This window comes from Bidens hawaiensis, unplaced genomic scaffold, assembly GCF_021521415.1.
Source record: "Bidens hawaiensis isolate Kalapana, Puna unplaced genomic scaffold, B.hawaiensis_p1.1 tig00016848_1, whole genome shotgun sequence".
Classification (NCBI taxonomy): Eukaryota; Viridiplantae; Streptophyta; class Magnoliopsida; order Asterales; family Asteraceae; genus Bidens; species Bidens hawaiensis.
In genome coordinates, this window is record NW_027492555.1 from 296,805 (window position 1) to 368,893 (window position 72,089).

General features: G+C 38.1%; 4 protein-coding genes and 2 non-coding genes across 6 annotated transcripts; 3 read left to right on the plus strand and 3 right to left on the minus strand.

Annotated features, from left to right (window-relative positions):
• The first annotated feature begins 12,793 nt into the window (after positions 1–12,793).
• On the plus strand, positions 12,794–15,850 carry LOC143552342 (reticulon-like protein B1). The gene is made up of 5 exons (XM_077042595.1): positions 12,794–13,073; positions 14,769–14,949; positions 15,035–15,176; positions 15,269–15,338; positions 15,421–15,850. The coding sequence occupies exons 1-5, from the start codon at positions 12,887–12,889 to the stop codon at positions 15,594–15,596; spliced, it is 756 nt and encodes a 251-aa protein (XP_076898710.1). The 5' UTR covers positions 12,794–12,886; the 3' UTR covers positions 15,597–15,850.
• Positions 15,851–20,740: 4,890 nt separating this feature from the next.
• On the plus strand, positions 20,741–20,824 carry TRNAL-CAA (transfer RNA leucine (anticodon CAA)). The gene has a single exon. It is a non-coding gene; the product is annotated as a tRNA-Leu (tRNA).
• Positions 20,825–22,086: 1,262 nt separating this feature from the next.
• Positions 22,087–22,170, plus strand: TRNAL-CAA (transfer RNA leucine (anticodon CAA)). Its single transcript has one exon. It is a non-coding gene; the product is annotated as a tRNA-Leu (tRNA).
• Positions 22,171–23,076: 906 nt separating this feature from the next.
• On the minus strand, positions 23,077–26,662 carry LOC143552343 (uncharacterized). The gene is made up of 2 exons (XM_077042596.1): positions 26,529–26,662; positions 23,077–25,405 (listed from the first exon to the last, which is right to left on the minus strand). Exon 2 carries the CDS (start codon positions 25,100–25,102, stop codon positions 23,294–23,296), a length of 1,809 nt encoding a protein of 602 aa, XP_076898711.1. The 5' UTR covers positions 25,103–25,405; positions 26,529–26,662; the 3' UTR covers positions 23,077–23,293.
• A 26,958-nt stretch (positions 26,663–53,620) lies between these two features.
• On the minus strand, positions 53,621–59,195 carry LOC143552330 (protein PAM71, chloroplastic-like). Its single transcript, XM_077042587.1, has 12 exons — positions 59,034–59,195; positions 58,063–58,129; positions 57,672–57,938; positions 57,482–57,535; positions 57,332–57,393; positions 56,546–56,614; positions 55,913–55,964; positions 55,761–55,835; positions 55,543–55,672; positions 55,341–55,411; positions 54,520–54,567; positions 53,621–53,692 (listed from the first exon to the last, which is right to left on the minus strand). Exons 2-12 carry the CDS (start codon positions 58,066–58,068, stop codon positions 53,621–53,623), a joined length of 906 nt encoding a protein of 301 aa, XP_076898702.1. The 5' UTR covers positions 58,069–58,129; positions 59,034–59,195.
• Positions 59,196–62,639: 3,444 nt separating this feature from the next.
• LOC143552332 (dirigent protein-like) lies at positions 62,640–63,307 on the minus strand. The gene is made up of 2 exons (XM_077042590.1): positions 63,108–63,307; positions 62,640–63,026 (listed from the first exon to the last, which is right to left on the minus strand). Exons 1-2 carry the CDS (start codon positions 63,240–63,242, stop codon positions 62,640–62,642), a joined length of 522 nt encoding a protein of 173 aa, XP_076898705.1. The 5' UTR covers positions 63,243–63,307.
• Positions 63,308–72,089: the final 8,782 nt, after the last annotated feature.

Sequence of the window (72,089 nt, forward strand, 5' to 3'; positions counted from 1 at the left end):
CAATCCACCACCAGGTTAGTTTCGATCATTCCTTCTTCTTCAAAATTATGGTTGCCAAAAAGGATCTTTCGATCAGTTTTTCCCGATTAACCCAGGAAGAGGTTGAATCGTTTTGTATTGAGTGGGGAACAGGGTTAAAGTATAAACCGATTGCTCCGCCGGTCGATTCTTCCATCGATCGTTGTCTGGCGGGTTTTATATCGCTCTATATTGCCGTCATTTCGAATTTTCTAACCTCCAACACCCTTTTTCGGTTTTTGTTCTTAATGTTTTGGAGTATTATCGTATATCATTCGGCTAAATCCATCCGTTAGGGCTTGCTAGGGTTTTGCATTTTAAAGTTTTGTGTAGAGCCCTAGGTTATGACCCTTCGCTGTTGAATTTTCGCCGTTTCTTTCGCTTAGCGAAAAATGGTGATTGGTACACGTTCGAACATACCAAGGTTGATATATGTTTGGTTTCCTCGGCGGTTACAACCCTCGGTTCTTGGAAGGACCGGTTTTTCTTTGTTTCTGATTCTATCCTTCTGTTTAAACCCGATTGGAGACAACCCGAAGTCGTTCTAAATGAATCAGAACTGGCCGAATCTGAGTTAAACGAAGCCTTTTTGAAATCAATTAGAACATGTCCTTCGTGTCTTCGTCCTCTCCCCGAACATCTTCTTGTTTTGTTAGGAATTAGCAAACTTTGGGATAAGCCTAATCGGGATCCCATGCTTATGAGGAATAATAAGGGTATGCATTTGTTTTTTTCCGCTTTTTGCTTTATTTTGTTGATATGTTTGCTAATGGGTTTCTTTTCTGTTTGCAGTCATGTCGGCTTTGGACTTTTTAAAGAGCGATGATACTTCTGACGTTGGTTTTACTGATGTTGCGGCCGTTGTTGGGGAAGATTCGGTTGTTCGAGGGAAAGAGGGTCGATTTGAGGATGCTGAGTATGCTGGGGTTGCAAATGTTAAAGGGTTCACCAAGACCACTATTCCAAAATCTTCCACTCGTCGTTCCACACGGCGTTTGCTAAAGTCTGTTGCTACCTCATCCTCTCATGATCCCGTTGTGGTTAGTGATGACATTCAAGTCTCTGAAGACCAAGGTCCAACTATGGAGGTTGAGAAGGAACAGGGTTTTGTGGTTTCTAAGAAGAAGAAGTCGACTGGCAAGAAGGTTGAGATGCCAGTCATTCAAAGGTTGGATGGGAATGCAGTTTATGTGCCAGAATGGAGTGTTAGGGTTGGGGATAGTTTCAAGGATCCAGAAGTTTGTGCTGATGCTTTAGCCCATTTTGCTCATCCGGGTGTTCGCGATATTATCTCCAAGATGGAAGGTGATTCCTTGTTGTCCAGGTTGATATTGAACTCTTGCAACGTTTCTGCTCTTTTGGCAGAAGGTGTTACTCGGTTTCGAAAAGGGATGGAGGAGTATGAGGAGTTCATGAAGACGAAGGAGAAGATGAAGGCCTCTATGGCGGCCATGAAGAAGGAAGTTGAAGGTTATTCAGAGAAGGAGAAAGTGCATGTGAAAAAGATTGAAGAGTTGTCTCGTGGCCATGAGATTGAGATGGCAGGGTTGAAGAAAGCTATGGAAGCTGACAGGGCTAGGTTGGATGGTGACCGTGAAGCCTTTGAGGTGCAGAAGAGAGCCTTCGATATGGAGAAGGAAGGCTTGAAGGCTTCAGTTACCCAGACTTCTAATGACAACAAGTGGTTGATTGAGCATGGGTTTCAGCAAGTTGTATCTTACTTGCTTCATTCTAAGGAGTTTAACTCGGTGCTGGGCGATGTTTACACAAAGCTGCTAGGCCATGGGAAGCATTTGATCTTTATTGCAGGCTTCCATCATCACGAAACCGGTCAGCTTATGGAGCAGTCTCCCTTGTTTAACCCTGAAGCCTACAAGCTTTTCACTGGTTTAGTTCATGTGATGGAAAGGCTCACTTACCCTTATGTGGGTGCCATTTCGTCATGCTATGGTAAGCCTCTTTCAGTTTTGCAGGGCTTGAAACCAGCCGGCCTTGATGAGAAGGTTGCCAAAGAGGTGATTGAGTCTTTGTCGAAAAAACGTTCCCGCTCCGGTGATAGTGAGGAGACTTTATCTGGGGGAAGCGACGGATCTCATGTGGCAAGCCTTGAAGGCTCGGCTGTTGCTGATATTGTCCCACAAGTCAAGAAGTCCAAGAAAGCTAAGGGTGGTAAGGCTAGCACTTCTAAGCCTGTTTCTGATGTTTAAGTACTTGATTCGTAGCTTTCTTAGAACTTTTAAAACAATGTTATGTAATCTTAAACAATGTAGGTTTAACATGGAACTCTTAAAGTTTCTGCCTTGTGGTTGTGTTTGGCCTTTTCGGCCATTTGAACATTTTCTTGGGAATCCTTGTGATTTCCTTGTTTTAGCCTTAATTGGCTTATTATGTATGTATGCTATTTAGTTATGGCCTTAGAATGGCCTTGTTTATGAACTTATGATGTTCTATGTTTTTGTGTGTTGATTGCTTGTCTTGTTAGTTTGATGTGATTTTAGCTAATTTTCCTTAAGAAGTTTTAGTGCTGTAGTCACTTTAGCTTCAAGGCTTCATTAGGTAAAAAGCACATGTTGGATATCCTTTATATCACTACTTAGTGTATGTTTTTTTGTGTTCGTAAACTTTTGTAAGCTTAAGGAACGAATTGGTGTCGGCTGTTCAGACCTGTCTATGAGACAAGTTTTAGTTGAAAAAAATTTCTAAGTCTCATGGAGTAGGATTGACATAGGAACTCACCCCTTATATAGGTCCATTCAACCCTTGAACCTATTGAGCGATGTGGCCTGGGAGCTCATCCCCTTACATGGCCCTTGCCATGGAGTTTCTTGCTAGGTTCTCAACCTGATTATAGGATAGTAAAAACAAATTATGACAAAAAGTTTATCATTCATTCAGGAGGTTGTTGTTTCCCAAAAAGGAGAATTGTACATCTCTTGAAATACATTTTTACATTTTGACTAGGCATGAAACCTTTTAAGGGTTTTGCCGTTCCAGTGTCTTGGAAGCTTTTTGCCGTCTGCGTCGGCCAACTTGTAGGATCCACTCTTGTGGGCTTCGAGGACTGTGTATGGTCCTTCCCACTTTGGGCCAAGCTTTCCTTGATTTTCTTTCTTGCTGACCTTGTTGTTTCGGAGTACAAAGTCTCCAGGCTTGAAGCGTTCATGCTTCACTCTTGCATTGTAATAAGCTTCCATTTTTTGCTTGTATTTAGCCTCTTGAATTGCGGCTTGATCACGAATTTCTTCAAGGAGTTACAAATTCAACATGGTCTCTTTGTTGTTTGATTCGAGGTCCATGTTGAGTGTTCTTTGAGTCACAACTCCAACTTCGGCTGGGATTACAGCTTCCGATCCGAATACTAGGTTGTAAGGCGTTCGTTTGTGGCTTGTCTTATCGGTTGTTCTTATTGCCCATAGAACGTTTGGGAGTTCTTCAAGCCAATTGTTGTTGTGCCTTCCCAACCTTGTTTTATTCCTTCAACAATGGTTCTGTTTGTTCTTTCAACTTGGCTGTTGGATTGTGGGTATGCGACTGAGCTGAACACTTGAGTGATCCTGAATTCTTTGCACCATGTGCTAAAAGCTTCTCAGCAAATTGTTTCCCATTATCCGTGACCAACACTCCTGGCAGCCCATAACGGCAAATGATGGTTTCCCATACAAAGTCGATGACTTGTTTGCCTGTTATTTTTGCAAGTGGTTTGACTTCAGGCCACTTGGTAAAGTAGTCAACAGCTACTAGCAAGAATTTTACCCCACCCTTGGCTGGTGGGAATGGACCAACAATATCCATCCCCCACTTGTGAAAGGGCCAAGCCGAGGAGATGGGGACTAGATTGTGTTTAGGGCTTTTGGGAACCGGTGCATGAATTTGACAAGCTTCACACTTTTTGAGTTGTTCCGTTGCATCTCGGTGCATGGTAGGCCAGAAGTATCCGAGGTTCATCAATTTTGCAACCATCGTTCTCGGCCCAAAATGGGCTCCACATATCCCCTCGTGAACCTCTTTGATCAGATATTGACTTTGTTCAGGGACTACACATCTCAGTAGTGGTGCAAGGTAGGCCTTTTTATAAAGGATTTCTCCCTGCAACACATACTGTCTGGATTTGATTTGAACCCTTTCAGCCTCTGTCTGGTCCAATGGTAACTCACCATTTTTGAGGAACTTTTCTATGGGAGTCATCCAATTGGGACCTTCTTCAGTGATTACATCTTGAACCTCCAATTCTTGAATTGAAGGAGTTTTCAGCACTTCCACCAGTACTTTCTTGGTGAGGTGTGCAAAAGTGAGGGATGCTAGTTTGCTCAGGGCATCGGCTCTCTTGTTTTGTGATCTTGGGACTTGTTTGATGGTGCATTCTTGAAACGTGGTCATCAACCCTTTTGCCTTTTCACGGTACTTCTTCATGTTGGGCTCTTTGGCTACATAGCTGTCATTGACTTGACTTGAAACAAGCAACGAGTCTGTGAAGACTTTTAGCTTTTGGATCTTCATATCTTTGGCAATCTTCAGACCAACGATTAATGCTTCGTATTCAGCTTCGTTGTTGGTGGTCTGAAATTCAAGTCGAAGAACATATGTGAATTCTAACCCTTCAGGGTTGATTAAAACGAGCCCAGCTCATGACCCTTCGATGCTGGAAGCTCCGTCGGTAAAAAGCTTCCAGGCTTAAGGGTCAGAAGATTCAGTGGCAGTTGTGTGTATTTCAGGAATGACTTGTTTTGGGATTTCTACAATGAAGTCCGCCAAGACTTGGGCTTTGATGGCTTTTCTTGGGAAATAGGTGATGCTATGTTCACCTAGTTCCACAGCCCATTTGGCTAATCGGCCTGAATTTTCTGGTTTTTCAAGCACACTCTTGATGGGTTGGTCAGTGACCACTTGTATAGGGTGTGCTTGAAAGTACCTTCGAAGCCTTCTGGCCGTTTGAATTAAGGCAAAGCGAGTTTTACCAAAGGAGGATATTTGATCTCTGCCAGTTTTAGCGTTTTACTAAAGAAATAAACGGGTACCTGAACTTTGTCTCGTTCGATGGTTAGAACCGCGCTTAATGCTTCTTCAGCCACTGAGAGATAGACAGAGATCAGTTCTCCTGTTTTAGGGGCTGCAATAGCTGGAAGTGAAGCCAAGTGTTGCTTCATTTGGCTGAAGGCTTCTTCTGCTTCTTCCGTCCACCTGAAATCTTTCTTGTTGGTGCAACCCTTTAGTGTTTTGAAAAAGGGTAGGGACTTCTCAGCAAGCTTGGAGGTAAAACGCTTCAAGACTGCAAGCCTTCCATTCAGACTTTCCACTTCTTTTTTGCTTTGTGGGGATTTGGTTTCGAGAACAGCCCTGACTTTGTTGGGATTAGCTTTTATGCTTTGTTTTCCCACGATGTGCCCCAAAAACTTGCCTTCTTCGAACTCGAATGAGCATTTTCCAGGGTTGAGCTTCATGTTGATCTTTCTTAAGTTTTGGAAGGTTTCTTGTATGTCTTCAAGCATTTGATGCTCGGTTTTGCTTTTGATTACTAGATCATCAACATAAGCTTCTAAGTTTCTGCTAATTTGGCTACCAAATGCTTTGTCGATCAAACGTTGGTAGGTTGCACTGGCGTTTCGCAGGCCAAAGGGCATCTTTTGGTAACAGAAAATACCCTTGTCCGTGTAGAATGCGGTTTTTTCTTCATCTTCCACTTTCAAGAGGATTTGATGGTAACCCTTGTAAGCGTCGAGAAAACACTTAAAAGGATGGCCGGTTAAAGAGTCGACCTTGAGGTCCATCTCGGGTAAGGGATAGCAATCCTTTGGACATGCTTTGTTTAAGTCTTTGAAGTCGATGCACATTCTCCAAGACTTGTCAGGCTTTCGAACCATGACTGGATTAGCTACCCAAGATTGGTACTTGACCTCGCGTAGGATCCCAGCTTGTACAAGCTTTTCAACCTCTTGACATGCTGCCAAGATTCTTTCAGGAGCTAGGCTCCGTTTCTTTTGGACAACAGGCTTGACATCGGGAGGTATTTTCAACTCATGTTCTGCAATGCTTCGAGGGATGCCTGTCATGTCTTCCGGGCACCAAGCAAAGACATCGCTGTAGTTTATCAATAGCTTTTCAAGGTGTGAAAGTGTTTCTTTGGAAAGGCTTGTGTTTATCCATATCTTTTGATCAGGGTACTTGGGGTTTATGATTAAGCTTTGCTCTTCGTCTTTGCTTTTTGAGTTTTCCCCTTCAACCGTGTGAACCTCTTGGGTAGGTTGAAGGGTTGCAATTCCCATGTCGGTGGGAAACTTCACAGCACCTTGACTAAAAAAGACAGCCATGTTGAACACACATTGCCCTGGCCTTCCTATGATCACATCATAGTTGGAAGGTGTATTGATAATCACAAAAGTGAGTGGTTTGGTTTTCTTCATACTGCCTTCACTAAAACAAACATCAAGGGTTAGTTGGCCTAAAGGCTTCAAGGGTACATCGGCGATACCTTTTATAGATGACTCAGAGGGTTGAAGCCTTGAACGTTCTTCCTTGCTCAGCCGGTTGAAGAATCATTCATACATGATCTCTGTGGCCGCCCCTGTGTCGATGTAGGCTTTGTTTGTTTGGAGTGTTCCCACATTCGCTTCCACCGTTAGAGGGTTTGAGAGTAAGTTACCTTGAGCCGGTGGGAAGCAGATGCATTAAAGCTCCCAAGCTTCCAAGCGTTGTCGTTTGCGGGGAACACCTTGGTCCATATTCACTTCTTTGTTTTTTCTTTCAGGCATCTTGTCTTTGACCCCTTTCACCAAATGAGCCAATTCTCCAGACTTGACGGGTTCCTCAATTCTTCTCTTGAGTTGAAAGCAATCGTTTCTGTGGTGACCTTTTTCTTCGTGAAACTCACAGAACTGGGTGGAGCTTTCGTTCTTCCTGCTTTTGGGCAAGGTTCGAGGAGGTCGGAAGTTATTTTTCACTTCTTCGGTGGCAAGGATCTCCTGGGGGGTTTTGGTTAAGGCTGTGAAGTTCACAGTCTTCTCCCTGCTTGGAGGGTTCCGGCCTTCAGGCCTTCGTTGATCTGAGCTCCTTGGATATTTATCATAGGGATTGTAATTTCCCCTCTTTCAGTTGGGGCCGTTGCCTCGCCAACTAGGAGCCCTTTTTTGCTGCTCTTTTAAATCCACGGCTTCCTCGCCTCGAATATGAGCCTCAGCTCGTTCAGTAGTTTCTTCAAGGGTTTTAGGCAGACACTTGTTAAAGTCCCTCGTGAGGTGTTTGGAGATGATGGCGTTCATGAAGCCTGCCACCCTTATTTTTAAGTCAGCCCCCACATATTGTAACCCTTTTTTCTTGTGTCTTTCGATGAAGTCTCGAAGGTTCTCATCATCCTTTTGTTTTATCTGAAAAATGACCGTGGCATCCTTGACGTACCTTCTTTGTTGTGAGAAGTGGGCCAAGAAGCCTTTGCTCAGATCGTCGAAGCTTCAAACGCTTTGAGCAGGAAGGTCATTGAACCATATCCTGGCTGACTCAACTAACGTTTGCATGAACATCAAACAACATTCAGCATGTGACCATTTTTCAATTCTGGCCGCCCCAGTGAAGACCTGGAGGTGGTCTTCGGGATCTTCAGTCCCATCATACGTTCTTATATGGGGTGGCATTTTGATTTTTGTTTGAAAGTCATAATAGGTGATTTGTTGAGAGAAACAAGATAGGTTACCGGGCTTGTAAGGTTTTGCCAAATCTTCATCTAGCCTTACAGCAGGATTATGACTTGTTGTTCCTTGGTGAGTACCCAGTGATTGGTTGATGAGCTGGGTCCAAGGGAAGTGTGCCATCATTTGATCAATCATCTGTGGCATGAGGTTAAAGCCTTGAAGGCTTTCAGGGGTTGCTGTTGTTTGATTTGTTCCCGTGGGAGTGCTCATTGCAACACTTCGAGCCAAAAGTAAGACCGACATGGCCTGCTCCCATGTAGTGGCTGTAGGAGGAGCACTTGAAACTGGTGACAGCCATATTTGGTCGAGAGTGGTCTCGTGTCCAAGGGGTTGTGAAGTGAACAAAGGGAAAGCCGTTGGGGTTGGTCTCCCATAGGTGTAGGGAGATGGGTTAAAGGATTGATAGGTTACACTTGGACCAGCTTCAAAAAGAGAAGCAGCCGGTCGTGAGCTGGTTGGAGGGGAAGGTGGACGTCCGAGCGACAATGAGGGCTCCGATTCGTTATAATCTAGCCTTATTCTTATCCCCTTTTCTCTTTCTAGGCTCACGTGTTGGTTAAGAAGATGCCTTAGTTGCAAGAAATTCCGTGATACCCCTTCCAGCGTCAAGTCGACGCGTTTCGGGGTGTTCGTGACTCCTGCATGGGGAGAAGGAACTCCGGATCATGAAGGGGTTGGAGTCCGAAAAGGTGAAAACTCGAGGAACAAGTGTCCCGTCGAAGTTCCTCCCGGAGTGGTAAAAATCGAGGTCGTCGCCGGAGTTTCTTGGCCGGCACTTGATTTTGGTGTTCTTGACACTTGGTTAACTTCTCCGGGAGATCCACCTTCTGACATGGTGATGGAGTTACACTACTGGTCTTTATGATAAAGTAAGCGGTGTAGCCCCACGGTGGGCGCCAACTTGTTGCTACAACAAAGATAAGACCAATGATAGTGAATGGACTGGTTAGGCTAACAAGCTTCAAGGTTCAGGTTAACCTAACGCAGGTTGTGGTGTCCCTCTACGTTTGCAAAACGTAGAAGGAGGTTCACTAGTTAGTTGCTTGTTGTTATAGCTCACCGAAGATCAAGAACCGTGATGTTTGGAATCGGTTTTAGAATGATGTTCTTGGTGAAGCTATGAAGTTATTGAAGTAAGAAAGAAATAAGCTAAGAGCATATTTTTCAAGGAAGAAGAGAAGATTAGGGAGATGGTGTTATCTGCCCAAATATGTTGTGTTCTTGTTTATGACTAAGCATCTCTTATATAGGTGAAGAGATGTAAGCCTTTTAGTCCATTTAACTAAACTAGTTAGCCTCTTGTTTACATAGAGAGTTGACCTTTAATGGCAGGAAGGTTTGGACCGCTGGTCCATAACTAAAATCATAATACTTTATCTGAGCATGTCCTTTGGTCAGAGGAGACAAGGATGTGAACAGTGATTTGACATTGTACTGTAACACGTGGGTACTTGTTTACATAAGTTTGGGCGGGAAACGAAGCTTTTAACATTTTGACCCTTTTAGCGTTAATGTGTTTCAGTCATTTTATTATTTCCTTGGGCTTCATCATAACCTAATTGTTATAGTAGGAAAATAATTATAATCCAGGCTGTTACGGAGAAGTTTATGCCGATGAAAGTGACGTAGAAATAAAATCACTTTTTCAAGACTTCATGACGAAGTTATAAAATAATGTGACTTCTTGACGAAGAATAAAGAAACGCAATTTATTTATCACCAAAATTTCATATTTACCTTGCGCTTACAAGGATTTGAACAAACAACCTTACTTTTGTGAGTGATGACGCCATACCATTAGACCAATATACTTATGGGTAAACCTTTATTGCGGCCCGGGATGGTTCTCCCCCCCCAGTGGTGAAACTTGAACTAAGTGTAAGGCCCCGAACCCGGTAGCCCTACTTTAGCGTCGGATTTACTCATAAACACAGTTCGTACAAATCAGAGTTCATTAAAACTTTCGCGGAATATAAAAACTTTCATGAAACGTTACAGCAATCCAAAACTTGCCTCAATTAAACATTCTTGTCTTTCAAAATAAACGTCAATTACATTAAAACATCTTGAGTCTTCAGATGCCAGTCTCCTATTCGCCCACCATGTGCCCGCTCAAGCTAGCTGTCTCATTCTACTCACCTGCATGCATACTAAAAGTCAGCTACGCTGAGTGAGTTCTAGTTAATCATACACTATACAATGCACATAAACTTATATTCTTTCATTCATACTTTCATACTTTCTTTTGTATTAACTTACTTTCATATCTTACGTTATAAAGAGCATTACGCCCTACATTCCTCGAGTATTATTAGGGCTCGATACCCTCCTTCCTCGAGTATTATTAGGGCTCGGTACCCTCCTTCCTCGAGTATTATTAGGGCTCGGTACCCTCTTTCCTCGAGTATTATTAGGGCTCGGTACCCTCTTTCCTCGAATATTAGTAGGGTTCGGTTCCCTAGTTCTCGAATATTAGTAGGGTTCGATTCCCTCTTCGTTACCATACAACCATACATCATACCTCGAGTATTATTAGGGCTCGGTACCCTCTTTCCTCGAGTATTATTAGGGCTCGGTTGCCTCTTTCCTCGAATATTAGTAGGGTTCGGTTCCCTAGTTCTCGAATATTAGTAGGGTTCGCTTCCCTCTTCGTTACCATATAACCATACATCATACCTCGAGTATTATTAGGGCTCGGTACCCTTTTCGTAACCATACAACCATACAACCATCATTCCTTCTTTTATTAAATTTATCACGTTCATACACATAAGCATACATATCATACTTACCTTATACATAGCGTTATAACCTGACAGTACATGCAATATCCGAAGATCGTTCACGTACCATCAAGCAATCATTTATACATATCACATCATTCACATAAGGCATACACTTATCTCTTAGGATAAGCGTATTAACAAACATATCGAGTATGCACACAGCCCCGAAAACATAACACATAAATGGGGCTAGAACTCACCTGAACTCTGCTTCTTCCTCCGATAGTTGTAAATCCCTTCTTTAACTGAGCTCGGCTGACTGTATAAGTTATACGTATCAATACTCGCCTGATTTAATCTGGTGGCCTAGTATTAGCTTACTTTTACTTATCGTTTTTAATTTATTTTCTAATCGAACTTGACTTTAGGCGAAGTTAAACTTTAGGCGAACTTAGCTTTAGGCGAAGTTAAACCTTAGGCGAACTTAGCTTTACAGGCGAAGTTCATCAGGCGAACTTAGCTTTGCAGGCGAAGTTGTCATCAGGCGAACTTAGCTTTGCAGCGAAGTTGTCATCAGGCGAACTTAGCTTGCAGACGAAGTTGTCCAGCTGCAGGTACTGTTCGTCCTTAAATCCCTTAATCATCTTCGTTTCTTAACCAAATAACTCGATTTAGGTATCCACGGAATCGTCTGACCAGCGCCTACAAACCCCAACCATCAAATCGACCTAACATCGATGTTTAAAGGGTGCGATTTAGGCATATAGGTTACGGGTTCTTTTATCAATCGATTAACCCATCAAATCATATCCATTTTCAGTAAGTTTAGCTTTGTAGGATTCGTTTTTACCATACAAACACAGATCTATCATTTCTATACTAATCCAAACCTAAACGAACAAGTTCTCGATATAAACGTACCGTAAATGAGTCGAACTACGAACACGAGCTGGTCTTGTTGCTTTGGTTCGTCACGACGATCTAGCACCAACGAGCTCGGGTCCTCGCCTTTGGATCTTGGTTCGGGTTGTGTGTGTTTTGGAGTGTGTAGAGATTAGGATGGATAAATGGATGGAATGGAAAGGATTTGGGTTTAAGGGGGTATTTATACTCCCTTAAGCCCATGGACCGAAGGCCCATATTTCCTTTTGGTCCATATCTAATCCCATCTAAATATCCTACTAAGTCTTCATATTTTGCTATTATTATTATCGTTCCACTAACTCGTTTATTTCACCCGACAAAATAATATAATAAATATTACTTTAGAAATTTCGGGATGTTACACTAAGACACCGAGGGGGGGGGGACTCAAATGTATATAGAATTTCAAAAAAGGGAGGGGGCTGGGCTCAAATTTTTGACCGAAAACGGCTAAATTTACATTGTGTATAAAAAATTTCGGACAAAAACAGGTAAATTTACACTATTACGCAAAAAACCAGGGGGAGGGGGGGCTCCCCCGCCCCTCACTAACCGTCATTCAAGATTCGTCACTTAATATATGGTATACTCTAAACTCTAACAAAATACCGACTTTTAGCTTACAAGATTTCTTCTCTCTAACTAAGTTGTTGAAATAAGCTATAACATATGCACCTTAAAGACACTTTTATAACTCATCAATATATTTAACTATACATATAATGTGTATAACCTTTAACTATATATCTAAGCTTGTCTATAATTATATCCTCTTTTAACTCCTAGTCAAAACCGAGTATGTATACTTGTCAATTTACTTTTGATACATTCGGTATTTTGGCAGGGTCGACTCAACCTTTTTAGAGGCCTAAAACGATGTCTAAAAACGAAGCATTGTCATAAAAAGTTTATTTAGTTTTCACTCTAAATAAATCAAGATGTTATTTTTTGTAAATACAAAAGTAATGTAGTTCCTCACATCTTATTAGACTTAATTCAGTTTAAACATCACTCAAATCACGCACACAAATCCAAATTTCAAGTTATAGATTTATAATTAATAATTTTGTTTTAAAAATTGGGGGCCTTAGGAAGTCAAGGCATAAAAGCCCTTCATTAGTTTCATCCCCCCTAGGAACAACCTTGTTTTCAAACTCCAGAAGCTGTGAATTCTCTAACCAGAGTTTAGCTAGTCATGCATGGTACATTTTCCTGTCACTTTACTGTAATCGTTTGAATTGAATGAGAAGAAGTACAAGCGGAAAAAAAGGACAACTAAACAAAATAAAAGGGGTAAAACAAAACCAAACCAAACTCCTTACACACATCAATCACGCCAATTAGCATAAAACCCATCTCCGAACCACCAGGTTCGGTAAAACACCACCACTCCAAACCTGAGGCTCGGGACCAAACCCTTAGTATATAAAAACCACCTAAGCATCAACTCACACATTCTTTGCATCACTCAACACTCCAATTCCAAACCAAACTAATTCAATACAAAAACTAGGGTTTTGATTTCAATTCAAACTCAATATGTCAGATCACGAAGATAACAAGTCCGAATCGTTTATTGAGAAGATAACGGACAAGATTCACGACCTCAAGAACGACTCGTCTTCAGATTCAGACGACGATAGCAAGGTTTCCGAGATCAAATCGAAGGTGTTTCGCCTGTTTGGAAGGCAGAAACCGGTTCATCATGTCTTCGGCAGTGGAAAACGTATAATAATATTATTATTAATAATAATACTTTGCCCTAACTTTGTTTATGCTGTTGCTTAGTTTCCGTACAGTAATAACTAATAATCGTTATTTTATAACTTATTGATTGTAACTGTAGATCTAATTGTAATTTGTGAAATATGTGTATGTTTAATTTGTGTAGCTATAAGCTCATAATATTTTTTTTATAATCTATTGGTGATAACAGTAGATCTAATTGTAATTAGTGAATAGGAATATTTTTTTAATTGCTTAATTTCTGTATAATTAGTGTAGTGATGATAATCAAGATTTTATGACATATTGATGAAAACATTAGATCTAATTGTAATTTGTGAAATATGTATATGTATATGTTTTAATTGCTTTAGTTGTTTAATTTCTGTATAATTTGTGTACTAACAATCGTTATTTCGTAATCTGTTGATTGCAACTGCAAATCTAACTTTTATATGTGAATTAAGTATGTGTTTTAATTTCTTTAGTTGTTTAATTTCTGTGCAATTTATGTAGTGATAAGCTGATAATAGTCACGGGCTTATTAACCTATTGGTGACAACAGTAGATCTAATTGTAGCTTGTGAATAGGAGTATGTTATAATTGCTTACTTATTCAGTTGGTTAATTTCTGTAAATTTGTATAGTGATAATAATAATCATGATTTTACAGCTTACTGATTGCAACAGTAGAAGATCTGATTGTAATTTGTGAAATAGGTGTATTTTATTATTGCTTACGTAGTCTGTTGTTTAATTTCTATATAATTTGTGTAGTGATAATTATGATTTTATAATCTATTGATGACAAAAGTAGATCTACTTGTAATTTGTGAAATAGGAATATGTTTTAGTTGCTCGTGCATTCAGCTGTTTAATTTCTGTAAAATTTGTGTGGTGATAATTGTAGATCTTATTTTAGTTTGTATGATTAAGAGTTCAATTGGCTTTTGCATGTAGATTGGTAGATCAAGCACTTAGCGTATTGTTAAATCGCTGCGATTTGTTGTTCTTTTAGTTTGAAAGTTAAAACTAAAGTAAAATGAGAAGTGAAGAACTTTTTTCTTTAATTATTGATGGGGTCTTTTCCAGTTAAGATGTTACTTTTTTGCTTCCTAAAGTTTAATAATATGATTGATATCCCATTCATGGAAGCTTAATGTTTGCACTTATAATTTATAAAGCAAAAAAGGTGATTTTATAACCATTGATTTCAACCTTAGATCGATATCTTACTGTATGGATTGGGAGTTAATTCATGGATCTAGTTATAACTTGTGAAATAGGTATTTGCTGATTAGGAGTTTGTTTGGCTTCTGCATCTATATCAAGCATTTAGCATATCGATAAATTTGTTCTTTTAGTTTGATTCTCTAAAACTAAAGTAAAAGGATACACGCTTTTTCCTTTAATTATTAATGAGGTCTTTTCCAGTTAAGGTTGTAGCTTTTTTGCTTCATAAAGGTTGATAATATGATTAATATCCCACTTTATTTTTTTAATGGAAGCTTAATGTCTATAGTTTTATAATTTTTAAAGCAAAAGTTGGTTTCCTCTCATTATAATAAGCTACCGAAGCTCACATTAGTGCTTATTTAAGTTGTTTTTTTTGTGTATATAATACAAAGTTACCAATGTTAAGCTTGCTAAATGATTTTGTTCTTTTTTTAATAGTCTTTTTTGATTGTGTGTAAAGCTGCCGATCTGCTTCTGTGGAAGGACAAGAAACTATCGGGTGGGATCCTAGGTGGTGTGACAATTATCTGGTTTCTATTCGAAGTGTTGGAATATCATTTGCTGACTCTTGTTTGTCACACTCTGATACTTACTTTAGCACTACTGTTCTTATGGTCAAATGCCTCAACTTTCATCAAGAAGTGAGTATTTTAAAATTCTAACAATCTGCTACTTATTTACTCTTTGATTATTATATTAATGCATGACCCGATGCTTTGTTTACAGGTCTCCACCGAAAATTCCAGAAGTTTCTATTCCAGAGAAACCTGTTTTGGAAATTGTGTCTTCATTGAGGATTGAAATTAACCGAGGTTTCGCAGCTATACATGATATTGCTTCAGGGAAAGATTTGAAGTTGTTCTTAAGTGTAAGCTGCAATATTTTATAATCAGTTCTTATTGTTCGTCGATTAGATATTCACATGCAGATCAATGTTTTCTCTAATATTATATTGATCAGGTTATCGTTGGCTTGTGGTTCGTGTCATTCATCAGCAACAGCTGCAACTTTTTGACACTGGTTTACATATGTAAGCTTTATAACACTTGCTAGTTTATGTTACATACAATTTTTGTATAATGTTATTTTACCGATTTTTGAATATGATGCAGCGGTTGTGTTGCTGTTCTCGGTGCCTGTGGTATATGACAAATACGAGGACAAGATAGACCCGCTTGCGGAGAAAGCATGGATTGAAATCAAGAAGCAATACAAAGTGCTGGATGAGAAAGTGTTGTGTAAGATCCCGAGGTCGATTAAAGAATTGAAAGAAAAGAAGAAGGTTTAAGGAAAGAAGTTGCATACTAGGTGTGTTTTATATCTCAAAAAAATGGTTTTATTGTTTTCCAGTCAGATACTCAGAATTGTGTTTTTATGATTTAGGGTAAGTGGGGTTGATTATATAGGCCCATATATATGTATATATACCCTTCTGCCCAATATATTTACTTGTTTTTTTAGAGTCATGGTGATGTTTGTTATGTTTCATACATGGTGTTACAGTTTTTGTTTAGGTGGCACTTTGTTGCAAAACTAATATGATTTTGTTTAGGTGGCACTCTCTAATCGATAATCAACACATTCGTTTTATGATAAAAACAACAAAACAATGCCAGAACATATGATAATCGTTAAAATTGCAGGGTCGAGTGTTCCTTCAATAATTGTATGGTATCAACCTAAACTGACCCCAGGTTTGGTTTTGATGCTGATGTTTCTGTATGCTGGCTAACAAATTAGTGGAGTTGTGTCATTTTGAGTGGTCTAGATATGGGCCATTACAAGAACGGGTTGAGTTCGGTCGAAAAAAAGTTTAGATATTTACTAGTTACTCGTTTGCTTGAATGAGCCGAATTTCCTCCAAATTTTTTATTCAACTTAACTTTGTAAAGCTCCTAAGCTCTTTAGGGAAACAATGAAACTTTCTTTGGGTTACATGTCTTGCATTTTGTTATGGTTGCTTCGGATCATTGTCGTGTCAGAGGAAAAGGTTAACTTTACACAATCAAGGGTCCTACGGTCAAAGGGTAGCTATGTCACGTTCAGCTCCCCTGCCACAGAAGTATCTTGGAAGTGAGTTTTGACGTGGTTAGAGATGGAAGTCATGGAACTTCACCGCTCTGCCTCCAATAGAACATGCGCCTCTAGCACTACTGTTCATTTTAAAGAGTCTTGCTAAACGTACCCCTTATACAACAGTCAGCTCTCCTACAAATTAAAGAGAAAGGAGAGCAGTTACGTGTAGAGGTGCACAAATCGGGTTCAACTGGAAAACCCGAACCGGTTCGAAACCGGTTTTTTCACACCGGGTTGTAAAATGGCACCGGTTCCAATCAAGAACCGGTTCGGTTCCCGACCTGAACCGATGCCCAGATATGCTAACTTTTAAGAACCGGGTAGGGTATGAACCGGAACCGGTTTTTACGCAAAAACCGGTTCCACCGGTTTTTTTTGAAATTTAAATATCATAGCCGTTAGGAACCGGTTCCAACGGCTATATAGCCGTTTTTGACCATTGGAACCGGTTTTTTAACTATAAATAGGTTATTTTTTTACTCTAAATAGCAAGGTTTGTTTGTGTACTTGTTAAACCACTTCCAAAACTATAACACACTCCAAACCACAATTAACCTTAAACCGACAACAAATGGCAACTAATGATGACGTTGTTATGGTGATCGAAACAACAAGATGCCCCGATGTTTGGGTTCATTATGATTTGTGTCTCATGGCCGACTCACATGAGTTGGCATGTTGCAAATATTGCTCGAAGTTTCTTAAAGCAGGGTCCAACTCGACATTACGAAAACATACGAATAAGTATTGTCGAGAGAAAAGAAGTTTGGAAGCTAAAAAAACGGAAGTGGGAGAGTCGTCCGGCTCTACAACCCAAAAATAAGTATTCCCGGATTAAAACGACGGACTTTGTTTTTTTATGTTTTAGTTGTTATGTTTAGTATCGTTTATCGTTTATGTTTTAATAATGTTTGTAATAGTTATTTTTTAAATAAATAAAATGTTCGTCGTTATTAAAAAAGTAACAAAAATTATTCATGAGTAACAAAAGTAATAATAAAACAAATCAAAACTAAATATTAGTTGAACAAGTTACAAATAATTTTACCAAAACAAATAATTACAACTCTTCTTCGTCTTCACCCTCGTCTTCGTTATCGGAAGAAACCCCGTCCTCCGCCTCCTCATCATGAATATGACGCTCTATTGGTATTTCGTCTTCAAAGTTCGCCTTGTGTTGTACACGATCCACCGCATCCAAATGGTCCTTTAGGCAAATGCAAACCTCTAGAGACTCGGGAGTTAGTTTTGTTCTTCGCATAGATAACACCCTCCCACTAAGAGAAAAAACCGATCGGAAGCAACCGTTGAGGCTTGTACGGCAAGCAAATCACGAGCCATGGCGGATAGAATGGAAAATTCGTTTTGTTTACCTTTCCACCAAGCCAACAAATCAATATTGCGAATTTCGTCGACCGTTGCGCCCTCAACATAGTTTGCTCCACTATATCGACCAAGTTCGCTACTTGGTGTGTTTCCTCTTTGCCTCTTAGATGCCGATTCACGAATCCCATTCATCAAATTTATAAGTGGGTCATTGCACGGCCTACTAGTTGTTGTTTTTTTTCACAAAAGACGATCTCGTGCTTGGACCATACATTTGAAAATAATGGTCATAAAAGTCTTGAAGGTTTTTGTTGAACTTGTCCTTCGCTTCCGTCGACAACTTCGGGTCAATCTCGTGCATACCTAAGTTGTCGAATATTTCCTCAATCGTTGTTTCAACCCCATTAACATTCCAATAGGGGTTTAATGCGGCGGCACAAGTAAAGACCGGCGGTATGTTATCAAAATATTTTATGAACTTTTCTTTCATCACCGCAACAATATTTTCGAAGAGTTTGTTCTTCTCCGCAAAGCTTTTAAAAACACAAGACATATAGTACAATTCTTGCAAAACCCAACAACTAGTAGGGTAATAGACTCCCGATAATTTTGTTGTTGACTTTTTGAACACGTCAAGATACTCCAACAAATAACCGACTTGGACCCAAACACTTTCCGGAAACATATCGGCCTCGCGTTCTTCAACAAGATTGTTATGAAAAGCTTGTAAAGTTTGGCGTTGGGCAAAAGCACACTTTAACATATGACAAGTTGAGTTCCAACGGGTTGGAACGTCCCAATTCGGCCCCAAATACTTTCTTTCAACCGACTTGCAATAGTTCTTATATTCAAGATGTCTTCTTTTACCACTTTTGAAGACATCTTCTAACATAAGTCTAAAGTATTTTAAATCATCACAAATGTTTTCATTGTCAAGACCTATTTGAACAACCAAGTTGATGATATGTGCAACACATCGGACATGAAAAAAATCCCCGAAACAAGGTGGTGAATATTTAATGATAAATTTTTCAGCCGCCTTAGTATTGTTTGAAGCGTTGTCAAACGAAATCGAAAATATTTTATTTCTCAAGTTGTAAGTCGTTATAACTTCATCAAGTAATTCAAACAATTTTTCGGCGGTATGTGGGAACGGGAAGTTTTCAAAAGCGATGGTGCGTTTCATCAATTGCCATGTCACAGGATCAACCCAATGAGCGGTGACACATATGTATGATTCGGGCAACCCATGTGGTGCCGACCAAACATCAGTAGTTAAACTTACCATGGCTTCTAAAGAATGAAAAGACTCGATTAACTCTTTTTTAGCACACTCCCACAACCTGATACAATGACGTCTTAAGGTAGTACGACTTACATGTGTGTATCTCGGTTGTAGAGTTTCGCGAATCAACGACGTCAACTCCGGGTCATCAAAGTGGTTAAACGGCAAACCTCGTTGAATAACGAACTTTGCCATTCTATCTTGAACTTGAGTCGTGTTGTAACGAAATAGTGTACCATCTTTACCCAAGTCAATTTGATCGGTCGCGCCAATCCCTTTCAACGCCTTGCAATATGGCTTCTCGATGTGCTTTCTCAAAGTAGAGTTGGAATCGTGCTTTAATATTGAACCACATAGTTTGCAACGAGCCTTTTGATAACCTTCGTCATCCACAATCAAATCCCAATTCTTCCATATGTCTTGGTTGCGGTTATGGTTGACTACCGTAACAACCCTTGGGTCCTCCGTAACAGGAACAGGGGCAACAAAAACACTCTTCTTAGCCTTCTTGTTAGTTTTTTTGATGGGTGCCATAATAATATTTAGTTGGATGGTTGGGTAACGGAACGGGTTTGCTAAAGGAGTAGTATTTTAGTTTGTTTTTGAGTTTGGTGGTGAAATTAGTGGTGGAAAACAAGTTATATATAGGTTTGGGCATCAAAAACCGGTTCCAACGGCTATATTACCGTTGGAACCGGTTCCAACGGATCTATTGTCTCTCGAAAACCGGTTCCAACGGCTATATTACCGTTGGAACCGGTTCCAACGGCTAATTGGTGGCTAAAAAACCGGTTCCAACGGCTATATTACCGTTGGAACCGGTTCCAACGGCTACTTTGACTTTTGTTTGACTCTTCAAAAAAAACCCGCCGGAACCGGTTTTTCCGGGTACGAACCGAACCGGTTACAATTAAGAACCGGGTAGGAACCGGGTTGGAACTGATACTAACATACAAATATGAGAACCGGGTACGATTTTCGGGTACAAAAATACCCAAACCGGGTATTGTACCAACCGGGTTGGAACTGGAACCGGTTCCGATTCGGTTCCACCAGTTAGGTTCCGGAACCGGTTTTTTGTGCACGTCTAGTTACGTGCAAAACCAAAAGAGAACTGAAACATTTTTGGCTATGATATAGTCTACTGATTGTTACATGAAGTCATGAAACCACCTCCGCCGCCGGTCTCATAAAACGATTAGGTGCCCATTTGATACTTGTTTCTGAAAAATTGGTTTCAATCCAAGATCATTTTGGAACATGTTTTGACATGAACTAAATTGATACGTCTTAATGACTTGTTATGACCTGCCTTCACTTACCTGACTAGCTTGTAAAAAGTATGCAGATCTAAATATTGAGATATAAAGAACAAATTGTTCTAATACGTTTGATTTAAGTTTTTACAAGTTGTAATAGTTTACAAAATATTTTATGGTAGTCATAGCATTCAAATGAGATTAATGCATGTGTTGATATTATTTAAAAATCAGTTCTATACAACTTATCGACTTTTAGGAGGCATGTTACGTATCCATTTATTCTTAGGTTTAAGAGAGACGTTATCTCTGTGACGATCAAATACTTTAAAACTACTGAATGTATGAAATTTAAATTACTTTCATCTTAAATCTTTTTTGTCAATTTGGAATAAGTTTTAATAATAAGTTATTATTTAAACTTAACCAAATTTTGTTGCTTAAAAGTATCCAATATGAATTGAACAAAATCAAAGTTAACAAATTGTCAGGATGGCCGAGTGGTCTAAGGCGCCAGACTCAAGTTCTGGTCTTCGAGAGAGGGCGTGGGTTCAAATCCCACTTCTGACAAAACAGTTACTTTTTTTAGAAGTGTAATTTTTTTTGGTCAATTTCTTTTTCATAATATTTTCTTTGATCTTGAGGCTATATTTATTAGTCATCATTGCTGCATTATCTATCGTAATTGTTAATGTTAAAATTGCCTCTAAAGACTAGTAAAAAATGCTATAAAAGTATTGTGTTCAACACATCTTTTTGATTAAATATAAAAAAATACATGATGTCCTATCTGTGCTTAAGTACAAGAAACACAAAGTGCATACCAAATGTGGAAATAGTGTACTTCTAATATGGCTTCTCAGGAGAAACGATTTCCGCAAAGTGAAGATTGGACTGAAAATTGTCAATCCAAGCGAAAGACAACCTTTTGGTTTGAAGATCGGCAGTTTCACCCGTACATGATCACAAATAAAATGTAAGTTAGTCTTGAGATGTTTCATACGTTGATTAAAATCCAGATTGACTACCAAAAGTATGGCGCCAATTCGCCAATGTTATCATACACAAAGTAGGTGTACTAAAAAGAGGTGCGTGTAACTCATGAGCAAATACATGAAACTCTGGTGGTATGAGCAAACTAGAATTACATTTTACATTAGTTTTTTCATATTCATTCAAAATTCATATTATGGCATATATATTTATCTTAAAGTGAATAGTTACTTAAAATGGTTTCTTTACAGCAAAAGGTTCATTTCCAACATATGATATAGATAGAAAGCGAGCCCAAAAGACAACATAAGAGAGATTGAACTATTGAAGCCTTGTAAAAAGAGGGATGTGATCATGTGAATACACTATTGATTCTGTATCATTATGTGAGTGACGCATAAAGAGACCGACTCTCTCTTTATATATCATCCAACAACACCTACTTGTATGTTTTTTCGTTGAAGATACAACACATAAAAATTCCGGTGTGATTTTGAACTAGTTAGTCATCTTCAACGCATGAGCATCAATAAATGATTTATGTTACCCCAGATGACATAACATCTTAATTTGTAATCTTAGATGTTATTATTCTTAGTTATATCCTATTAAGATTGAATCAAAGGTTATAAATTTTCCTACACTTTTATGCCATGATATTGTAAATACGTAGCAACAGACAGTGTCATTTATTTCAAAGTTTTTATTAAATATATATATTAGTATTGTGGTTAAGAGCACATCCTATAAAAGTATAATCCTCATAAGACGAGTAGTGAATGTTACAAGCCAATTACTTAACAAAAGTTCTATTTTCCGAATTAATACGTAACAACAAAGTCAGGATGGCCGAGTGGTCTAAGGCGCCAGACTCAAGTTCTGGTCTCCGAAAGGGGGCGTGGGTTCAAATCCCACTTCTGACATCTACTTTTTATGAATTATAATCCCTTTGTAGAAGCCCATAATAAAATTGGGCCATAAACCAAGGATTCTATTTGTCTGTTCAAAAATAGTTTTTTTTTTTAAATACGACTTTCTTGTGTTGCTCTCTAATTTTCAGGAGCAGAAAACTATAGTGTCTTGGAGATGTGAAGTTGATTATATTCATATAATTCTTATTTAGAATACATAAATTGATATAATAATGGTCGAAACTCTATTAAACAAATCAAAATATAACTTAAATATACTAGGAACTCTCTCTTTAAAATAGACAATTGATGTTCTTAATCGTTATCTTCTAAACTACATTAGAATATGTCGCCAGCTTATGCAGCTAAGGCTAAAGCATAAATAGCATAGAAACAATTTACAAACCAACATAAAAAAGCGTTTTGCCATTTTGCGAACATATGCCATATTGAAATAATGTTTAAAGTACTTTATTCTCGCACATGTCTTTCTGACTTGCAAAGAAGTCAATACCATTGTGCCGAAAGATCTTTCTGCCTTACGGTGAAAGTCAACTAAGATACTTCACTATTGTTGTAAACATAAAGAAAACATATGGTTTGCCTAAAACTTAATAACCGAGTCAGATCTAATGCATCATAAGACACTCGCTTTTTGCTGTTGAGTTGTATGGATTTTATCCGAAACGAAAATGGGGGTAACATTTATGATTGTATGTCTTCTAGCCCAAAATCAAGTACAAATAACCTGATACCTATAAATGTTGAATATAAATATTTATTAGAATGATAAGCCCTGTGATGTACTTAAATAACTATTCATGTAACATTAGCAAATTGTTAAACCTGTTGCAAACAAAATACAACTAGAGGGTTTATTTCATTGATCTAAAAGAGCCAAAGTCAAAAACATAACAGTAACAGATAACAAACATATTAACAAAGAACATTAATGTAGCTAGGCTGATTCATCCAATATACAAGGAAATAGCAAATGACCCACACTTGGAAAACCAACTCAAGTTACAAAGCTGGCTTCCACTTATTCATACACAACCACACACTTTGAATACATAACACAATCTACAAACAACCAAACAAAACAAACCTTCTGTCAACACTACCACCAACCTTTTCATATCCATTTTCGAGCCATCGCATTCCCTTCATCCGAATCACTTCCTGCCGCCAGCAAAGCAATCAAACTCCCTCCGTGAACCCTCCCTTCCGCACCAATTGACCGCCTCGCACCATCCGCCAGATTATTATTCGCTTGTTGCACAACGAGAGGCTTGAATCCTGAAGCAGTAAACCCGGTAGCATCCGGTTGAGATAACACCATCTTTTGAGCCTTGCTAGCTGCGGTATCCTGAACCAAGGTTCCCAATGTCGCACCACCATGGACCCGTTTGTCTTGAACCAAAGCACCGTGAGAGGTGCATAACCCCGTTTTACCCCTAGCAAATGCGTTACAAACTTGATCATTGGTTCCATATTCTGAACCGGGCTGGCCCCATGAGCATCTTTTCCCACCACCGTGAGCCTTACAGAAATCGGTGCTACCTTGTGCACTTTTCCCACACCCGACAAATTGGCATCGTTTACCACCACCGTGTCTGACACAACAGTCGGTACGCCCCCGTGCACTTCTGGTACAATCGGGGACTGCACATCTTTTCCCACCACCATGTGCCACACAAAATAGGGTTCCGCCATGTACACTTTTCGGGCAAACGCCACCACCGTCGTACGCGCACCGCTTTCCACCGCCATGACCCTTGCAGAACGGGGTGCTACCTTCCGCGCCCTTTGTACACCCTTCAAACGTGCATCGCTTCCCACCACCGTGCGCCTTGCAGAACATGGTGCTTCCTTGTGCGCCTTTCGTGCATGCCGGAAACTGACACCGGCGGCCGCCACCGTGAGATATGCACAGACCAGATAGCCCTTCAGCGCTTTTGGTGCAGTTCTCTTTCTGGCATCGTTTACCGCCACCGTGGCGGATGCATAACCCGGATTTCCCTCGTGCTGCACGAGTGCAACCTTCGTGGCTGCACCTTCGACCGCCACCGTGAGCGATGCAGAAATCGGTTAGACCTTCTGAGCTCTTGGTGCAACCCAAGAACTCGCATCTGCGACCGCCACCGTGGGCTTTGCAGAAAGCGGTTCGACCCTCGGCTCCTTTATTGCACCCGGGTTTTTGGCATCGCCGACCGCCTCCATGCGCGATGCAAAGCCCAGAAGCACCTCGCGCACCCTTTCCACATCCCTCGAATTGGCATGTCTTTGTACTACCGGTTCTATGCTGCTGATGTGGCTCGCTTATTCCAGATGAACAAGTGACTGAACTTGTTGGCATGGTTATAAAGCTGGATGATGGATTCTTTCTTTCCAGATGTGATGACATTGATCCATCATCCATATTGAGGTCACACCCAACAGGTGGTGGGCTAAGGTGAACAGTGGTGACATCAGACTCGGCGGGCACAGAGAATAAACTCAGTTCAAGATCAACCATCGATGGTTTGTTACAGGTGGGCGCTTTCTTTTTGACAGCTGTCTTATCACCACCTAAATGGAGACTGAAATCCAACTCAAGGTCCATTGACGACTCTTCATCGGTTTCTTTAGCAGATGACATGTTGGTGCACCCGGTTGCTGAGCTGGCCTTGCTGTCTGAGGAGCTTGGAGAGTGGCCTAACGATAGGCTAAATGGAAACCCGGGTTGCATATCCCTTGACCAGGTGACTGAATCCCATTTCCTTTTGATACCTTTTGAGGTTTGACCAGAGTGGTTAAACGAACCTGGGAAATCCAATCGCAGTGTGGTATCCGCTGCATAACCCGATCCGGACCCGACGACATGGAAGGAGTTGCTGAGGTTTCTAAAGGCATCGGGAACATGGTTTGCAGCAAAACCGTTAACATGGAACCGGTTATCCATTGAAGTGAAACGCGAGTCTCTTGTTTGATGTTGATCAAACTTATTAGCAAAAGAACAAGTTACCTAACTTCGGCTGTTATAAATAATATCCACAAACTTAAGGGTATTCTAAGCTAAAGATCTAGACTACTATGGTTAATTGTCAACACATGCTGAGAACATCGCACCCGCCGCTGACAAAACCCGAAGTGTCCCGTCGATCCATTTGCTTTATATTGTAATAATCTGAAACTATCTTAACAACTTAGCACACGGTTAACGTGCTGCAACAATACTCCAGTGTAGCCTCTTGAATTGTTCATCCTGTTTCATGTAAGTTATAAGACGTTTAGTAAAACATGAAGCTAAACAGGTACAAATTACAAAACTTCTGCATAACTACTGCAAGTGACAAAAAAAAAATCTAAAATTTCCAAATAAATCTAAAATAATTATCTCGTATAGTCGTATTATAAGGTTTAGCCGACAATATAAACTTTTCCGATAAGAAAAAGTGCAAGATCTAAACAAACACATACAGGAATTCCACAAATCAATAGTCTCAATCCGATACGACAAGCATCAACGATTCGACTTCATTAAAATCAAAATTTTGTAACAAGCACAACATGAAAACATAGATTAATATCACCAACAGACATAAAAACAACACAATCTAGAATCTACCATAACCCTATCTCCATCTTCCAGAATAAACAATTAAATAATCAAAATCAAAACAAATTATTCCATCTCAATGATATAATCTTCTCAGGTATAGTAATCCAAGAAACCTAACAAAACACAAATAATAAAGCTTTTCCATAGCTACAACAAGATCAATAACACGAACACATAAACATATATCACAAATCAATACTCAAGATCTAATATGAAAAGTATCCAACTTCACTAAAATCATATTTTTCGGCAAACTAGCATATATATATTTCATTAAAAAGCAGCGTTTACATCGATACAAAACACACAAACCGGCAACAGGCCGTTTTTGGATAACAAACAGGTCATGAAAACACTAATCTCCTATAAAAATAACAATTAAACAATCATATAAAATAAAAAAAAAACTGATAAAACAAGCAAATATTCCATCACAATTATACATGACAGAAAACTAATTATACAAATAAACGTTACATGATCTGTAAACAGCACATAATAATAATAATAATAATAATAATAATAATAATAATAATATTTCATTAATAATATATTTACCGATCAAATAATCAATCAGCTAATCAATACACAAATATCAAATTCAACGAATTAAACCTAAACCTTCAATCAATCTAATATCAAAATTCAATCAAAACATACAAAGAGATGAAATATGTGAAATTAAAGACAGGCGATTGAACAATTGAATAAGAATTAAGGCGAATTAGATGAAGAAAAGAGTTAATAATAATAATAATAATATTACCAGGTGAAGATGAGAGAAAGAGAATTAGGGGTTTTGAGGCTGCCGGCTGCTGCTAAAGAAATGATATTATTATTTATACAGGGGGAAAATGAGATGAGATTTGTGCGTCGTATATCTATATATAGTGTGTATGTATATATCACCGATAGATAGTGGTGTGTGTGTGTGTGTGTGTGTGTGTGGAAATTTATTGATAAGAGGTTGGCGCAGGATAAATAAAGAGAGGGTGTAGGTTAAAGAGCATGTTTTATTATTGTTCTATAAAAGTCCCAAATTTTTATTTTAATAAATTATTAGATAATTTATTATTATAATTAACAAAAATAAAAAAGTGTTTTTGGATAAGTCAGACATGGAACATCAAAATCATTATAGACAGGCATTCCGTCACATGAAGATTTTCCAAATTGTTGGGGGTCAAAGGCGAAACTTGTATTGCGTCCCCGTTTTTGCTCTGTAAATTAATTTATGTGTTCGTCATAAATTTTTTATATATGGTGTAAATTATCTGTTTTTGTTCAATTTTTTTTGAATCCGGAAACCCTGGTTTATTCAATTGTTATACGTGTTGAGTTCGGCTATCCTGGTGTTTTCGTCCAAGCTTGGCAAATGTTGGGGTGGTTTTAAACATTGTTAAAAAATAATTTTTATTTTATTTTTTGTGAACAAGTTTCCGGTTTAATTTTTGGAAAAAAATTAAAAATGTTACAATATATATGAAAAGTTACTCGATTTAATTTTGTTATAATATTGTCCATGAACATATTTAGAATGCATGTATTTGAACAAAAAGACAAGATATTTATAATAATAAATGTTACAATATATATGAAAAGTTACTCAATTTAATTTTGTTAGAATACTGTCCATGAACTTATTTAGAATGCATGTATTTGAAGAAAAAGACAAGATATTTATAGCAATAATTTGTTATATAAATGATAATCAAATATAAATGAGGAATTCTTTTTAGGGGAAAAAGGAAAAAGATTGAATGTCATTTTATCAAAATAAGAGCAAGTTATTGTAATTTTTTTTAACGACAAAAAGAACTTTATAAACCACCGAAACGACAAAACAACAAATTAGCAACAAGTAACCAACCAGGACACAAAATCTCCCAGGAAGAACAAACGAAAAAGGCAAAAACACACACGAAAAAACAAGCCCTCAAGAAAGCATCCCCGCCTGGACATCAAAGATACACAATTTCTCCCACGAGATCTCCCCCAAGTTTGATATATTCTGGGTCCAAAATAAGCCCAAAGTTTTTATGTTACTAATCGTGGCACGAAGATTCATCGGTTTCCCATCGAACACCTTTGCATTTCGTGTACTCCAGAGACACCACATTGTCACCAAACAAACCGCATGGAAAGCTTTTGCCTTTTATGTATTAAATCATGTATACCTGTACATTTCCAAAACGTGTCGAGCGTCAAATGCAAATAAACGATGGGACTTTGCACCATTGTGCTATTGTCTGCCAAGTTATTTAAGCGAAACCACATAAAACTAAGATATGCTCCGCTGACTCCCCCTTTCCCCACAATTTAGACATAGAAAAGCGAAGACACTTTCAAACTCCGTTTTGCCAACAAAACTAAATATGGGATTCTCTCAAATTATTTTTTATATATTTTTTTCACTATTTATGGACTTTAGCAAAATTGGTTTTAGGTGTTTATCTTTAATATTTTTTTTTTAAATAACAACTTTTTTGGTGTGTTTAGGTCGTACACTCTATTTTGGAGAAATGTATTTGTAATATTTCCAAATTTTCCAAAACATATGATGGAAAATATAAAATAAGAAAATGGAAATACCTCACTTTGAATAAAATGAAAGGATAAGTTCATCCCACATTGAAAGATGGAAAATTATGGAAGTTCCCACATGGGTATAAATATGGAATGTAATTTGATCCCACGTGGAAACTTGAAAGAAAATGGAAGCTCTTTATAAGGAAATGAGTTTCCATAATAATATTCTTATATGATAGGTCACTCTCAAGTGGTCCTAGCGGAAGGTGCGTAAGCACCCGAACGCACGCACACACGGACTCGGGCGCAATGTGGCGCTTTGATGACGCACTTTGCGCATCGCTGCGAGCCGCTATGGGGCCGCCTTAGTATTTTTTGTGGAAAATTAGAATTTTTAGAAAATCAACCTATCGCGTACCGCATCGCCGCGAGCCGCTATAGGCTCCCAAAGTGACCTACGCGACGTTAAAGTTACGCATACTGCCACGTCACCTGACACGCGTCAGAAATGGGGATGACTCATCAACCCATCGCGGTACGCGACGCCTGTTTATTGAACCCAACGCGGGTGAAACCAGCCTTCATTTCCTGCTCAGAATTTTCTTTCTCTCTCAAATTTTCTTAAGGATGTTGGTATAATACCCGAGTGGTCGTAACGATATCCTATCCGATCGAAAGAAGCTTTTATACACGAATCCAAAAGCTCTGCCTGAATAAGGTAAGATATTGTGTTATCGTGTAAAGTTTCTAATCTCGTGATTATCGTTATGATTATGGGATTATATTAACTTAGCTATACTACATTGTCTTTAACCTAGGTGCTTAATACCAGGAAGCTCATAAACCGTAAACTTGCAAGGTGAGACATTCGAGTTTTTGTACAACTCACATTTGCGTGAGACCACTATTTTTTCCGACGTTGTCATGATAATTTCAAAACATATAAAACTCATGGCAAATGTTCTAAATATTTTCAAATATATTTTTAAAGTATTTTAAATACATTACAGTGATTAAGTCTCTGTAGACTTACGGGATGGTTACTACTGGTATTGTGGGGGTTTTGTATACAAGGCTTGCCTACTGGGCTATTAAACGTTACTTATTGGACAAGTGTTAGCCAATAAGTAATATGACCACAGTCACAGATACGGTCGAGTGACAAGTACCTTTCGGTAATTTGTAAGAAGGCAGGTGTAAAAACATCTTAATGCTGTAATTGTATATGTGGCATTATAAATGAATGTACTCACCAGTATTTCCTGCTGATCAAATATTTTAAAACATGTTTCAGAGATGATAAAGATAAAGGGATGGTGCCTGCGGGCCTTCCAGCTTAAATAAGTGGCTTATCACCAGAATAAAGAAACATGTTTTTTGTAAAATAGGGTTTATCCCTATAAAACATTTGTAAGGATATAAATGGATTATATCCAACTAGATGAAATGAAAATCATGGTGTTTTACACTCTGATAATTTTTCCTAACTACGGTCCTGATAAATATTTTCCGCTGCTAAATAATAAACATCGATACCACCACTCATGTTCACGGCTCCCCTCCCGGGGTATGGGTTCGGGGGCTGTGACAGTATTATCATACTTTGATCAAATTATGTTGTCTTAACCAGGCTAACACTGGCTTAAGAATTTAGTATTATTAACCTAAAAAAATGTTATTTCCTAGTTAAAACTGTATCCTAGGTATTACTAAAATTTAGGAAAAAAACTATAAATTTTTTTTAGTCATGATTAACTATACATTTAATTCATTAAAAAACTATTTCAATTTACATCAAAACACTAGTATTTTAAATAGTGAGAGTATATTTATAGCTAAATAATAAGTTATATATATATATATCATGTGTTTATATAACTAAACAATAAGTTATATATCAATATATGTCACGTTAAACAAAACAGTTGACCTTTTAGTCTAGTGACATGAGGATGTTAAGACTTGAGATCTTAAAGAGTCAATAATGAAACCTGATTATGAAGAGTTTTCTCATATTAGTTGGTAAGTTTCTCCTTGATAGTATTCTTAAGTGAGTCAAGTACAAAGTGTCAAAATCAGTATGAAGTTAATATCCCGTCTTAGAAAACCTCACATGGGTATTGGGGGTGGTTCAAAACACTTTTAAAAAATGTTTATTCATAAAATATTTTTTAAAAATAAATTATGAAATTCCTACGAATATATGAAATTGTATGTATTAAATAGTGTGATAAGACTTTATTTAATTGGAGAGTGAATTACGGCTCATGAAGGTACCTAGCCGCCTCCTCAGACCACATACATTAATAAAAACCAAACCGGGTGGCCACCGTGCCGCGTCAATTCTTTGTTACAAAATTGTATATTTAATTATTTAAATCCATGAAAACCAAAGCAAAATTAATTCTCATATTTTTATAGAAATATTCTCATATATGCACTAATATATTTATTTTATTTTATTTTAAAATAAAATATTCTCATATATGCACTAATATTCTCATATTTTTCTCATATATTTATTTTATGTATTTTATTTTATTTTATTTTAAAATGTTACTAATATATTTATTTTATTTTATTTTATTTTATATATGCGCTAATATTCTCATATTTTTATTTTATTTTATGCACTAATATTCTCATATATGCACTAATATTTGCACTGTACATTTATTTTATTTTAAAAAAATATGATTACTAATATATTTTTTGTTTGATTATTATTTTTTTATAAATTTTGATATTTCTTGATTATTCTGTTTTGTATATCTTTGGATATTTCTTGATGATTATGTGAATATAACCAATTCAGGCTTCAGCATTCCTATCGCAATATTTTTAATGAAAAGGAAGTACAACCCCGGTTGGAAACCTTGTCTCCTTAGTTTCGAGACCTTTTTTCACCACAATTTGGAAAATTGTCCTCACTTCCCCGCTTGTTTTTTACACTTTTTATTCCTTTTTAAAAAAAATATATTTTGTTTTACATTTATCCAAATATATAATGACTAATTTATTTATATATCTTTTACAAAAATTAAATGTATTGAATTATTTTCTTATCCAAACATATTGAAAGTCTGTTCCCTGTTGTATTATATTGAAATCTTTATTATGAGAAAAAAACAAAGTTATCATTTCAAGTTGTATTATATGAGTTCATTTTTATTTTGTTTTATATTATTATCATTAATTTATTTTAAATTATAAGTAAATAGTCATCGGTCTCAAGTTTAACCAACTGAACCACTAGTTTTAACTTCTTAATTATTAAAATAATGGTGGCTAGTTTATTTTAGAATGTTAAATGTGAAACATATATAAATACAAATTTTAAAAGTAAATTACATTGTGAAAGATTTGAGCTAGGTCTTGCGAGGTTGTCAGTTCGAATCTTGAGCTCACCCGTGTTGGTCCCACCGTGTGTTACACCAGAGAATTATGCTCTTGTAGTGACACAATGACTGTCAAGTGACTGCGGACGGTATGATTTCTCAGAGGGTGAAGTAGCCTAACACACAAGAAAGTCGTCGTTTTAAAAAACGTTATAATAGTTATATAACATCTGGGAAATCCCTCTCCTCTTATATATTGGTTTTTATCCATAGCTAATTTAGACCGATTTTGTTCACTATAGTTAAAACAAAATCATTTTAACAGTTAGTTTCTTTTGACTTCACAATTTATATTTACTTCTATGACTTACATAAAATGGGCCATTATTCAAAAAGTTAACATTTTTTTAACTTAATAGTTAAATCAAACTTAAAATTATGGAAAATAAGGAAGATTAAACAAATGAAAAAAGATAGTCAATAAAATAAAATAAAAAATTAGTTGTCTTAATCAGCATCATATAATAGTGCGATTAAAAATGAACATTTTAAGTTTTTAACTGGTTTTGTCGTAGCTTTTTTATTGGTTTTAACTTTTAAGACTTTACCTTGTTGGCATAAAACTTTATCAAGATCAAAATATAGCATATAGATCTAGGGGGTGTTTGGTAGAGAGATTTGAGGGTGGAGAATTAGGTTTCTCTTGTTTGGGAGAATTAGGCGGAGAATTGGGCGGAGAATTGGTTTTCTCTGAGAATTGGGTGTAGGCAAAAAGTAGAGAAATCCAATTCTCTCCATTTGGAAGAGAAATGGAATTCTCTCTGCTTCTAAATCGCGTCTCTGCTCTACTCCGTTCGCATATGATGATGATGATGCTCCGACCGGCGATGGTGATGATGATGCCGACGTCCGGCACGGCGGCCGACGCCGCAGCCACGTCCGTTCGCGTCTCTGAGCCAAAACGAAACCCTAAATCGCGAGGCGGTGTTGCGAGGCGGAACCCTAAATCGCGGTGTTGATGTTGTGCGGCGATGATGATGACGCTCTACTCCGTTCGCGGTGTTGCGACGCGTCTCTGAGCCACCATTTCTCCACCATGATGATGCCGAGGCGGAACCCTAATCACGTCTCTGCTCCCGTTTCTCCACCCATTTCTCTATTGTACCAAACAAAGGAAATGACTGTCAATTCTCCACCTATTTCTATTTCTCTCCAATTCCATTTCTCTCCCATTTCTATTTCCATTTCTTCCCATTCTTTTTCTCTGTACCCAACACCCCCCTAGAGTTTTTATATTTTATTTGTTTATGTCTTTTGTCTTTTCATGGGATATTATTTAAAATTTTAAATAATAAAATAAAAAAACAAATATTTTAATAAATTGGCTGAGACCAAGAGTACTACTTCGATGGGGCGAACAGACATACGTGGAGACACGAGATTGGAAATAAATAAATTAATAAATAATAAGTTAAATATTAAGTTACTTCTGCCAGGTAGATAATCACTAAATCCAGACCAGTAATACATCAACCATGTGTACTTTGTTCTTTAGAGGTTATACATGTATTGACAAACACGAATATATATAAGCATGCTTAGGTGTCCCGTAGTACGTTAATAAGATTTGATTCGGTGAATCAGTAATAGTCGGTGGATCGGCAGCGGCTCGTCACCGCTCGTTGTGCCTCTCATAGTCTTTCTTATCTTTATTTAATAAATCTTTGTGGGTCCCACTCTTGTGGGCTTCACAAGTGAAGAGATTTATATATTATATATGATTAAATATTAGTCGTCCGATTATCACCAAGAAGGCAAGAACATATTTGGACTTCTCTTTGTATAAAGAGAGATTATTTTATTTTACATATGTTATGGTATTAAATTAATTTTATACACCTCAAATATTTGCTAAGGAGCTTGCTCTTGTAAGTAGTTAATATTTTGTAACTAATAAATTGGACGTGACTCAATGGTAGAGCACTCACTTTACAAGTGAAAGGTAGGGGGTTCAAACCTCACTATCACCAATTTATATGGGAGATATAAGGGATGACCCTGACTGGCCAGGGTTCGAGTCCTGATCTCACCCGGTTTTACCGTCTTCTATCTGTCGTGCCATTAGGCGGGCGTGGGGGTCTGGTTTTATCTGGTGAATCCCTCAATAGGTGGACCGTTATGGGCTCCGTCCGTCCGGACTAGTGGCCGGCTCAGGCTACCTTTAGCCAAAGGGGTCCACGTACGGAGTACCTGGCGTTACTTAGTTGGTCGTTCAAAAGAAAAATATTTTGTAACTATATTTTGTTTAAAGGGAGGGAGTATGAATATCCTTTTTAATGATTTTAGACTTTTGTGTTTATGTTTGTTATCAATTGGTCCTAAAAGTTAAGGGTGATATAACTAATGTCCCGTTTTAAGACTTTTTACCAATTCGCATAATCATAACACAAACTTGTGGTATTTAGTTGTAATGTAAAGAGAGAGTATTTATGGTGTGTGTGTGAAAGATTGAAAGGTAATATGGAGTTGTGTCGGATTACCTGCGTGGGCTTGTCGGTAGATGTTTATGTAAAAGGTGGATGAGAGGACTAGAATATGATTATTTGCAATTACCGATAAAACTGAATAAAAAAATGCGAAGTGGAAACCTAGTATCATGTAATTCGGGTATCACCTGACACGATATGCTCTTGGTAACTTGGCATTGCACTATTTTTTTTATGTTTCTCCTTATGGTTTATGTGGTAAAAAGTTGTTAGAAAAAGAATAAATAACTTAGCTAGTAAGATTTCTTTAAGTGACACTTTAGAAAGATTAATGCTTAAGTAAATAAGTTATGAAAATATCTATGGAATCAAAGGATATAGCTACTTCATGTAGAATAAAAGTATTGGATTTGACTTTTGAGGTTTAAGCTTTATATTGTGTGGTTTTTTTGACCACCACGACCATGGAATGGATGATCTGAAATGGTAGTCTAAGATACCACATTTCACCTTTTCACATATTCCATTGCAATGGTGGTTATGTGCTTTGCTTTGCCCACCCCTCTATATGGCTCCTTAGAATATATACCCTTGTATAATCAATTTCACAAACCTTTATACTATAACTTACTATAATAAACTAGATTGTTCTAAGTTTTAATATCAAACATATAGAGTAGTATGCCTTAAAACATAAAGAAAATTGTGTGTTGTCTATTCAAGAATTGTACATGTTTTCAAATTGACATCTTAACTAAAACGATTAAATCGGACTTGAGATTGCTTAGCTAGACTCGAAATCGAACTAGTAACGTTCTTAATTAACCTCATGAACCTCAAATCTTAACACCAGTGTTTGGTTCTTTGATATACTGGCACAAAGTTTTAAATTTGGATATAAAGTTGAGAGATATACATAAGACCATACATGTTCTGAATGAAATACGTGTAATAGGAAATAAATGTCGTAAATAAAAAGTATAGTACCACACGAATAAGATTAGCGTTGACACTTGAGACATGTCATAATAAATAGTACATAAGTACAAAATTATCATCATGGCATTTAGAGGTGTATAAATTGTGGTTTGGTTAATCAGTTGTGAAGCTTGGTTGTGGTTTGATTTTGGTTAATTTCTTTTAATCCTGTTTTTTCTACATGTTTAAGGTTTAAACAAGTTCAAAGTTACCCTTTTGAATATGTTTGAAATTTCGAAGCCATCACTGTTGAACCGTTTGAAACTGCCATTGTTGAACATTTTGAATCTATGTTCCATGTTTGAAGCTACTGATGTAAGGGGTTGCTTGATAGCCTCTAAATGATTCTATTAAAAGACTACCTATGAATCAGTCAACATTAAGTGTGTTTGGTTCGTTAGAAGGACACCTTCAAATCGTTGGAAAACTTCTTACCCATTAAGTTTAAAATGATGTTGAGTGAAAATTTTACCCATTTGTTCATTCACATGTGTTCCTAACCCTCAGTCTGCCACCCACGCGCCACTTCCTCGACCTACCACCTCACCGCTAATCACCACAACATCGACGTACTCAGTGTTTGCTAGCTCAGAGTCTCTTAACAATTCAAGCCTCCTAACAACCTAGCACTTACTGAGTTATTGGTGCAGAGATTGCCAAACATCCCCTAAAAAGCTAAGATGATTGAGGGACTAACACACATCATCCCGATTTAAACTAAGACAAGTGAATTACCTCCCTTATGTTGGTCATAGGACCACTCGGTGGGGGACGCCCAATGGTGACATACACCATAACCAATCATTTTCTAATCGCAAAATGTTAAGCACAATCACCGATCATATCAAATTTGATGTGATTATGGTTCGACTATCAATTAACAATCGATCAGTTACGGTTTGCCCATCCTTAAACATGTCATTACCAAGCATTCAACATTACATGACACATGAGTCTTTTTATGATACAGTTTTCTATAACATATTTTTTTTCATGATGCAGACACCATAATATATATATTAATAATGATAAATGATTTAGGAATAATAATATGTATAAATACACTTACTAATATCAATAAATTAATGTTGATTAATATTAAGAGGCACGAGGATTTACAATGAGAATCTGAACATATGTAAAACAATTATTAGTAAGTAATGATTTAATAGAGATTATAAAAATCCAATATTCCATAATATTAATAGGTTAGTAACGATATTATGTAGAAAATAATATATATTGATATATTTTAACTGAATTTTAGCGTTGAAGAGGTAGGTCCCAGCAGAGCCCAGTTGGACCCGCAAGACTCACCTCAAAGAGGGACGTCTGCGCAGTTGAACCCGCAAGACTCACCTTCAACAGGGACGTCTGCGCAAAGGCTAAACTCGCAACCCCTTGAAGAGGGACGTCTGCGTAGAAACCAACTGGGCCCGCAGGACCCACCATGCTCAGAGACGTGACGTCCTTACGCGCAGTACGCAAGCTGTTCCCGCAGGAAAAGCCTCCCAATGGTGAAGTACTCCGCCTGTTCCCGCAGCTGCGGATACAAGCCATCAGGGAAGGCTACCTGCGCAGCAAAGCTACACGCACAAGGCACTTAACTCTTAAATAATTCAGTAATGTCACCTGAAGAAGGAGTGAGCAAGCCGGGAACACTCCCGCACAAAGCCGGGAGAACTCCCGCCCAAATGAGCCAGTCCGTACGATACTGGAGGATCTTTTGTACTGTACCTGACGAGGTATGGACAAAAGATCTGACCAAGGATACGACAGCTCACTGACAACAGTATGACAAGCAGCACGCTCTTGTACTGTATGTCACTATTAGCCGCTGCCTACTCACCAACCTGTCGGAGGACGTGCATGGCATGGCCTGCAGTTGGTGGAACAGGAATAGTACACAGCCGGCCTGGTCACTATCAGCCGCTGCCTATCCACCAACCACCAGCATGGCATGTGCGTAGCCCACAGTTGGCAGAACAGGAACACTATTCAGCCGGCTGTACCTGCTTGGAAACCTACCTTCGGCTATAAATACTCCAACACCTTGGAATGGTATCATCTTATCTCATATCTCATATCATGATATATTACCTGATATCTGCTCTAGTCATTCTCTTAATATACACTTATATTCAAGAGCAATCTAGTCTGATTCTCACGCCGGAGGGTGGTCACAAGGAGGTACCCCCCCCCTTCTCAGTGACGAGCTCACGGTGTCTGTTTTGCAGGTTATCAGAAGAACCATCTTTGCCGGATCTAACCCCTCGTGGGAAACATCTATTTAACCCCCAGATTATCCGTAATCTGCCCGGGGTCGATTAGTGTTTCTTCATTGGCGCCATCCGTGCATAAAAGCTAGAACTTAATTCTTTTTCAGTTTTCTCAAAACTTCTGGAAAGATGGTTAAAGAAACCCCGGTAACCACAACCCCAGCTACTGGGGGGAATACCGGCGACTACACAGTTTTTACGAACACTACCCCGGTTACCCAAGCTGGGGCAAGTGCAGTAAATAATCTTTCACTGGGATTCACCGATACCCAGTTAGAGAGACAACGAACGAGGCTCCCCCGCCAAACACTCGATGAAGTTAAAGCGTGGGCGGAAGCACGTCAAAAAGAATTCCAAGCTGAGTTGGATGAACGCTTACGTTCACTCCAACAGGCTGATGAATTCGGAGAGTACTTGGACGATGATTCGGAGGAATTCGATAGTGACGCAAACCCTCGTCATAGGGCGAAAGGGAAGCGTAAGGAAACGGACTCCCAACCGAGAAGGCATTTTGGAGAACCCACGTGACTTCTCCAAAACATTTAGACCAACTGCTGCAAATGCGGGAACGTCCAAATTTGCAAGGGACATTGCGGAAGCAATCGCCCCGAAAAGTGCCAAACAGATGTCCAACATCGGCACTTACGATGGTATATCTGATCCAGACGATCATTTGAACAGATTCATAGCGGGGGCAACCGTCAGTAATTGGACGGAACCTACGTGGTGTTACATGTTCCAAATGACGCTTGTTGGGCCAGCTAGAGCGTGGTTCGATCGTCTACCGGTCCACCACATCTACGATTGGGCAGACTTCCAGCAGAAGTTCAGCAAACACTTCAGCCAACAAAGAAAGTATACCGAAGAGCAATGGACAATCCTCAACTGCATCCGAGAGGAAGATGAGTCTTTACTAGACTTCATCACGCACTTCAATTCAAAGAAGCTAAGTCTGGGCACTATTAGCGAAGATCTTGTTCGCGCTGCTTTCATCCAGGGCGCGAAAGACCCAGAGCTCATCCGCACCTTAACGGGTAAAGATGGCATGCCGTCCACATGGGATGCCATCATGACAACAGCTAAACGCTTTGCGGAAACGGAGAAGCAACTGGGTAGAGATCTCCCCCAGAGCACAAACCTTTACACCCAGAAAACAAGAGAAGACAACGTCCTTACCGCCCGACTGAACAAAAAGCGGAAGCTAGGCATTTGGCAGTCAAGGGTAAACTTTGACACCTCATCCGGCTTGCAACATCGGTTAGGCGGAAGGGATAACGTACAGTCGAACCAGAACTCCAGATGGACGCCACTCACCAAAAGCGTCACCGAGATATTCGCCACTGAGAAGCTCCCATGGCCAAAGGCTCCAATAATCCGACATCGTCACAATGCTGATCGGAGCAAATACTGTGACTTTCACAGGACAAAAGGCCACAACACTGAAGAATGCACAGACTTGAAGGACATCGTCGAAGCATTTGTCAAAGATGGGACGCTCGCGCACCTCGTGGCATAACGAACGCTGAGCAGGCTGATGCGTGTAGAACCCCAGTTGGGGAAAACACGAATAAAACTGCAGCTTCAATGTTGGAGACTACATACTGCGTAAACAACGAGGTTCCGAACCAAGTGCATATCGGCTCGAAAGGCTCGATGACACTCTCAAGAACATGGAAGGGAGCTCAATTACACAGTCTGCATGTAGATCAATTCCAAACTTGTAAAAGAAAAGGCCCAGAGCCACTTCTAATGGAAATGATTCTCCTTATCACATTGACGCTGATGGTCTTACATTTATACTTAATGAACTTTCCACACTGATATGCCGGTCTTCACCGCATACATAAGTGGGGAAGTAAGTCGTTGCTTGTGGAAGGCGACAAAACCCGCATAAACACAAAAAACGGCAAACCTTCACGCAGGTCAGTCATAGGTAAAGTTTGGTCATCCCACTAAATGAAAGTGCCGGTCTTACCCGCACAAATCATGATAGAGGAAACCGAACTAACCTATTGACAACCACGCGTCGAACGGTTAATTTATTCAACACTGATATGCCGGTTTTCACCGCATAAATAAGTGTAAAGAAATCGTTGCGTGTGGACGGCGGCAAAACCCGCATAAACACAAAAAACGGAAAACCTTCACGCAGGTCAGTTATAGGTAAAGTTTGGTGATCCCACTAAATGAAAGTGCCGGTCCTAACCGCACAAATCATGATAGAGGAAACCGAACTAACCTATTGACAACCATGCGTCGAATGGTTAATTTATTCAACACTGATATGCTGGTTTTCACCGCATAAATAAGTGTAAAGAAATCGTTGCGTGTGGACGGCGGCAAAACCCGCGTAAACACAATAAACGGAAAACCTTCACGCAGGTCAGTTATAGGTAAAGTTTGGTGATCCCACTAAATGAAAGTGCCGGTCCTAACCGCACAAATCATGATAGAAGAAACCGAACTAACCTATTGACAACCGCGCGTCGAACGGTTAACTTATTCAAAATACTTAGAAAATTTCTAACGGAAGGATGAGGAAAACCTCAACGCAGGTCAGATATATGTGAAGTTTAGCCATCCTACTAAGTGCAAGTGACGGTCTTACCCGCACAATCACGAAGGAGGAAGCAAAACTTCAACCTATTATCTACCACGTTCAAATGTTAACTTATTCTAAACACTTAGAAAATTTCTAACGAAAAGATGAGGAAAACCTCCACGCAGGTCAGATATAGGTAAAGTTTAGCCATCCTAAGTGCAAGTGACGGTCTTACCCGCACAATCACAAAGGAGGAAGCAAAACTTCAACCTATTATCTACCACGTTCAAAGGTTAACTTATTCAGAACAGTTGGAAAGTTGCTAATTTAAACTAAAGTATGCATGAGCAAGTCATATAACGTTTATAAAGCAACTCATCCACTGAAAGTAGCGGTCCTACCCGCACAAAGATTTGTATTCCATAACAATTCAAGTATTACAAGAATGGCCGGGTAACTACCCGCCTACAAGAATATAAATCTATACAATGTAAACCTATCCTAACAGTGGGAAGGGATCTAAAGGTTCAAGCTTCAGGACCACTCCCTCCAAACCCACTTGTACCCGCACCATCAGTTTGCTGTGGCGGTTCAAGGAAGGTCTTAAGAATGGTTAGCCCATCATCAGTAGCAGCAACTTCGTTCACCTTCTCCACCACCGGATGCGGGAAGGCGGCATACTGGTTCACTGCTTGGTCATATACAGCTTCAGTATCCACATCATATAAAGGGAAGTTGGAAGGCGGGATGCCTTTCTCAACGAACCCTAGACCAAGCAGGAAGCCGGTCTTTTCCCCATCCTCATGAGAAGCGTTGAGGGCTGCGCTCATGGCATCGTCATATGATGTGTCCGTGAAGACTCGATGCACAACCTACAAAACAAAATACAAGTATCAAAACCTTTTCTATATACAAAGAAAAGCGTAAAGATATTATGAAATTGCGCATACCTGAGACAACGCTTCTCGAAGAAGCCATTCCTTGGCAACCAGAGCCTCCTGGAGGGCAGCTTGAGCTTGGTTACGGGCGCGTTCGGCTTCACTTTTGATAAGGTTGGCGAGCAACACTTCCTTAGCAGCAGCCTCTTCAACGCCCTTTAGCTTCCGCTCAGTGTGGTCAAGCACGCCCCTCTGGTCCAAGATCTTCTGGAGCTTCTTGGCGTCTTCCATAGCCAAGGCATCATGAGCCTGCTGGAGCCTCTCTAGCTTGGCTTTAAGCTCCTCATTCTCAATGCGTAGAGGCTCAGCAACAGCTTCAGCCTTGGTGGCCCTCTCAGTTGCGTTCCGTGCAGTTTCCTTAGCCAGCCGAAGTTGTTCGTTAACTGCTTGGGCAGCCTTGGAACGGGCCTCGAGACGGGCCTGAACTTCAACTTCAAGGGCCTGGAAGGCCTTCTCCTTTTCCGCAGCCACTGCGGCAAGCCTCTTGTTCTCCTCCCGGATGGCCCGCGCCTGAGCCACTTCCAGGCTACGCGCCGTCTTTAACTTGTCGTTTTCACGACAAAGTAACTCGACGCGCGGCTGCATCCGGGCAAGGAGAATCCGCAGTTCATTCGACAGCCTACCCTCCTGGTAGCTGGACATGGCTTCCCCCAGCGCACCGGCGGGGGCGGCGTGGCGCGCCCATTCGACGCATTCTACAGGCGTCCGAAGGGTTGTTCCTCGGCGGATGTTCCATCGTGGAACATACACTTCATTGGAATCCGACACTGCAAAAGCAAAAAGCAGTTAGGAAAAGATGATAAATATATATATATATATATATATATATATATATATATATATATATATAAAATAAAGGCCAAAATAACCCTACGCACCTATAGGGTCGACGACAGGCCTGTAGCCGCCAAACCCATCACCCGAACCTAACGGATATCCATCCAAGAGGTCAGGCAGATGGGAAGGAGGCAGAGATTGGCTTGACGCCCCAACCCCGGACATACCTGAAGGACCGGCCGTAGTCGCCGGCGCCGGAGGAGGCATAGCGGAGGCCGCCGCGGTAGAAACCAGCAGAGGTGAACTCACAACCGCGGTCGCGGCTGCGGAAGAATCCACAGAAACACTCACCGCTGGCTCAGTGAAAGAATCAGTGAATATGGCACTGACAGCCGGCGGAGATGCCGTCACAGTTGGAACAGTTGGCTCAACTGGGTGAGCAACTGAACCAACTGAAGCAGGCGCAGTCGCCTGGGTCATCGCCTCAGGTAGGTTGACCAAGCCTACCGTCATGGGTCCGGAGGTGCTCCTCCCCGCTCCACCCTGGAATGCGGTAGCATCCACGCCTCCACAAAGAAGATATAAGTATAATGGTGGAAAGCTATGCAGTTAAAGTAAAGGAAGATTATACTTACGGGTTTTCTTGAGCCTAAAGGTTCTGACAGGCGGGGACGAACCCGATGGAGCCGGCCTCTTCACGCCGCTCACCGTCGTCACACTGGGCTGCCCGGAGGTGACAGCCGTCTCAACCTCCGGAACAGTGGTCTCACTACCACCAGGGTTCCCCGCCACCTCCTCGCTTTCGGTCTCAGAGTCAGACCGATTCACCGGATCGGCAGTGGAGGCAACCTTCGCCTTCCCCTTCCCGCCGGCAGCCTTCTTCCTCGCCAAGAAAGGACCATCTGCGGATTCCTCATCAGAAGATGACAAAATTAGAGGAATTCTCGCAGAGGTTTGAGCATTGAGAGGGCGATGGTCAAAAAGTTCTTTACCTGGCCGCCTGGCGCTCAGGATCTCGTGGCCTGGCGGGTAGACCTCCACGAACCGATCCGCCGTTTGCTCAAGGATAGGCAACTCGTTCTCATCTAGAGCACGAGTACCCATCCGAGCGGGACCATCACTCTCCCAATGCTGCAGGAGAGACTGCAAGTCGTTTCCCTCTGTAAACAAAAAGAAAAAACGGTTAGAACAAAAACCCTAAATTAACAGATAATTTGAAGCATACCGTAAGGGACAGAGTTCAAACCGTATTCAAGGACGATGGGAATTTGTGACGCCTCCTTCCACACCCGGCTCATCCCGAGCATCACCATCCCGGACTCCGCAAAGCGGTACACCGGAGTCTGGATCCGGGAGATCTTGGCGAACCATTCCGCCTCCTGGTAGTTGAGGGCGTGAAGGGCGGGGAGTGCTCTCCCATTCTTAAACGTCATCGCAAGGGGGATGACGCGAGCGGAGATATAGAAAAATTCCCGCTTCCACGACCGAAGACTGCGCTCGGTAGTTCAGATGTTCAAACCCTTGATCCGATTGACCAAGGTGTACCACCCCTGGATGCACCTCCAGGAGTAGATGGTCATCAACCGATCAACGTGGGGCTCCACGCCCAGAATGAGGCACACCCACTCAAAGTGGCGGATCTTGGCGATCGCCATCGGGTGTACCTCCGTCAGATGCACACCGTGCCTCTCCAAGACACGGTATACAAACTTCGTCAATGGGAACCTGAGATTCCCATAAACGAAGAATGCTGAATACACCCCTATTTTGCTCTTGGGGGCATCGTACACCGTCTGGTGTGGTTCCGGAAACTCAGGCTCGAACGGCTCGAGCATGAACTTCCGGACGACGTACTGATAGAGGTCGGCCGGAAGAGCACACTGGCACTCGCCAGCAGTACTCTTGTCATCCTTGTCCGACGTGGACGACGGATTCTCGGCGTACACGTCAGACTCCTCGGCAGTAGCCTGAACATCATGGGAAGAAGACATTCTGGAAGGATGAAAGGCAACGATTTCAGAGAATATTCGCCGGAAATCGCTTAGAAGGAGAAGATAGAAGTGAAGGTGTGGATTACAAAGGACCCTATCCCCCTTTATATACTCATCGCAATGAATGCGATGAATTTAATGCGGAGGAGAGAGAAAAGAGCTGGTGCAATGAAACTATGACACGTGGAAAAAGCAAGCTGGCAACAGCTGTTGACGGGACGCGCGCCGTAAAATCCGCACCCACGCGCCCAAAAAATAGCGCCCACGCGCCTGAAAAAGCGTCTGGAATGACCATGTACTGTCACGTCGCCATAACTTCCTGCACGTCCTGACACTGTCAGAAGAAACCGTCGGACGACGTTTCAACAGTTTGGACTGTTCTTATCCTTTCACCAACTCTTCGAATTTCAAAGATTCAAAAAGATTCAAAAGTAAGCGGGAATATACCCCTTACCTTGGCAACCAAGTAACTATAAGACAGGTGCGAGTACAGTGTTAAGGCAAAACCCTTCACATACTTAGCACCTGCAGGGAATTGAAGCCAAGAATACCTCGGCAACCAAGTAACCATAAGACGGGTGCGAGTACAGTGTCAAGGCAAAACCCTTCACATACTTAGCACCCGCAGGGAATTGAAGCCAGGAATACCTTGGAAGTAAAGTAACTATAAGACGAGTGCGGGTACAGTGTCAAGGCGAAACCCTTCACATACCTAGCACTCCGCAGGGAATTGAAACCAAGAAGGATCTTCTGGGCCGTGCTTGCGGAAATGGGAATAACATCCCCGCATAGCGGGAACGTCGAGAACTAGATTGTTTGAACCTCCAAGATGGAATTGGTTGTTTAAACATAATTGATCACTATGTTCAAAACTACCAAAACCTCATGGAGAATCTACACAAGTGGAACTCAACGCTCCTGACTTGCGAGGAGGTTACAGACCTACCCGCATCACACCCAAAGATCAAGCAGAAAAAGTCGGGAATTTCTGCACGTGACATTAGGACTTCCGCGGGAAGAATCCCCATGGAAAACCTTAAAACTAAACCCTTTTCAAAACCCTTTGCCTAAGTCCAAAAGTTCACCTCACTTATTAACAATTCATGAGAAGAACATTGGACTGGGGGGACTTGAAGAGGTAGGTCCCAGCAGAGCCCAGTTGGACCCGCAAGACTCACCTCAAAGAGGGACGTCTGCGCAGTTGAACCCGCAAGACTCACCTTCAACAGGGACGTCTGCGCAAAGGCTAAACTCGCAACCCCTTGAAGAGGGACGTCTGCGTAGAAACCAACTGGGCCCGCAGGACCCACCATGCTCAGAGACGTGACGTCCTTACGCGCAGTACGCAAGCTGTTCCCGCAGGAAAAGCCTCCCAATGGTGAAGTACTCCGCCTGTTCCCGCAGCTGCGGATACAAGCCATCAGGGAAGGCTACCTGCGCAGCAAAGCTACACGTACAAGACACTTAACTCTTAAATAATTCAGTAATGTCACCTGAAGAATGAGTGAGCAAGCCGGGAACACTCCCGCACAAAGCCGGGAGAACTCCCGCCCAAATGAGCCAGTCCGTACGATACTGGAGGATCTTTTGTACCGTACCTGACGAGGTATGGACAAAAGATCTGACCAAAGATACGACAGCTCACTGACAACAGTATGACAAGCAGCACGCTCTTGTACTGTATGTCACTATTAGCCGCTGCCTACTCACCAACCTGTCGGAGGACGTGCATGGCATGGCCTGCAGTTGGTGGAACAGGAATAGTACACAGCCGGCCTGGTCACTATCAGCCGCTGCCTATCCACCAACCACCAGCATGGCATGTGCGTAGCCCACAGTTGGCAGAACAGGAACACTATTCAGCCGGCTGTACCTGCTTGGAAACCTACCTTCGGCTATAAATACTCCAACACCTCGGAATGGTATCATCTTATCTCATATCTCATATCTTGATATATTACCTGATATCTGCTCTAGTCATACTCTTAATATACACTTATATTTAAGAGCAATCTAGTCTGATTCCCACGCCGGAGGGTGGTCACAAGGAGGTACCCCCCCCTTCTCAGTGACGAGCTCACGGTGTCTGTTTTGCAGGTTATCAGAAGAACCATCTTTGCCGGATCTAACCCCTCGTGGGAAACATCTATCTAACCCCCAGATTATCCGTAATCTGCCCGGGGTCGATTAGTGTTTCTTCAAGCGTACAGTTGAAATGCATGTGACACTCAAATTTAAGCTCTTATCGTTTTTATATAGATGTTTAAGTTCTTATTTAATTTTGATTGTTTCTCTATATATGTAAACCTAAACGTATTTATGCTCAAGGTGTTGATGCGTGGAATATCTTGTGAGGTGAGTATCTTTATTTAGGCTGAAACGTCTATAGATCACAAACAAAAAAAAAACAAAAAAAAAGGGAAAAGACATTTGAGGGATCCAATCATCTAAAGCCAATCATCTTATCTAGAATAATAATTAAGAACGTGTACAAAAAGCTGCATGAAATAAATAGATTTACAAGCTACTAGTAAGTAGTAAGTACCCATTACCTTCCATAAAGAATATGCTAGCCACTAATATTTCCATCAAGGCATCTTGGTTGCTCTCCAGTGATATTATTCGAACATGTGAACACAAGAGTACTTAACCAATATTATTTGTGTATGTACGTTTGTGTATTTTCTCCAACAACTTGTCTAGAGAAGATCTCACGGTTGTCCACTAATGGTGCCCATTCAAGAGATGCCATGGTTACTCTGTGTTCCCAATTACACATGGCAAAACACGTTTCATCAGATGTTATTGACTATATCAATGTTCTCTGTATTTTATCGGTCTAAATATGTCGAAAATATAGTGATGCTTTATGCTATGATATATCTTGATTAGCTATGGCCTATTGGTGATAGTATTACAACTACGTCAGAGCATTTATATACGCGATCTTGTATGATTTTGCCTATTTAAGTTTAATTTGAATCCTTCTAAAGATACTATTACACTGTTTGTTGTGGTTTAACTAAAAAGTACATAACGCTCGAGCAACGTCATTGTCATATAAACAATGGACTTTAAGCCATTAACTAACATACTCTTTAATTATCACGTTGTGTTTTAATTAATATACAAATAAAATAAAACATTTAAATAAATAAAAAAATCAATGTTTGTGTGTTTGCATGTGATTAATGGAGGGAAGTGCCCCCCCCCCCAAAAAAAAAAAGTGGTATTAAGGATGTTCACTGTGTCATCGTCATGTAAGAAATGGGGCTTCAAAGCCCTTCTCCATAACGCCACGTTGTGGTTTGAAGCCCATTTGCCGCCACAATACACACACATATGTACGTATATCTGTTTATGAGAGAGAGAGAGAGTAAAAAGCATGAGGGCCCACGCCAAATCTTCCAATATCGCCAGTCATCATGAGGCCGCCCCCCAATACCGCCCCCTGCGGTATTCACCTCTAGTGCCGCCCCAAAAAAGTCCCCGCCCATTAGCAAGGAGTCTAAGGGGCACACTAATGCTCATTGGTGACATTGATATCATGGTTTGGCGAATGCATTTTCATTAAAATAATTGTGAGATGACACGAACGTCTCCCCACAACATGTAACAGCTGAAAGTCGTATGTGTAATATAACAGGGAAAAGTTAAAGTTTTTAAAAGATGTATATAAAATTCAACCAAAATTATACTCAAACAAGTGTTCGTCACAACCAAAATCTAAAATTCAAATCACATAAAAACGAAACCCCCAATATGCATATATCAAGTAAACTAATAACTAAAAATATATATACGCTCTCTATTTATTTTTTTGAATGGCATTCATTCTCTTAGTTAAAACTTAAAACATAAAACTTAAATGTTATTTTAAAATTAAAGTAAATAAATTCTCAATTTTGTTTCTTGCATTTAGAGCATCGCTAGTGAGCACACCCGCTCTTGTTTTAAATCGTCAATTCAGCTTTTCACATCAGATTTTAAACCAATCTATAAAAACATTTAATTTTCCGCCAGTGGTTATTACCCGTGCTTGTTTCGAATTGGTCACCTCATCACATACTTTTTCCTTTATTTAAGTGGGAAGCTACTCTCCACTGTTTGTTGTTCTTGCTAACAAACTAATGATGTCAAAATGGTACCACTCTAGTAAAAGAAGCGGTTTGTAACTTCTTTTCTTAAATCCGAATGATACCATGTGACATTGAAAATGCTCTTAGATGCATATCATGTATTAAACTTGACAAAATATTTAATTGTATGTTCTAAACTAAAAATTTGTATCCCGTAATTTTACGAAACCTAGAAATTTATTTTGTCATCTTTTGTAACCGATTACCTATAAAGAGAAGGTTTCAACAACTTGACAACACTCCAAAATATTGATAGACACATGTGTGTCCAATATTGAATTTTAGTTAGTTCTCACGATTTCTTTTCTATATTTAAACGCTTTCATGCACACATAAGTTGATTTTTAGGTCCCCTATATATGTGTGAACTCCTCGTTCTTGAAAGAATTCTCTCACTAACACGTGGCTACATAAGACCAGATCTTCTAAAGAAACATCACGTGTCGTCTTAACTTCCTTACAAGTTCTCGCTCTACATATAACATGGCACAAAGCTAAGCATGAGACATCGTGTTTGGAGAATCAGCACGTGTTCATTCCATTTGCCTTCGACACTTTTGGATCCCTAGCTCCCGAGGCGGTTCGTTTCTTGGAGCGGATGCAGAAGGTGGTCCACAGTGACTCGCAGAGCCCGAGGAACCAAGGATTTATATTTAGTAGAATAGGCTTTGCGATTCAAAAGGGGATAGCGGCGTAGCTTGTTGCTCGCTTATCCATTATCCAGATGTAGTTCGGTTTGTGTTATATATAAAAGGATCAATATTTTCTCAAAGGTAGTTGGTTTACATGTCGACCTGATGACACGAAGAAACATCACAAGCCGGCCTAATGCGATGAAGGGGTCTCATTTTTTTATGGTTCTCAAAGTTGTAGTGATTCTCATTTAAACTCCTCTAGACAGACATTAAAATAAGAGTTGCTAAGTATTTAGGAATTATACATGCACATAGTGATGCGTTAAAATGAAAGAAACACTAAAAATCTAGAAACTGTTCTATTGATCGGTGAATATATAATTTCACTAATAAATACACACTAGAGTTTTAATACTAGTTTATTCACCGGTGATTACATCTATTTATTAGTGAATACAACATAATTCATGATAATTTAATAAAATAATGCATTTTTTTTTCTAAAGTGGAGAACTCACACACTCTTTAATTAATTTAATAAAATAATGCATTTTTTTTTCTAAAGTGGAGAACTCACACACTCTTTAATTATGTTCCTAAGTATATATAACTTTGTCCATCTCTGGACTTAACCCACATCACTTACCATCAAACCAAAGGCCCTTCGGTTAAAAAAAATAGTGGATTCACCGTTGGATATATTTTTACAGTTAATCAGATATTAAACATTTAATGATAGCCTATATGTAGAACAAAGATATTCATGCGTACAACAAAGATATGCACGCCTATATGTAGAAACAAAGAACACGTCATTTCCATTTTAATAAGGTGATAAGATAGTTTAAGTGTGAAATATGAGGTTACAGGTTCAAACCTTATAGATACAAAAAATTTAGTCGTTTAAAAACGAAAGAAAAACAGAAAATATTATTAAAAATTATAGGAGACAAGAATATAGAATATGCGAGGAATAATTCGGTTTATTCTGTTGTCTCTCTCTTAGCACTTGTGCAAAGGTAAAGCCACCCGTTTATTTGTGGAAAGATTTGAGCAGAAAATAATACTATCAAATGTTATCTAAGATCTATTTTAATTTAAAACCCATGTGTTTATTGCACATATTGTTTTCCATACTAACTATAAAACTATGCCATTTATTATAACCTATAACAATTATTAAGGAAAAAGTATAATTTATACATACATAGTTTAATACATCAATAGGTACATAGATTTTGCTAAATACTGTGGTATTCAAAGCTATAACAATTATTAAAAGAAAAGCATAACTTATACATAGTTTATATTATATGTGTGTATTCAAAAGCTGTCATTAACTTGGTAAAAAATATATTTGATAATTTGACTAAACTTGGTCAATGGTCATGGCTTATAGAGAAGTTGAATGGACATGAGAAATAGACATAATTGATTTATTAATAATTATTTAATATTATACTATGTTAATGAACTTGAAAAGACCTTAAAGAATCAAATCAACAAATCATTTTTTAATTATGATTATATATTACTTAAAATTCATGAATAAAAATATAATAATATTTAATAAATGAAAAAAGAAAGAAGACTGAGGGGTGTGGGGCTTCAACGGGGGAACTAGAGCCCCTTCGCTCGCGCCCCCAGGCACTAACACCACACCACCAGGCGCTAACGGGGCGCTAACGCGAAAAACAATGCAGGCGTGAGCTGGTTAGCGGGAGAAGAGAGAGGGCTGCACGGGATTTGAGGGTTTTTTGACCGTTGGGAGTCGAACAAACCCAAAAAAAAATTATTTTTCCTATATAATTATACCCCATTTCATTCATTTTTATACCAAAACTTCAAACCTTCACCCAAAATCAATTCATCTTCTCAACTTTTTTTTAAAAAAATGGCTGGAAATTGATACCCAAACCTTGATTCAGATTATCTTGACGATGATTTATGGTCGTCACCGCACCAACCGATGTTTTATTTGGAGCCGCAAGAATCATCCGGCTTTCAACCATCCAACACACAACCGTCTCCTAACTTTGTTGTTCCGGAGACACAAGAATCACACGGTGAAGCTACGGGACCAAAAAGACGCGTCCACCGGAAAAAACAAGTTGCAACGGACAGGTCGGGACCGGCTTCGACTCCGAGGACGAAACGGAAAGCCACTCCGTGGTCATCGGATGAGAAGGAAGCCTTGTGTCGGGCTTGGATAGTCATTTCTGAGGATCGGCGTTGCGGTAATTGTTTTAACGTTTTTAAAAAATGATTTTTAATAAAAAAGTTAAATAAAAAAGTTAAATGGAAATCTAATTTATTTATTCATTTTGCAGCCGACTACCAAAAGAGCAAGATTTTTTGAACAAAGGTTAGGGAGACGTTCTACATGCTCGTTGGGAGTACAGAGCGGAACGCCGATATGATTTCGGGTCGGTGGTCCGAAATCAGAAAATTTGTCGGCTTGTTTACTAATCTTTTCAACAGGAACAGCGGTCGTATGAGACCAAGTGGTAGTGATGATTTGGCGGTTTACAATTTCACGGTCGAAGAGTGGAAGCAGGATTGTTTGCGCAAGTATGGGATGGTGAAGACGTGGGACGATTTATTGTTGTGGGAGAGGTTGAAAAGGTGTTCCAAGTGGGTTGAGCTGGTGGCGCCGGACTTTGATGCGGAAGTAAGGGCGGAAACGGACTAAAACTAGTTCGTCTGGACGTATAGCACTTCAACCGGGTCGGATTGCCGCGTTGGATTCGACCTAAACATTGCGGAGGAGGAAACGTCTTCACCGCCGAGGAGGCGGCCATTGGGAAGGGACGCCAAGGGGAAAAAACCGGCTGAGGGGGAAGCCGTAAACATCGCCAATCTTGTTGAATCTCTCAATAAATTCAACAAAACCATGGAGGTGGTCTCTAATGATAAAAAGGAAAAAAGTCGAATGAGAGATTTGGACTTTCTTACTAGAGACTTCAGTAACCTAAATCCGGTCGATCAAATGCTAATGGAAAAGCAAAAGGAACGTATCCGAAAGAGGTTGATCGAAGAAGACCAAGCCGAAGAATAAGAATAACGTTTTTTTTAGTACTTTAATTTTTATTTTATTTTTAGATATTAATGTGTTTTTTTATTAATGTGTGTTTTTTTAATATTTATGAGTTTTTTTAATAATACGTTGTTTGAATATATTTATAAAAAAAATAAAAAAAAAAATTCGCTGGAGCCCTGCTGGAGCCCCTCCACACCAGGGCCAGGGGCTCCAACGGGGTCTCCAACACCCCCTTATTCAGTTTCTCTCTCTGCCACACGTCATAATATTATTGGTTGGAGCTCCCATTAAAGCCCCCAGTAAAGCCCCCCACACCCTCAGCCTTAGGCTGAGGGGTGTGGGGGGCTTTACTGGGGGCTTTAATGGGAGGCTGAGGGGTGTGGGGGGCTCTAACGGGGGCGCGAGTGGGGGGCTCCAGCCAATAATATTGTGACGTGTGGCAGAGAGAGAAACTGGATAAGATGAGTGTTGGAGCCCCCGCTGGAGCCCCTGACCCTGGTGTGGAGGGGCGCGAGTAGGGGCTCCAGCGGATTTTTTTTTTATTTTTTTATAAATATATTCAAAAAACGTATTATTAAAAAAAACTCATAAATTATTAAAAAAACACACATTAAAAAAAAACATTAATATCTAAAAATAAAATAAAAATTAAAGTACTAAAAAAACATTATTCTTATTCTTCGGCTTGGTCTTCTTCGATCAACCTCTTTCGGATACGTTCCTTTTGCTTTTCCATCAGCATTTGATCGACCGGATTTAGGTTACTGAAGTCTCTTGTAAGGAAGTCCAAATCTCTCATTCGACTTTTTTCCTTTTTGTCATTAGAGACCACCTCCATGGTTTTGTTGAATTTATTGAGGGATTCAACAAGATCGACGATGTTTACGGCTCCCCCCTCAGCCGGTTTTTTCCCCTTGGCGTCCCGTCCCAATGGCCGCCTCCTCGGCGGTGAAGACGTTTCCTCCCCCGCAATGTTTAGGTCGAATCCAACGCGGCAATCCGACGCGGCAGAAGTGCTATACGCTCCAGACGAACTAGTTTTAGTCCGTTTCGGCCCTACTTCCGCATCATGGTCGGGCGCCACCAGCTCAACCCACTTGGCACACCTTTTCAACCTCTCCCACAACTTTACATCGTCCCACGTCTTCACCGTCCCATACCTCCGCAGACACTCCTGCTTCCACTCTTCGACAGTGAAATTGTAAACCGCCAAATCATCACTGCCACTTGGTCTCATACGACCGGCGTTCCTGTTGAAAAGATTAGTAAACAAGCCGACAAATTTTCTGATTTCGGACCACCGACCCGAAATCATATCGGCGTTCCGCTCTGTACTCCCAACGAGCGAATAGAACGTCTCCCTAACCTTTGTCCAAAAGACCTTGCTCTTTTGGTAGTCGGCTGCAAAATGCATAAATAAATTTGTAAGTCATTTAACTTTTTTATTTAACTTTTTTATTAAAAATCATTTTTAAAAACGTTAAAACAATTACCGTAACGCCGATCCTCAGAAATGACTATCCAAGCCCGACACAGGGCTTCCTTCTCATCCGATGACCACGGAGTGGTTTTCCGTTTCGTCCTCGGAGTCGAAGCCGGTCCCGACCCGTCCGTTGCAAGTTGTTTTTTTCGGTGGACGCGTCTTCTTGCTCCCGTAGCATCACCGTGTGATTCTTGTGTCTCCGGAACAACAAAGTTAGGAGACGGTTGTATGTTGGATTGTTGAAAGCCGGATGTTTCTTGCGACCCCGAAAAAAACATCGATTGGTCTGGTGACGACCATAAATCGTCGTAACTATAACCTGAATCTAGGTTTGGGTACCAATTTCCAGACATGTTTTTAAAAAAAAGTTTGGAAGATGGGTTGATTTTGGGTTTTTTTTTGAAGTTGTGGTAATTGTTTTATGTGATTTTGGGTGTGGTAATTGTTTTAGGTGATATTGGGTTTATATATAGGAAGAATAATTTTTTTTTATTAAATTAAAGAGCCCAACGGCTCATTTGTGTACACTCCAACGGCTATGTCACGCACCCCAATGCTCCTTTACGCCACCTTTCTCCCGCGACCCACCTTGCGCCTGCTTTGAATTCCGCGCTCGCGCCCCTCTCGCGCCCCGGTGGTGTGGTGCTCGCGCCCGGGGCTCTCGCGCCCCCGCTGAAGCCCCACACCCCTCAGCCTAAGTTTTCTAACTCACAGTCTCAACAACAGTCACTGCTGCAAACACCAGGAAAAGAACACCACCAACATATGCAATCACCTGTACAATTATTAATTAATATTATTATTATTAATAATGTAATCAAATGTAATTAAATTTAAATGTAACAACCACCACCACATAATGTAATCAAATGTAATTAAATTTAAATGTAACAACCACCACCACCACCACCACCACTTGATCACTTTATAAAAAAAATAAATTGTTGTCTTTCTGTCAGGAATATATATGTTTGTGTTGTATTAAAATTTTAATAGCATCCAGACCATTCTGGTTTTAGTTTTGGCAGCATTAGCATGACTCATCATCATCATCGTACTCAGTATATCCCACCAATAGCAAAGCTATGGTAGGGTCTGAGGAGGGTAAGATGTAGACAGCCTTACCTCTACCCCATAAGGATAGAGAGGCTGCTTCCGGTGACACCCCCGGCTCGATAGTAGTTTTGCATCAAGCCTTGGACATAAGGCACATAGCACTCAATCATCGGGACACCGGCTGATCGGTGCATGTATCCTTGTCTTTCGGCTATCAACGCCACTACATGATGCCTGATTAACCGTCCATCACTTTTAACGTTATTTTCACGAGATTAATAAAATAACGTCAAAATTAGTGCAATTTCACTTTTGCCCACCCGAGGGTTCACACATATATACATCATATGTGCGCACCGCAAGCAGGGCTTTAGCATTAGCATGACTAATGCCTGTTTTTAGTTTGTGATTAGTTTAACTAATCATTCGTCATTTAGTTGCGTTTATGCGGATTCCATTCCATTTTTGGATGATAATTATAGTGTATGATGAAAAGTTATGCTAATGTACAAGAAATGGTATATTAATGATGTTGAAATTACTAACCTTTTCTGATAAGAAAGTTCCAAGTAATGAGCCTCCAAGAACAGCCAGCTGCAATGAGTCGTTAGAACTTAGAAGCATACATCGGTTTCATATATGTTATAAATTTTATAATATGATATTTTATCCTTTCAAAACAGAAAATATCATGTTACTCATTTATTTTCAAATAAGTAAAAAATAACACTCTTTATTAAGTTGGATATAAGTAGCTTTTCGTCTAAATTTAGGCCGTAAACGAACAAAACGTTCAAATTTTCAATGAACTATTCGGGGGGAGGTTTGTATATATGTTTGTTTATTTAATAAATGAGCGAGCACGGACAACATTTTTTGTTCATTTAGTTAAACGAACTAACATAAACGCACGCCTCGTTTGTTCATTTATGTTCCGTTAATAAATGTTTGTTAATTTACGTTTGCTCGTTTATGTTTCATTTGAATCTTTTAGATGCATTGCAATTTAGTCTAATTTTATAACAAAATAATAAAATATCACTCATTAATATTTAGTCAAATTTTATGATTATAAATATCACCCGTTACAATTTAGTCTAGTTTTACTAATTTTTTTACAGCTTTTAATTGGTGTTCACTCAATCATGTTCGGTTGTGTTATTTCATCTTTGTTCAGTTATGCTCGTTTGTTTACATGCATGAACCACTTGTTTATACTGTTTGCGAACAAACATAAACGAAAACGTTCATTTTCTTAACAAACAAAACACTTTAATTCTTCGTGTTTGTTCGGCTAAAGTTAAACAAACGGACATGAACAAGCCCTGTTCGTGTTCGTTTGGTTCATACAAGCCTATGTACATTACCAGAGTTGCAAGCCCATGACCAGCTAGTGCCCCACCAATGACTCCAAGAGGTGAAGATGCTGCAGCAAGAGCTATACAAACACAATAAAGGGTAATATTTGTTAAACAAACCAAACGCAATAACATGCATATTATTATTATTATACAACTGGCAAATATTCTTCATTTTTCTTAAATTTCTGCAAAGATATATGAAACTTACCAATTGTGGAGAAAAATGATTTATCACCCCATTCAGCTACAAAGACTAAAACGAAAGTGCTAATTATCGTGCTAGCTGCAGCCAAAAACCCAGCACCGTTTCCGAAAACTTCAGACACAGCTATCTCAGCCTGAAACAATATATATTTATAAATTCGGTTACAAGTTTTGGTTTGTGTGATTTGGTTATATATATATCATTATATTGTAAAAGTTTACCTCCTTTTGTTCTTCTTCTGCTTTAAGACCATCACTAGAAGATGCATCAAGCAAAGTTGAAACACCAAAATAAACCTAAAATCGATTCAGTTAATGGTGTAATGATTGATTGACATAATATTATCTTGATAAATATTGGTTTCAAATATTACCAGAAGCAATGCTGCAGCAATGTCATCAATTGGTAGGTCCATGTCACCGAATCTGGGATTAAATTACACTGATATTACCATCTACTAAGATATACAAGGAAATAAATATAGGTATGCAAACGAACCAAACGTTTAGTGAACCGTTTGTTGGGAAGCTCATTTGTTTATAAACAAATGAACATGAACACTTGTCTCCTTCGTTCATTTAAATTCATTTATGTTTGTTTGTTTACGTGCTCATTTATGTTCGTTAGTTTACATTTGTTTAGGTTTGTTCGTTAATATATTCATAAAAAAAATTTAGGCCCATTACAATTTAGCTAGTTTTAATAACTTTTTGGGCCCAACAGATCGTTGTTCACATTTACTTTTAATTGGTTTTAGCGTGTTTATGCTTGTTCTTCTATGTCCAGTTATATTTGTTCGTTTACTTTTGTGAACCTTTCATTTATACTGTTAGAAAATGAACAAAAGAATACAATGAACTTGAACAAGAAAACTCTGTTCGTTTAATGGTTTGTGTATGATCGTTTGTTCGGTTAAAACTGAACGAATGAACACCTCATGCTCCTTCCGTGTTTGTTCGGTTTGTTTACAGGTCTAAATAAAAATGATAAATAAAATAGTGTAAACCTGAAGGGAAGGATTTCATCTACATAGTGAAAAGTTTGCCCAAGAACAACAGATATGACAGTCATTACCCTGATCAAGAAATAAGATATTGTCACCAAATACAACATGAATAATATAACTTATTAAAGAAAACTAGCCAAATTCCCAGGCGAGATGCGGTGAGAACTCAGTTTCTGTCGGCATCGGTTCAGTTTTGTTCGTTACGGTGCCAGTACATACTGGCACTCAGTATAGCAACCAAAACTGAAAAGCAAAGAAATATAGTTGTGATATGCCCATAAGAATATCGACATGTGTTTTACAACGATCGAAAACCAGAAAACAAATAAAGTCGTGATATGCCCAAAAGGGTACCGACACGTGTTTTACATCGATCAAAAACCATAAAAAAACGAATACCAGCACCGATGTCAGTATCAGTTCGGTTTGTCACAAAATTTACACCAGAACGTCAAGAAAAAGTAAAATTAAAAAATAAAAACTTTGTGGTTTCAAAGTATAAAAATATTGTGGTCGCTTTATAAAAAATAAAAACTATACTAATTAAAAAAAACTTTTGTGGCTAAAATTAATACACAAAACTTTTGTGTTTAATTTATTAAAAAAATGAAAACAGTAAGCAAACTTTTGTGGCCAAATTTAAAACACAAATTTTGTGGCCAATCTAAAAAAATGATAACTTTACTATTCATGCACAAATCCCATACACCTATATTAATATAGATATATAACAGATTACTTCCTAATTAATAAGATTTTAATGAAATTAAAATGTATATCACTAACCCAAGTGCACCAAATGTTCCAAGGAAGACAACTGCAGCTGAGTTCCGAGCTGCTAAAAGTGCCTGCAAATGTAATGCAGAATGCTTGGAATAAAATTATAAAACTTTGAAGCTAATACAAAAGAAATAGCTTATATATGATATCATTTACTGCTATGAAGAACGTTTTATCTCCCAGTTCAGAGAAGAATATCAACAAAAATGCCTGGAAAAAAGAAATTATTTCAACATACGTTCATAAAAGAGAAAACTTTCATGTCTGTGTGCGCACGCCTTAATGTAAACAAGATTGATATAATGAGTTTTTATTAGGTCATGAGTGGTAGAGAGATTGTACTAACTGAAGCAAAACCTGTGCTCAAATCACTAAAATCTCCAAAAAATGAGGTGAACTGCATTACACTAGCTGCGTCTGAACTTGCAAGGGCGTTTTCGGTATCTTGAAAAGTTAATATTCCAAAAAGCAGCATGAATTTTAGGTAGCTGTTCCATGATGAATCCATTGATAAGTTTTTAAACGGAAGTAACGATTTCTCTGAAGTACTGCATTCCATGTCATCCATTTTGTGTGCCAGTTTCGTTGCATCAACACCATCAGAATGAAGTACCTTAAAATTTCAATGTACATGACAACATGTTAAACAAAATCATATCCTAAAAATATTGCATATTCTCATCAAACTTTGTATTAATAATTTAATATAACTTAGATACAATTAAGAAGGGACTAACATTCATATGCGTTCTCGAGAGCTGAAATTGTCTGAAACGACTATCATGTAATTTGAAGCGATGTTGCCTGCAACAAATGAGAGTTTTGTGTATTTTGAGAAAATTTTAGGTAGCTTAAAGCCTTGACACAAATAATGTGACTAGATAATCATGGTATTAAATTCCTAAAATTATCCTAATCAATATGTAACTTGAAAAGTATATGTAGCCTGTGAAAACATTAAGTATAATATAGTTTTCTGTATCTTTTAGAGTGGAACAACTGAAACCATAAACAACTACTTGCAAAAATTGTAACAATGTCATTTTGGAAGCCATGATTACTGTAACTAGTTACTCATTGTGCAGAATTTTAAGCTAGCACTATAGATTTTGCTAGTTATAGTGTGCATAAACCAAAAAAGGAAAAAAAAAAACTGAAACAAAAATTGACAGTTTGTTTTTATGTTTTCGTAACAACGAAACCGAATTTATAGATTTTCACTTTTATTCTTTATGTTAAGTAATTTATAAGAATACAATCAATAATTTTAGCCCAAATGTATAATAATCAGTTAATAAATGATTTTGGCCCAAATGCATTATTTTGGCCATTTATATTGTTTTCCCCGAAATTTTCAAGCTCAAATAGAAAAACCGAAAAAACCAAAACCGGACAGATTTCAAAAATTCAATAACAAAAATTTCGTTTTTTTTTTTTTTTTTTTTTTTTTTTTTTGTGTGTGTGTAGCTGAAAACCGACCAGACCAAACCAAACCGTGCAATGTTGATATATAATCACTCATCCATAAGATTCATCAAATGTTAACATCAATTCAACTGTACGTTATCCCTTAAAACATAAACTCTACAACTTGCATTACACATTGCTTTCAATCATCAATTTCAAAATCATCAACAAACATTCATATAAAAAAATCACATCCAATTTCACAACAAAGAAACCGTTCTAAACTAAAATCCACAAATACCTATTGAAAACACGAGATTGCAAAGTATGCACAGCCGAAAGATTAGAATCGATAAAGCATCGAAATGTTTTGATAGGTTTCGAATGAGTCGTCGTCTTCTTCGGCAGCAGCAATTAGCTCTCTGATGAACAGAGAGTCGTCATGCTTCCCATTTTCTTTCACACTCTATCTATCACCTCCGGAAGCAGCCTCTCTATCCCTATGGGATAGAGGTAAGGCTGTTTACCCTCCTCAGACCTTACCATAGCATTGCTATTGGTGGGATATACTGAGTACGATGATGATGACTCTATCTATCACCTTCCACTGTGTCTTGATTTTAATTGGATTGTGTTTGTTAGTTATGGATAAGAAAAACCAATAGTGAGACCGTTACTTTCCCACCCTCTCTTTTTTTATCCGTTACATGTTTGTACACTGTTCATTAGGAATTGTACATTGAGATCATTACTTTTTTATCCGAGCACGTTTAAGCTTGAGTTTGATACCTGAGTATTTTTTAAGCTTGAGTTTGATTCATTTCAAACTTTATTCGTAATCTTACAGGTCATATCATAAGTAGTTTTTCAAGCTCGAATCGTTTATTTGTTAATTGTTTTACTAACATTTATACCTGTTGTTGTTACATTTTTAATTACATAACACATATTATGTTATCACTTGCTTTTATCATAATTTTATATATTTAGTATATTAAATAACTATTAGATAGATAGATAATAGGGTGGATTAGGTTCACGAGCAGGCTCGAGCTCGCCAAATGAGGCTTGGTCTTGTTGAATAAACAAGTTTATTGTTAAGCTCGAGTTCTCCAAAATTTTCCAACAGATTGTTTATGCTCGACTCATTTCGAATTTTAAACAAGCAAATTTCAAGTAGCTCACCATTTAAAAATTTAAGCAAATCTCGAGTAACTCAATGTCAAGTGATTGATAATAACTCCATGATAACCACATATAGTAGGACAATCAACAATAATTACTTTCAATGTCAAGTACTACTATACTGGTTAGAGAAGCCAAAATTCTTTTTGGACAGAAGGCGAAAAATATTTTGGCCCTCAAGTAAAATGAGTATTTTGTTGGCTTTAAACAATTTAATTTTTTAATGGGCATACTTGGTTATAATTTGGGTTGTCAGGTTGTGTAAAAAACTTTTGTATAAAAATAAACTTAAACATGTCCCAACTGAGACTAGAACCCACAACATTTTTGGATGAGAGTCATACCCCTTTGCCACTAAGCCAAACTAGTTGTTATGTAATCTAGTTTAAACATTAAATATGCATATATTATTTTTCATAAAAATACATATAATTTAAAAAAAAAATTGGGCCTAATGGTGTGTTGGGCCGGGGGCCGTCGACCATCCAGCCCTCTCTAAAGGCCGGCCTTGCTACCTACTAGTCGCCACCGCCACACCACCTCCCCCTGGCGCTACCATCACCTCCGCAACCATCATTGTTACTACACCACTAGTGGTGGTGGTGGCGACTTGAGGAACGATTGTTGCAACAACGGTGGTTGAGGTGTTGGTAAAGGCAACAATGATGGGGGTGATGATGCAAAAACGATGAGTGGTGAGATATTTCAATTTGTTTGATTTATTCCTTCTTAACTCACAAAAAATAATTTGAGTGAATTAATTCAAATTGTAACTTCAGTTAATATGTCGACCAATCATATAAACGATTAAACTTTTAAAAAATTGTGCTAAAATAAAATTGGGCCTCTTGTGTCACATGTTAACAGGCCAGTTTAAATTTATGATGCTAAAGCCCAATTGCTTGAAATCGTTCGTCCATTGACTCATGGTCTGAAGTCTGAACTCATCAAATCGTTGGAAGCTGGTTCTTATTCACCAAACGGGACATGCGATTTGAATCTTTGATTGTTTGAATTAGGATCGGTTCACAAACGCAGACTTAAGCTATGTTTGGAGATTAATAAACGAGAGAGAAAAAAAGTAAAGAAAAGAAAATGAGAGAAAAGATATTATTTAACTTCATGTTTTTGAGTCTAAAGAAAAAAAATAATGAATTTTGAAAGAAGTTAGAAGGGAATTTACTTTCTCTTCAAATCCGTCCATTTTAAAATACAAGTTATGACCGAAAAATATCAAAAGTTATTTTTTTTCTTTTCATGTCCTTTAGTTAAAAAAACTCATTAACACAAATATTTTCCGGTTCTTTTTTGGTTTCTGTCCATTTCTCTGCTTAAAAAAAGACTCAACAACACATCGTTGGTGTTAGTGGCTAGTGACCGTGTAAAATTGTTCAGTTTGTTTTTTTTTATGTACCACGTATCATTGATTCTTCTTTATTTCTATTTTTTGTTTACAACATATATCTTTTATTAACTTGCATTCAACTGGTTTGTATATTTGTGATTGTTGTAAAGTATTTATGTGAAATTCCTCAAGTTTTGGTTATATATTTAAAAATATTCCTCAAGTATTTATCTGAATTTTGCTCGGCAACATTCTTCAATCACAACTTGAGGTATTATTTTACTATTGTCTAGTTGTGTCATAGTCCCAAACACCAACTCTTACAACTACAAATTCACACATGAACATTACTATGTCTACATCTAGATACCAAGTTAATTAGGATATAATAGTTCTAGCTGATATATCGATAAATTGTAAATGATCGTCACAATTTATAAAATCAAACCTCTTTTTTAGTTTTCTTAGGAGCGTTAAATATTTGCACGCTTCATTATTAGAGGTGGTAAAACACTTTTCATAAAAAAATGGGCATGAAGCTATTGTTATCATTACTTCGTGGTCCTTTGGAGATATAGAATCAAAAACACGTTTGGCTCTGATTTGAAGAAGCATGATTTGATTTTTGATGATCTTGTTAATTACTTTTTTCTTTGGTTTTCTAGTAGGTGTTTTAAGGGTAGAATTAGTTTGGTTGATTAGTTAAAAAAACCAATGTTGTTGATGTAATTTTGATGATCGCACTCTCTTAGCTTCTTGCTAAGAGGTTTTATATCAGTGAAGCTGTCATATTAAAAAAACATTGAGCAAAACGCATTATAAATATGCAAGCACAATGTTACCATATAATTGTGACATCATGCAACACCATCAATATCAAATAATACATATAATTTTATTAATGTTCAAATAAACGTTTTGTTAAATAATCATTATTTTTCTTATTAATTAGTATACAATGATATTGTAGGAAGTAAGATTGCCTTTTGAGTCCAAAGCAATGATAACTTATAAAAAGAATTAAGTTTATTTTAACCAAACAATACCATTTATATACAAGTTCATAGAAATAAAAGATTCAACGGTAAGACAAATTATAAGTTAAGAAATAGACCGGATAAGTAAACAACAAAAGTTCAGTTATACATAAAAGCAAACGGAAACAAACATTTCTTGATATAGATGTAACAACAATTGATGACGCTTTATCTCTTCTTAGAAAAGATAGATAAAACTTCTATCTTTTTTTAGTTTTTAAAACGAAATAGAAAAAGAAACAAGCAACAACATTGATAAACTCTTTAAGAATGTTAAGCTCTTGACTACCAACATTCATAGAGTTTAATGTCAACACGAAGTCGAAAATAAACCTCCCCTTCAAAGTTCAAACGCGTCTGTCATAAGGGTAGCCACACCTCTAGCCATGAAGAAATCGTCAGTTCCACCAATCACAAAAATGTCTTTTGTCTTGTTCATCAAAGGATCAGCCCCTGCAAAGTTAATACTACCCTTATGGGTAGTTGAAGTGAAGACAAACGAAAAGGCAAGCCATGAGGTAAATATTTCTTTTTTGTCATAGATATAAAGCCCTTGTGCTCGCTCAATAGTGGGTGAGTGCAAGTTGTTGTCTAACGTTATGGGATCGTCAAACACAACCACATCCCCAAAATGGTTGTTATTTGCTAAAATCGTGTAATTGCCCCAAGCTGGTGAACCAACAATGGCAGAAGTTGCATTCTTGAAGTTTTTGCCATTGTATATAATGTCGTGAAAGTAGAACACCATTTCCTTACAAGGACGCATTGTTGAAGTTGCATTCTTGAAGTTTTTGCCATTGTATATAATGTCGTGAAAGTAGAACACCATTTCCTTACAAGGACGACGAGAGCGAATGCTTTTTCTCGGTGAAGCAAAGCATCCCAAAATGAGCAACAAGAAGATTGTTAGGAAAAGAGTTGAAGTTTGATACTTAGATCTCATTTTGTAAATAAAAAAAAAAACTAAAAGAGAGAAAGAATGGTTTGATTAAACTTGTGAAGATAAGTGTTGTTTAGATTTCCTTATATAAGGCTTCTAAATCAAATTTTCAATCGAATGATGGAATCTCTTACCTTTAGGCTTCTCTTCCATGACTTGTCTAAGATTGTATATCATGATTTCTTGCACTAAACAACGGGTCCCCTTTTCCAATATATTTTAGTATTTTATAAAATGCCGCATTTCCCAAAATAGAAACAATTTACAACAATAGTAAACTTTATACAAATCCGAGTATGATATAAAAGGGGAAAGTGATTACGGTGCTGTTAGCGTCCAAGCTTATACGAAAAACCCATTAAAACTACATAGTTTTGATTAAAAGTTTCCTAATTTATCTGGAATCCCATATAATAATGAAAGATTTTATCAATTAGTTATTTGCAAAAATAAAACTATCATCTTCCATTCACAAATAACTAGTATTAAGTGAACCAAAAATGTAAGACTAATGGTGTAATACCAACAGAGCTTTGAAGATCTTTCTTTATGTAATTTACACATCTTGAGGTGGTGATTGTTATCTTTTTATGCTTGATTTCATTCAAGATCACTCATTCATAATTCACATGGATCGTGCACACAGGCTAAAAAACTTTTCATAAATTTGATAACTTTTAAGGAAATTATGAAAATAAGTGCATGGCACATCAAAACAAATCAATCTCCGGACGGAAACACATGAAAGAGCACTAACACAAAATAAAAATTATTTTGAATCACCCTTTGAATTCATATTTACTTAATTTGGTTCATCATCGAAATCATTATTCCACACAGATTTTGTTTTTATTTGAAGCTTCTTTATTCTTATTTGGCTTAAAATTTTGCAAGTGAGTGTACTAGCTAGGAATCATAAGGCATTAGGAAGAACAATTATAATTTTAACTAGGTAACATACGCCGCGTTGCGGTGGACACAACGACGCGAATTTAGTTGGTAATTGTTAAGCATGTTACGGCCCCGACATCAAAAAATAAATCTATAAACGCCCAAAATAATAGCGTATACGTACAACTTACGATTAAAGCTACACAAATACAATCGATTAGGTTCGTTACGGTACCGGCACTAAAACAAAAAAAATAAAACAAACGGATAAAAAAGAAACATCTATAATACAAAAACTGGTAAAACCCGGTCGTTGGTAAAACCTTGGCATTGCGGCGGGTATCAGTAAGGTCCACTACGCCATTCCGGAACCAAATTAAACCCAAAAAATAATTTCGTAGAATAAACATATTTAAATAAAACAAAAAAGGCAACAAAAATCAGGAAAACCCAGGTGTTACAGAATTGAAACTAAATTCAAAAACTAAATTCGGAGAAAAGTTATTTAAAGAGCCAAAAAAAAACATAAAAACATATTCTACAAACATATTAGGTACAACATGCCGAGCTGATGAAAAACTATGTGTTGCAACGGAGCAACGATATGAATTTAATCAGTATCAATTTATGGCCCCAAAACTAAAAACAATAAATTCAACAACCAAACTTACGACAAACCAAGTAAACCAAGGTTGTGGCTGATAACTGACGTGAATTCGGTCCGCATCAAAAGTGATGGCATTAAAAAAAGACCGCAACGAACTAAGAAAATAATAATAACCAATGTATTACTATTGGTAAGACCCGGACGTTGGTCAAACCCTAGCGTTGTCAGACTCGGGCGTTGAGACGGTGAGTATACGGTTGGCGTCCGACAAAGCAAAAAATAATCGATTCTGTTGGCTTCCGGCGAAGCAAAACATAATCGAAATTGTAAGTGGTACCGAAATGTGTCTCGGCCACGCGTAAGGAGATTATACCCCGCCTGTATATCTAAGAAAGATTAAACAAATGGTTTTGACTGGAAAACTAAAGAGTGAACCAAAAGACTCGATCCCGGGAAGTTTATATTCAAAGGCAAAAAAGGTTATTTGATGTCCTAGTTATAACCATCTGCGCAACAGATCTCAGGTGGTGCTAGTTAGGAATTAATTATTTTATACTTCATGTAAGATTCAAAGTAAGTTAAATGGCACCGTCGTTCAATCTTTATCTATATATATAATGAATGAAGTTTAGGAAACTTTTAATCAAAACTGGTTTTTCGTGTAAACTTGGACGCCTAACAACACCGTATTCATGTTCCCCGATATAAAAATATCTACCTATTCTAATAAAGTAAAATAATTGTGACACATGTTGTCACACCCCGACCAAAGGGGAACATGACGGGGTGCAACGTGATTGGACAAATACACAAGACACTATTTAAAGTGACAATATTTATTTAACTCATTTTATTTCAACAAATCAATAAACAACACATCTCGTCTGCACAAACAAGTTGAATACAAGTAGCAATTATGTTGTTCGTTTTACTATCCTATTAGTCTTGGTAACGTTTTCGTCAAGCCCTCGAGTCAACAAAAATCAAACCTATAACATTTCATAAAATAAAGTTTGTCAACACAAAGGTTGGTGAGCAATTCATGAGTTTGAGAATATAAGTATATAGTAATAAAAAGCCACAAAACTTGTATACAAAACAATAAATAAAAGCAACACTTGGATAAATTGACAATCGCTAATAGAATTACGTTAGCGCCACCTAGCTACAAGGGGTTGCAAAGTAGTCTAGGATTTAATAGAATATCGTTAATTGCATTACGTTAACGACACCTTGCTACAAGGGGATGCCAAGTAGTCTAGGATTTATAGACTTCCACAAACCAAAAGCGGTAAACACATAGACAAATAAGCATAGAACACCAAATCGAGCAATTATTCAAGTAAGGTGTACAATCACGTTTGTGGGTTTAAGATTCAAGTAAATAAAACATTTAGTTTGATAGGTATGAAATGTCACCCCAAAACGGAAGATGGAAAAGGGGTATGAAAGTACTCAACTCGATTGATGAACCGAGAAATAAATAGATAAATAAATGAAGCTTGAACGGTAAACGAACAGATCCGACTTGAAACGATAAACACCCTAGCTAAAATAAATAATGTAATATATATTAATGAACTTGAAACCATAATGAAACTATGTTGGAAACATTGAACGATGAGGTTCGGTTGTAAATCGGGTTACCGGTTAGTTTGTTAACGATTAGGGACTCTCACTTAATTGATGATTTAAAAGAACATAATATTATTTTATTATGCTTTTAAATAACTAAACCAACATTAAATAGAAATAAACGGGTTTAAATTAAGAGTTCGGTTGTATATAAATGAACTGATAATAAAGCTTATAATAATATTATTAATAATAAAGGTAGTAATGATAATAATAATTCTAAAGAGATATGTTATATATATATATATGTGTGTGTGTGTGTGTATATATTTATAGATATGCAAGATAATGATGATAATAATAATATCAATAGTTATTATTAATAATATAATACTAATAATAATAGTTAAAGAATAAAGATCTTAGTATTAATTATAATGTGGAAGATAAAAATGATAATAGTAGTAAATAATATTGATAGTAAATAATGATACCATACTCGATGTCGGGTTGATTTCTAAACGAATTCATAAAATAAATATAATAATATTATTGTTAATAATAATTGATAAAAACATGATTTTACTAAATAATAATAATATGATCTTTATTAATAATAACAACTTTAATATTTATAAAAATAATGTTAATAATAATACTAATAATATATAATAGTAATACTAAATATAATGCTAAGTTAAAGTTAATAATACTAATAATAATTTCTACGTAATGATATTAGTATTAATTAGTGAAAATAAATTTGTTAAGTATATAAAACTAATAATACCAAAACCGGTTTAGGATGAGACCCGAACCCGAGACCTCTAGTTCAACAACTTGTGTATAACCAACCGAACCAAAATAACAATTGTTAAATTTAAATCCATAACCAAATTCAAAACAACACTATCTCCAATCCAACTCGTTTCAAAGTATATAACCAAACAATATATCCATTTATTAACAATTTGAATCCGACAATCGACATGAAAATTAATAATAACAAAACCCGAATTAAATTGTACCTATTATATGTTCACGAGTTGAAATTGCCAGAGATTTGAAGACACCGCCGGAGAGGGATAGAGAGAGAGACAGAGAGATAGAGGAGTGCGACGGAGAGATAGATAGAGAGAGAGGGGAGACAGAGAGAGAGATGCCGGGCCGCCGCTCCGGCGCCGGAAAAACGAGCCGAGGGGGAACGAGGGGTTGCCTGAAACGCGAGGGAGGGAAGGGGAGTTGTGGTGGTCGGAGGTGTTCACTGGAAAACAGGAGGAAGAAGATGGAGATGGTGGTGGCACTTTGGAGTCGCCGGAGAGGGATTCGCCGGAAAACGGCTACAAGGTGGAAGGTGGCGGCTGGAGTGATGGCTGCGGTGGAGGTGGTGGGTGGTGTTCGGAGGTGGTGCTCGCCGGAGCTACCGGCTCGCCGGAATTCCTCGCCGGTCGCCGGAAATCGGCAAAGGGTGTGGGGGGGGGGGGTGCGGCTAAGTATAAATGAGATAGGGTTAGCGTTTATTCTATTTATATGGATGGTGTATAAAAGTTACATTTTGGCCCCTCAAGTTCTAATAATGGTTTAATACAAGTTTAAAGGTTTCCAAAGCTTGTAACGAGTTTACGAAAATCATTTTAAACCCATTATGTTTTTCTTAACGACTCTATAGTGTGACAAACATCGATTTATTGGTGATCGTGATATATAATAATATTATATAATAATTAAATAAGGTTCTAAAAATGTTGGGTCGGGTTTACAATATGAAAGTTTACAAAACAAATATTAATCAATACTCAAATTTGGTGAATGTCACATATGTCAGTTTGTGGTTAATCCTCATAATTGTTTTCCCTCCAAAACTATTATATGTCGTATATAAATAATTATTCACTTTCCTTTTACACTCTATTTATATTATTTGTATAACATGATTAAATTATTCATTATTCTTTAAACACTATTTATATTATATCTATACACTTTTATATAAAAAAAATCATTTACATGTTATACTTCTACACATTGATAAAATATATTTCACAACATACTTGGTAAAATCCAAAAATCAGCAACAAACTGTGTTTGTTAAATATTGAAAAGAGTATAATTTTAAATGTTATCATTTACATATTATAGTATGTTTATTGTTGAAGATTGTAAATATAAAAATAAAAAAAATTCTAATATACTTTCAATTTACGAAGTAATTTTTTTAATCATTAAATTATATATATATATATATGCTTAAAAGTTGATCCATTTTTTAAGAGAATTCCATTTATCTATTGTTTTTTTGTACATTGTCATATAAATTTATAAATTATAAATATATGATTTAAATCTATCTATTTATTTTTTCGGTTAATTTGGTAAACTATACATATGTGTTAAATTGTAAAAAGATACTATATACCAATCACTTTCAAATATAGTAAAATATGAGTTAAATTGTAATGATAGTATATACCAATTACTTTCAAATATAATAAAGTCTATCATATTTAGTTTCTTAGGGTTTTTTTTATGAAGGATTGCCTTGGGTTTTTTGTGAAACTTATATATGATGTTACGGGTTAAACGTTGGTAAATAGATTGCTCGGTACAAATTAACTACGTTTGACTCAAATTTGTTACTGGTAAAATATGGGTAATCTAAACATTTTGAAAATGCAAATAGATTTATCGTCAAATTGTTACGGATTCAAAGTTTTGATTTGAAAATATAAAAAAAATGAAAGTTAGAATTTAAATGTGATTATGTTTCGAATTAATTTTTAATGACATTTTTAGAAATAGTCAAAAGATTCGTGATTTTACACATTGAGTATTTTTCCCATGACCATTAAAATTTAAGAAAGGATGACAAACACTTCCGACATGCCACCTTCAGGCTTATCAGTTATTCTAACTTTTATTAAATATTAAAATCTGAGTCTAGCATTGACTTTTCTTTAAATAGTGATCAGAATGTTGCATGTGAAACATATCGTACAACATTATGCTTAAGTGAAGCAAAACATTAACAAAATTGAACGGGTTAACCTGTTATTTTTTTTATCAATTGGCAAAGTCGAGAAACCTTTCAAAATTATCAAAAAACATTTCATAGTGTAGCTCAAAAATATTATTATATGAGAAGTATTCTCCGAAATTGTTTCGTAACCAAATTTCTTTCAATTATACATATATGACACCGATAATAAATTGCCAATAGATAGGGTGTTCTTGGGTATGTTTTTGCAGGTGTAGTATTTTTTTACTAAGTTTATATTTTTTTTTTGGAAAAAATCATTTTGTGATATAAATAAATCAATTTATGTATAAATGATACATGCATAGATGTAATACATTTTTCCATATACATTATGTATTATTTTATTTGTAACTTAATTATTTTGAGTATCCCGTATGCTACACGGGCTCTAAAACTAATACAATAATATACAAACGATACTTCTCCATCTCTTATAGTGAGATAAATAAACTTATTATCAAACTCATAATCATTTCATGTAGCAAAACAAATTATATGAAATAATATGCTACCTATAATACTGTTATTGATTTGGCAACAATTAGGGGGGACGGGGCAGTGCGTGATAAGCCACCCATCACGCGTGGTGGGTTTATCCACACCGCCGTCGCTACCTTGTCACGCGAAATCGAGGAGGTTTGCGTGATGGCCATCACGCGTGAGATGGGGTGGAAACCAAGAAATCTATCAGTTGGGAGGGGGTGGTTATGACTGTTGTGGGGAGCCGTCGCCGGAAATGATGGATCGCCGGAAGTGACGGGTCACCGGAAAAATAACAGGGAAGAAGGAGTGGGTCACCGGAATTGATGGATCAAAGGAATCGATGTCGGAGGTTTTCGATCTAGGTTTGGGGCGCTTGTTGGTGGATTGAATTGGGGTTTTCGATCTGGGTTTGGTGGGAGTCGGGTCGGGTTGATCGGAAGGTGGTGGTGGTGGTGGTGGAGGTGGTGGGTTGGATTCGGATCCGTCGGATGAGTGTTCGGCTTCGTCGCCGGAGGATGAATTGGCGGGTTGGATCTCGGATTCGGATCCGGCCATTGGTGGTGGTGGTGAGATTAGGGTTTGTGAGAATTTGGGGGAATTGGTAGAAGGTGGTGATGGTGAGTGTATGTATATGTATATATATGTGGGTGTATATATGTATGTGTGTGTGTGAGTGTTGAAGGCTAAAGATAAACACGATAAACACGAGACATCGGACAAAAACAAAACAAAAAAATTCCATCACACACCACCACCCTTAGTAAAAAACCATCACATGTGATGAACTTGAGGTTGGTGATGTAACACCATTTAATTGAGTGAGGTGTGTGATAAGTGATGCCACCACATCCACCACCCCTCCCCTTAATAATTTCACGTCCAAGTTTTATCCAATGAATTAGGTGATCAAGAAAGATATGTAGTAATACTTTATTATTATAATAATTATGTTTTACCGAATTCTCCTAACTATTTCTCAATCATGTGAGCTTGGACTATTAATTACTTTTATGCTTATAATAAGGCTTTATTATTTTTATTGGTATGTTTATTCATAATTAAATATAACTTATAGTCAAACAAAACGTGAGACTATATGTAGTGGGCAATTTTGAGTGGGTTTTCTTGGCCTACTACACCGCCCCTAGACGATATTGTACTTTTATGTTGTAAGCGTTGGCTCGATCTTTTAGACCTAAAGATGATTTTAAAGTCGAGTCATTTACATTGAAAAAAAAATATGCCCATGATCATAACACGTGAAAATATAGGACTCATATTTTTTTGGATAGAGTTTATAAAATGCATTATGCATACAATCTCACATTTATGAATATATTTTTAGCATATGATTGAAGGATTTTAGAGACTTGCCAGGTAAATAAATTAAACTATACAAACTTACATATATAGTTATAAAATACAGTGTATCGTGACCTATATAAATGAATCATTTCATTATAATTTACTATAAAACGATTACAATAGAGTGGCAGGCAAATGGGCAACAAGCTGCGCCACAACCCCCTTTTGAATAGTAAAGCCATTCCTGCTAAAAACGAAGCTTTGGGACCTAGAAGCTGAAGAGGTTCAGTGTACGACGCGCTGATACTCAAAAATTTCACAGCCTCTGGGGCCAGGAAACCAAATTTATCAAAGGCAAATGGTAGAAAGACATGTTGATTATCTAAACAAGCTTTCTCGTGTTTAACAACTTTGCCCGATTCAGCCTTCAACGCAACCTGACCCACAACAAACCCACGGTCCCTGAGCCCAACAAGAGGCGACACTCCTGTAAGATCCACACAGGCGCGTTTCCCCCCTGTCCACCCGAACACAAGAATATCAGCTGGTCGTAAAGTGGACCTCCCTTCAAGAGGATCCGTGAGAAAGTTAACAGGGGCCTCCTTTTTAGCAGAAATCCCTGCCCGTTTAAGAACATCACACTGAACATCCTAACCAAATCATTTCTGTATTTAAAGCCAGTCAATTCTTTGCAATGCACCGCATGGTCACCAAAAGAATCCAAACAGACCTTAGGACAAATTGGGCAAGGTTCATAAGTCGGGAACATAGGGATCATTAACCGGTACTTAAGGATAGCCCGATACTCCAAACCCGATATACGTTGGCCTAATCCTTCAATGGGGATGGCCGTTAGAAAATCCTGAGCCCGAGGAGCCCGAAGGCATTTAAACACCGCCTTTTGGCGAGGGGATAGATCAAACTTCACTTTTAAACTCTTGACGATTCCACT

What these genes read in the sequence shown, in the direction of transcription:
- LOC143552330 (XM_077042587.1), bottom strand. An exon ending in ATAAAACGTTCTTCATAGCA is followed by an intron (nt 57,394 to 57,481) that starts GTAAATGATATC and finishes TTACATTTGCAG; the next exon opens with GCACTTTTAGCAGCTCGGAA. An exon ending in CAGAAGAAGAACAAAAGGAG is followed by an intron (nt 55,673 to 55,760) that starts GTAAACTTTTAC and finishes ATATTGTTTCAG; the next exon opens with GCTGAGATAGCTGTGTCTGA.
- LOC143552343 (XM_077042596.1), bottom strand. Translation starts at nt 25,102, where the DNA reads ATGGATAACCGGTTCCATGTTAACGGTTTTGCTGCAAACCATGTTCCC.
- LOC143552342 (XM_077042595.1), top strand. Translation starts at nt 12,887, where the DNA reads ATGTCAGATCACGAAGATAACAAGTCCGAATCGTTTATTGAGAAGATA. An exon ending in TGTCTTCGGCAGTGGAAAAC is followed by an intron (nt 13,074 to 14,768) that starts GTATAATAATAT and finishes TTGTGTGTAAAG; the next exon opens with CTGCCGATCTGCTTCTGTGG. An exon ending in GCCTCAACTTTCATCAAGAA is followed by an intron (nt 14,950 to 15,034) that starts GTGAGTATTTTA and finishes CTTTGTTTACAG; the next exon opens with GTCTCCACCGAAAATTCCAG.
- LOC143552332 (XM_077042590.1), bottom strand. Translation starts at nt 63,242, where the DNA reads ATGAGATCTAAGTATCAAACTTCAACTCTTTTCCTAACAATCTTCTTG. An exon ending in TGGTGTTCTACTTTCACGAC is followed by an intron (nt 63,027 to 63,107) that starts ATTATATACAAT and finishes TACTTTCACGAC; the next exon opens with ATTATATACAATGGCAAAAA.